The sequence below is a fragment of the Arctopsyche grandis genome, chromosome 3 (assembly GCF_051622035.1).
Source record: "Arctopsyche grandis isolate Sample6627 chromosome 3, ASM5162203v2, whole genome shotgun sequence".
In the NCBI taxonomy this organism is placed as follows: domain Eukaryota; kingdom Metazoa; phylum Arthropoda; class Insecta; order Trichoptera; family Hydropsychidae; genus Arctopsyche; species Arctopsyche grandis.
The window spans coordinates 37,978,356-38,047,922 of NC_135357.1; the positions used below are offsets into that span (position 1 = coordinate 37,978,356).

Here is a 69,567-nt window from a genome sequence, read left to right on the forward strand (position 1 = left end):
TTGCAATGTCGAATTCTTTGATTTCGGTGATAGTTAGGATAGGTTGGGTTAGGTTTTGTGAGGTTAGCGAGTTATGTGAAAATCTAACAATCTCGAATTCTTTGATTTCGGTGACGGTTAGGTTGGGTTGAGTTAGGTTTGGTGAGGTGAGCGAGTTTTGTGTATATTTTTGCAATGTCGAATTCTTTGATTTCGGTGACGGTTCGGTTGGGTTGGGTTAGGTTTTGTGAGGTTAGCGAGTTTTGTGTATATTTTTGCAATATCGAATTCTTTGATTTCGGTGATGGTTATGTTAGGTTGGGATAGGTTTGGTAAGGTTAGCTAGTTTTGTGTATATGTTTGCAATGTCGAATTCTTTGATTTCGGTGATAGTAAGGCTTGGTTGGGTTAGGTTCGGTGAGGTTAGCGAGTTTTGTGTAAATCTTAAAAACTCGAGTTCTTTGATTTCGTTGATCGTTAAGTTAGGTTGGGTTAAGTTTGGTGAGTGAAGCGAGTTTCGTGTATATTTTTGCAATGTCGAATTCTTTGATTTCGGTGACGGTTAGGTTGGGTTACGTTAGGTTTGGTGAGGTTAGCGAGTTTTGTGTTTATTTTTGCAATGTCGAAATCTTTGATTTCGGTGATGGTAAGGTTAGGTTGGGTTAGGTTTAGTGAGGTAAGCGAGTTTTGTGTATATTTTTGCAATGTCGAATTCTTTGATTTCGGTGATGGTAAGGTTAGGTTGGGTTAGGTTTAGTAAGGTAAGCGAGTTTTGTGTATATTTTTGCAATGTCGAATTCTATGATTTCGGTGATGGTTAGGTTAGATTGGGTTAGGTTTGGTGAGGCTAGCGAGTTTTGTGTATATTTTTGCATTGTCGAATTCTTTGATTTCAGTGATAGTTATGCTAGGTTGGGTAAGGTTTGGTGAGGTTAGCGAGTTTTGTGTATATTTTTGCATTGTCGAATTCTTTGATTTCGGTGATGGTTAGGTTAGATTGGGTTAGGTTTGGTGAGGCTAGCGAGTTTTGTGTATATTTTTGCATTGTCGAATTCTTTGATTTCGGTGATAGTTATGCTAGGTTGGGTAAGGTTTGGTGAGGTTAGCGAGTTTTGTGTATATTTTTGCATTGTCGAATTCTTTGATTTTGGTGTAAGTTAGGATAGGTTGGGTTAGATTTGGTGAGGTTAGCGAAATTTGTTTTAATTTTTGCAATGTCGAATTCTTTGATTTTGGTGATGGTTAGGTTAGGTTGGGTTAGGTTTAGTGAGGGAAGCGAGTTTTGTGTATATTTTTGCAATGTTGAATTCTTTTATTTCGGTGATAGTTAGGCTAGGTTGGGTTAGGTTTGGTGAGGTTTGCAAATTTTGTGTTTATTTTTGCAATGTCAAATTCTTTGATTTCGGTGATGGTTAGGTTAGATTGGGTTAGGTTTGGTGAGGCTAGCGAGTTTTGTGTATATTTTTGCATTGTCGAATTCTTTGATTTCGGTGATAGTTATGCTAGGTTGGGTAAGGTTTGGTGAGGTTAGCGAGTTTAATTTTAATTTTTGCAATGTCGAATTCTTTGCTTTCGGTGATGTTTACGTAAGGTTGGGTTAGGTTAAATGAGGAAAGCGAGGTTTGTGTATATTTTTGCAATGTCGAATTCTTTGATTTCGGTGATGGTAAGGTTAGGTTGGGATCGGTTTGGTAAGGTTAGCGAGTTTTATGTATATTTTTGCAATGTCGAATTCTTTGATTTCGGTAAAAGTTAGGCTAGGTTGGGTTAGGTTTGGTGAGGTTAGCGAGTTTTGTGTATATTTTTAAAATGTCGAATTCTTTGATTTCGGTTAGAGTAAGGCTAGGTTGGGTTAGGTTTTGTGAGGTTAGCGGGTTTTGGGTATATTTTTGCATTGTCGAATTCTTTGATTACGGTGATAGTTAGGCTAGGTTAGGTTAGTTTTGGTGAGGTAAGCGAGTTTTGTTTAAATTTTAAAATCTCAAATTCTTTGATTTCGGTGATGGTTAGGTTATGTTAGGTTAGGTTTGGTGAGTAACGCGAGTTTCGTGTATATTTTTGCAATGTCGAATTCTTTGATTTCGGTGATGGTTAGGTTAGGTTGGGTTAGGTTTGGTGAGGTAAGCGAGTTTTGTTTAAATTTTAAAATCTCGAATTTTTTGATTTCGGTGATGGTTAGGTTAGGTTGAGTTAGGTTTGGTGAGTTAAGCGAGTTTCGTGTATATTTTTGCAATGTCGATTTCTTTGATTTCGGTGATAGTAAGGCTTGGTTCAGTTAGGTTTGGTGAGGTTAGCGAGTTTTGTGTATATTTTTGCATTGTTGAATTCTTTGATTTCGGTGACGGTTAGGTTGGGTTGGGTTAGGTTTGGTGAGGTTAGTGAGTTTTGTGTAAATCTTAAAAACTCGAGTTTTTTGATTTCGGTGATGGTTAAGTTAGGTTACGTTAGGTTTGGTGAGTTAAGCGAGTTTTATGTATATTTTTGCAATGTCGAATTCTTTGATTTCGGTGATGGTTAGGTTAGGTTGTGTAAGAATTGGTGAGGTTAGCGAATTTTTTGTATATTTTTGCAATGTCGAATTCTTTGATTTCGGTGATAGTTAGGCTAGGTTGGGTTAGGTTTGGTGAGATTAGCAAGTCATGTGAAAATCTGAAAATCTCAAATTCTTTGATTTCGGTGTCGGTAAGGTTGGGTTTAGTAAGGTTTGGTGAAGTGAGCGAGTTTCGTGTATATTTTTGCAATGTCGAATTCTTTGATTTCGGTGATGGTATGGTAAGTTTGGGTTAGGTTTGGTGAGGTTAGTGGCTTTTGTGTATATTTTTGCGATGTCGAATTCTTTGATTTCGGTGATAGTAAGGCTAGGTTGGTTTAGGTTTGGTGAGGTAAGCGAGTTTTGTGTATATTTTTGCATTGTCGAATTCTTTGATTTCAGTGTAGGTTAGGTTAGGTTGGGTTAGGTTTGGTGAAGTAAGCGAGTTTTGTGTATATTTTTGCAATGTCGAATTCTTCGATTTCGGTGATAGTTTGGCTAGGTTGGGTTAAGTTTGGTGGGGTAAGCGAGTTTTGTGTATATTTTTGCAATGTCGAATTATTTGATTTCGGTGACGGTTAGGTTGGGTTGGGTTAGGTTTGGTGAGGTTAGCGAGTTTTGTGTACATCTTAAAAACTCGAGTTCTTTGATTTCGTTGATCGTTAAGTTAGGTTGGGTTAGGTTTGGTGAGTGAAGCAAGTTTCGTGTATATTTTTGCAATGTCGAATTCTTTGATTTCAGTGTAGGTTAGGTTAGGTTGGGTTAGGTTTGGTGAAGTAAGCGAGTTTTGTGTATATTTTTGCAATGTCGAATTCTTCGATTTCGGTGATAGTTTGGCTAGGTTGGGTTAAGTTTGGTGGGGTAAGCGAGTTTTGTGTATATTTTTGCAATGTCGAATTATTTGATTTCGGTGACGGTTAGGTTGGGTTGGGTTAGGTTTGGTGAGGTTAGCGAGTTTTGTGTACATCTTAAAAACTCGAGTTCTTTGATTTCGTTGATCGTTAAGTTAGGTTGGGTTAGGTTTGGTGAGTGAAGCAAGTTTCGTGTATATTTTTGCAATGTCGAATTCTTTGATTTCGGTGATGGTAAGGTTAGGTTGGGTTAGGTTTAGTGAGGCAAGCGAGTTTTGTGTATATTTTTGCAATGTCGAATTCTTTGATTTCGGTGACGGTTATGTTGGGTTGGGTTAGGTTTGGTGAGGTTAGCGAGTTTTGTGTATATTTTTGCATTGTCGAATTCTTTGACTTCGGTGATAGTTAGGCTTGGTTGGGTTAGGTTTGGTGAGGTAAGCGAGTTTTGTGTATATTTTTGCATTGTCGAATTCTTTTATTTCGGTGAAAGTAGGGCTAGGTTGGATTAGGTTTGGTGAGGTAAGCGAGTTTTGTGTATATTTTTGCGATGTCAAATTCTTTGATTTCGGTGATAGTTAGGCTAGGTTGGGTTAGGTTTGGTGAGGTAAGCGAGTTTTGTGTTTATTTTTAAAATTTAGAATTCTTTGATTTCGGTGATGGTAAGGTTAGGTTGGGTTAGGTTTAGTGAGGTAAGCGAGTTTTGTGTATATTTTTGCAATGTCGAATTCTTTGATTTCGGTGACGGTTAGGTTGGGTTGGGTTAGGTTTGGTGAGGTTAGCGAGTTTTGTGTACATCTTAAAAACTCGAGTTCTTTGATTTCGTTGATCGTTAAGTTAGGTTGGGTTAGGTTTGGTGAGTGAAGCGAGTTTCGTGTATATTTTTGCAATGTCGAAGTCTTTGATTTCGTTGATGGTAAGGCTAGGTTGGGTGAGGGTTGGTTAGGTTAGCGAGTTTTGTGTATATTTTTGCATTGTCGAATTCTTTGTTTTCGGTGATGGTTAGGTTAGGTTGGGTTAGGTTTAGTGAGGTAAGCGAGTTTTGTATATATTTTTGCAATGTCGAATTCTTTGATTTCGGTGACGGTTAGGTTGGGTTGGGTTAGGTTTGGTGAGGTTAGCGAGTTTTGTGTATATTTTTGCATTGTCGAATTCTTTGACTTCGGTGATAGTAAGGCTTGGTTGGGTTAGGTTTGGTGAGTTAAGCGAGTTTCGTGTATATTTTTGCAATGTCGAATTCTTTGATTTCGGTGATGGTTAGGTTAGAATGGGTTAGGTTTGGTGAGGTAAGCGGGTTTTGGGTAAATTTTTGCATTGTCGAATTCTTTGATTTCGGTGATGGTAAGGTTAGGTTGGGTTAGGTTTAGTGAGGTAAGCGAGTTTTGTTTAAATTTTAAAATCTCGAATTCTTTGATTTCGGTGAAGGTTAGGTTAGGTTAAGTTAGGTTTGGTGAGTTAAGCGAGTTTCGTGTATATTTTTGCAATGTCGAATTCTTTGATTTCGGTGATAGTAAGGCTAGGTTGGGTTAGGTTTGGTGAGGTTAGCGAGTTTTGTGTATATTTTTGCATTGTCGAATTCTTTTATTTCGGTGATAGTTAGGTTAGGTAAGGTGAGGTAAGCGGGTTTTGGGTATATTTTTGCATTGTCGAATTCTTTGATTTCGGTGATGGTAAGGTTAGGTTGGGTTAGGTTTAGTGAGGCAAGCGAGTTTTGTGTATATTTTTGCAATGTCGAATTCTTTGATTTCGGTGACGGTTATGATGGGTTGGGTTAGGTTTGGTGAGGTTAGCGAGTTTTGTGTATATTTTTGCATTGTCGAATTCTTTGACTTCGGTGATAGTTAGGCTTGGTTGGGTTAGGTTTGGTGAGGTAAGCGAGTTTTGTGTATATTTTTGCATTGTCGAATTCTTTTATTTCGCTGATAGTAGGGCTAGGTTGGATTAGGTTTGGTGAGGTTAGCGAGTTTTGTGTATATTTTTGCGATGTCGAATTCTTTGATTTCGGTGACGGTTATGTTGGGTTGGGTTAGGTTTGGTGAGGTTAGCGAGTTTTGTGTATATTTTTGCATTGTCGAATTCTTTGACTTCGGTGATAGTTAGGCTTGGTTGGGTTAGGTTTGGTGAGGTAAGCGAGTTTTGTGTATATTTTTGCATTGTCGAATTCTTTTATTTCGGTGATGGTTAGGTTAGGTTGGGTTAGGTTTGGTGAGTTAAGCGAGTTTCGTGTATATTTTTGCAATGTCGAATTCTTTGATTTCGGTGATGGTAAGGCTAGGTTGGGTGAGGGTTGGTTAGGTAATCGAGTTTTGTGTATATTTTTGCATTGTCGAATTCTTTGTTTTCGGTGATGGTTAGGTTAGGTTGGGTTAGGTTTAGTGAGGTAAGCGAGTTTTGTATATATTTTTGCAATGTCGAATTCTTTGATTTCGGTGACGGTTAGGTTAGGTTGGGTTAGGTTTAGTGAGGTAAGCGAGTTTTGTATATATTTTTGCAATGTCGAATTCTTTGATTTCGGTGACGGTTAGGTTGGGTTGGGTTAGGTTTGGTGAGGTTAGCGAGTTTTGTGTATATTTTTGCATTGTCGAATTCTTTGACTTCGGTGATAGTAAGGCTTGGTTGGGTTAGGTTTGGTGAGGTAAGCGAGTTTTGTGTATATTTTTGCATTGTCGAATTCTTTTATTTCGGTGATAGTAGGGCTAGGTTGGATTAGGTTTGGTGAGGTTAGCGAGTTTTGTGTATATTTTTGCGATGTCAAATTCTTTGATTTCGGTGATAGTTATGCTAGGTTGGGTTAGGTTTGGTGAGGTTAGCGAGTTTTGTGTATATTTTTGCAATGTCGAATTCTTTGATTTCGGTGACGGTTAGGTTGGGTTGGGTTAGGTTTGGTGAGGTTAGCGAGTTTTGTGTACATCTTAAAAACTCGAGTTCTTTGATTTCGTTGATCGTTAAGTTAGGTTGGGTTAGGTTTGGTGAGTGAAGCGAGTTTCGTGTATATTTTTGCAATGTCGAATTCTTTGATTTCGGTGATGGTAAGGCTAGGTTGGGTGAGGGTTGGTTAGGTTAGCGAGTTTTGTGTATATTTTTGCATTGTCGAATTCTTTGTTTTCGGTGATGGTTAGGTTAGGTTGGGTTAGGTTTAGTGAGGTAAGCGAGTTTTGTATATATTTTTGCAATGTCGAATTCTTTGATTTCGGTGACGGTTAGGTTGGGTTGGGTTAGGTTTGGTGAGGTTAGCGAGTTTTGTGTACATCTTAAAAACTCGAGTTCTTTGATTTCGTTGATCGTTAAGTTAGGTTGGGTTAGGTTTGGTGAGTGAAGCTTGTTTCGTGTATATTTTTGCAATGTCGAATTCTTTGATTTCGGTGATGGTTAGGTTAGAATGGGTTAGGTTTGGTGAGGTAAGCGGGTTTTGGGTAAATTTTTGCTTTGTCGAATTCTTTGATTTCGGTGATGGTAAGGTTAGGTTGGGTTAGGTTTGGTGAGGTAAGCGAGTTTTGTTTAAATTTTAAAATCTCGAATTCTTTGATTTCGGTGAAGGTTAGGTTAGGTTAAGTTAGGTTTGGTGAGTTAAGCGAGTTTCGTGTATATTTTTGCAATGTCGAATTCTTTGATTTCAATGATAGTAAGGCTTGGTTGGGTTAGGTTTGGTGGGGTAAGCGAGTTTTGTGTATATTTTTGCGATGTCGAATTCTTCGATTTCGGTGATAGAAGGGCTAGGTTGGATTAGGTTTGGTGAGGTTAGCGAGTTTTGTGTATATTTTTGCGATGTCGAATTCTTCGATTTCGGTGATAGTTAGGCTAGTTTGGGTTAGGTTTGGTGAGGTTAGCGAGTTTTGTGTTTATTTTTAAAATTTAGAATTCTTTGATTTCGGTGATGGTAAGGTTAGGTTGGGTTAGGCTTAGTGAGGTAAGCGAGTTTTGTGTATATTTTTGCAATGTCGAATTCTTTGATTTCGGTGACGGTTAGGTTGGGTTGGGTTAGGTTTGGTGGGGTTAGCGAGTTTTGTGTATATTTTTGCAATATCGAATTCTCTGATTTCAGTGATGGTTAGGTCAGGTTGGGATAGGTTTGGTAAGGTTAGCAAGTTTGGTGTATATTTTTGCATTGTCGAATTCTTTGATTTCGGTGACGGTAAGGTTAGGTTGGGTTAGGTTGAGTGAGGAAAGCGAGTTTTGTGTATATTCTTGCAATCTCGAATTCTTTGATTTCGGTGATGGTTTGGTAAGGTTGGGTTAGGTTTGGTGAGGTAAGCGAGTTTTGTTTAAATTTTAAAATCTCGAATTCTTTGATTTCGGTGATGGTTAGGTTAGGTTGGGTTAGGTTTGGTGAGTTAAGCGAGTTTCGTGTATATTTTTGCAATGTCGAATTCTCTGATTTCGGTGATGGTAAGGTTAGGTTGGGTTAGATTTGGTGAGGTAAGCGGGTTTTGTGTATATTTTTGCGATGTCGAATTCTTTGATTTCGGTGATAGTTAGGCTAGGTTGGGTTAGGTTTGGTGAGGTTAGCGATTTTTGTGTTTATTTTTAAAATATCGAATTCTTTGATTTCGGTGATGGTTAGGTTAGGTTGGGTTAGGTTTAGTGAGGTAAGCGAGTTTTGTGTATATTTTTGCAATGTCGAATTCTTTGATTTCGGTGACGGTTAGGTTGGGTTGGGTTATGTTTGGTGAGGTTAGTGAGTTTTGTGTAAATCTTAAAAACTCGAGTTCTTTGATTTCGTTGATCGTTAAGTTAGGTTGGGTTAGGTTTGGTGAGTGAAGCGAGTTTCGTGTATATTTTTTCAATGTCGAATTCTTTGATTTCGGTGATGGTAAGGTTAGGTTGGGTTAGGTTTAGTGAGGTAAGCGAGTTTTGTGTATATTTTTGCAATGTCGAATTCTTTGGATTCGGTGACGGTTAGGTTGGGTTGGGTTAGGTTTGGTGACGTTAGCGAGTTTTGTGTGAATCTAAAAAACTCGAGTTCTTTGATTTCGATGATCGTTAAGTTAGGTTGGGTTAGGTTTGGTGAGTGAAGCGAGTTTCGTGTATATTTTTGCAATGTCGAATTCTTTGATTTCGGTGATGGTAAGGCTAGGTTGGGTGAGGGTTGGTTAGGTTAGCGAGTTTTGTGTATATTTTTGCATTGTCGAATTCTTTGTTTTCGGTGATGGTAAGGTTAGGTTGGGTTAGGTTTAGTGAGGTAAGCGAGTTTTGTGTATATTTTTGCAATGTCGAATTCTTTGATTTCGGTGACGGTTAGGTTGGGTTGGGTTAGGTTTGGTGAGGTTAGCGAGTTTTGTGTAAATCTTAAAAACTCGAGTTCTTTGATTTCGTTGATCGTTAAGTTAGGTTGGGTGAGGTTTGGTGAGTGAAGCAAATTTCGTGTATATTTTTGCAATGTCGAATTCTTTGATTTCGGTGATGGTTAGGTTAGGTTGAGTTAGGTTTAGTGAGGTAAGCGAGTTTTGTGTATATTTTTGCAATCTCGAATTCTTTGATTTCGGTGATGGTTAGGTTAGGTTGAGTTAGTTTTGGTGAGTAAAGCGAGTTTTGTTTAAATTTTAAAATCTCGAATTCTTTGATTTCGGTGATGGTTAGGTTAGGTTGGGTTAGGTTTTGTGAGGTTAGCGGGTTTTGTGTATATTTTTGCATTGTCGAATTCTTTGTTTTCGGTGATAGTAAGGCTAGGTTGGGTTAGGTTTGGTGAGGTTAGCGAGTTTTGTGTATATTTTTGCATTGTCGAATTCTTTGATTTCGGTGATAGAAAGGCTAGGTTGGGTAAGGTTTTGTGAGATAAGCAAGTTTTGTTAAAATCTTAAAATCTCGAATTCTTTGATTTCGGTGATGGTTAGGCTAGTTTGGGTTAGGTTTGGTGAGGTTAGCGAGTTTTGTGTATATTTTTGCATTGTCGATTTCTTTGTATTGGGTGATAGTTAGGCTAGGTTGGGTTAGGTTTGGTGAGGTAAGCGAGTTTTGTGTATATTTTTGCATTGTCCACTTCTTTGATTTCGTTGATGGTTAGGTTAGGTTGGGTTAGGTTTGGTGAGGTAAGCGGGTTTTGTGTATATTTTTGCATTGTCGAATTCTTTAATTTCGGTGATAGTTAGGCTACGTTGGGTTAGGTTTGGTGAGGTAAGCGAGTTTTGTGTATATTTTTGCAATGTCGAATTCTTTGATTTCGGTGATGGTTAGGTTAGGTTGGGTTAGGTTTAGTGAGGGAAGCGAGTTTTGTGTATATTTTTGCATAGTCGAATTCTTTGATTTCGGTGATGGTTAGGTTAGATTGGGTTAGGTTTGGTGAGGCTAGCGAGTTTTGTGTATATTTTTGCATTGTCGAATTCTTTGATTTCGGTGATAGTTATGCTAGGTTGGGTAAGGTTTGGTGAGGTTAGCGAGTTTAATTTTAATTTTTGAAATGTCGAATTCTTTGATTTCGGTGATGTTTACGTTAGGTTGGGTTAGGTTAAATGAGGTAAGCGAGGTTTGTGTATATTTTTGCAATGTCGAATTCTTTGATTTCGGTGATGGTAAGGTTAGGTTGGGATAGGTTTGGTAAGGTTAGCGAGTTTTATGTATATTTTTGCAATGTCGAATTCTTTGATTTCGGTAAAAGTTAGGCTAGGTTGGGTTAGGTTTGGTGAGGTTAGCGAGTTTTGTGTATATTTTTAAAATGTCGAATTCTTTGATTTCGGTTAGAGTAAGGCTAGGTTGGGTTAGGTTTTTTTGAGGTTAGCGGGTTTTGGGTATATTTTTGCATTGTCGAATTCTTTGATTTCGGTGATAGTTAGGCTAGGTTAGGTTAGTTTTGGTGAGGTAAGCGAGTTTTGTTTAAATTTTAAAATCTCAAATTCTTTGATCTTGGTGATGGTTAGGTTAGGTTGGGTTAGGTTTGGTGAGGTAAGCGGGTTTTGGGTATATTTTTGCATTGTCGAATTCTTTGATTTCGGTGATGGTAAGGTTAGGTTGGGTTAGGTTTGGTGAGGTAAGCGAGTTTTGTTTAAATTTTGAAATCTCGAATTCTTTGATTTCAGTGATGGTTAGGTTAGGTTAAGTTAGGTTTGTTGAGTTAAGCGAGTTTTGTATATATTTTTGCAATGTCGAATTCTTTGATTTCGGTGACGGTTATGTTGGGTTGAGTAAGGTTTGGTGTAGTGAGCGAGTTTCGTGTATATTTTTGCAATGTCGAATTCTTTGATTTCGGTGATGGTAAGGTTAGGTTGGGTTAGAATTGGTGAGGTTAGCGAATTTTTTGTATATTTTTGCAATGTCGAATTCTTTGATTTCGGTAAAAGTTAGGCTAGGTTGGGTTAGGTTTTGTGAGGTAAGCGATTTATGTGAAATTCTAACAATCCCGAATTCTTTGATTTCGGTGACGGTTAGGTTGGGTTGAGTTAGGTTTGGTGAGGTGAGCGAGTTTCGTGTATATTTTTGCAATGTCGTATTCTTTGATTTCGGTGATAGTGAGGTAAGGATGGGTTAGGTTTGGTGAGGTAAGCGAGTTTTGTGTATATTTTTGCATTGTCGAATTCTTTGATTTCGGTTAGAGTAAGGCTAGGTTGGAATAGGTTTTGTGAGGTTAGCAATTTTTGTGAAAATCTTACATTCTCGAATTCTTTGATTTTGGTGACGGTTAGTTTGGGTTGGGTTAGGTTTGGTAAGGTTAGCGAGTTTTGTGTATATTTTTGCAATGTCGAATTCTTTGATTTCGGTGAAAGTAAGGCTAGGTTGGGTTAGGTTTGCTGAGGTTAGCGAGTTTTGTGTATATTTTTGCACTGTCGAATTCTTTGATTTCGGTGACGGTAAGGTTAGGTTGGGTTAGGTTTGGTGTGGTAAGCGAGTTTCGTGTATATTTTTGCAATGTCGAATTCTTTGATTTCGGTAATGGGTAGGTAAGGTTGGGTTAGGATTGGTGAGGTAAGCGAGATTAGAGTCGGGTATGAGCAGCCGTGGTGAGCGGACGGGATAGCGGCGGTCTTTGCTGCTTTTGCTGAAGCTGACTGCAACTGCTCTCCAACGTCGCATTGCGGTGTCCAGAGGACTTTATAGACTCCAAAGTAATGTATTAGCATTCTAATAGCATCTGCATCAGCTCCAGACGAGGTAAGGAATCGAGGTAAGTTTTCATTAAAAATCCGTTACGTTGCATAGATACGCTAACCTTGTTTACAGCTGGCTACGCTTGCGGTTGATCGTAATACCACTAACTCCGAACAAGTGAAGCATTGCGCATGCGCGTGTTCAAAAAAAAAAAGTAAATAAAAACTTTAGCGATTTATGTGAAATTCTAACAATCTCGAATTCTTTGATTTCGGTGACGGTTAGGTTGGGTTGAGTTAGGTTTAGTGAGGTAAGCGAGTTTTGTGTATTTTTTTGAAATGTCGAATTCTTTGATTTCGGTGACGGTTAGGTAGGGTTGGGTTAGGTTTGGTAAGGTTAGCGAGTTTTGTGTAAATCTTGAAAACTCGAGTTCTTTGATTTTGTTGATCGTTAAGTTAGGTTGGGTTAGGTTTGGTGAGTTAAGCGAGTTTCGTGTATATTTTTGCAATGTCGAATTCTTTGATTTTGGTGTTGGTTAGGTTAGGTTGGGTTAGGTTTGGTGAGGTTAGCGGGTTTTGTGTATATTTTTGCATTGTCGAATTCTTTGATTTCGTTGACAGTTATGCTAGGTTGGGTTAGGTTTGGTGAGGTAAGCGTGTTTCGTGTATATTTTTGCAATGTCGAATTCTTTGATTTCGGTGACGGTTAGGTTTGGTTGGGTTAGGTTTGGTGGGGTTAGCGAGTTTTGTGTATATTTTTGCAATATCGAATTCTCTGATTTCAGTGATGGTTATGTTAGGTTGGGATAGGTTTGGTAAGGTTAGCAAGTTTTGTGTATATTTTTGCATTGTCGAATTCTTTGATTTCGGTGACGGTAAGGTTAGGTTGGGTTAGGTTTGGTGTGGTAAGCGAGTTTCGTGTATATTTTTGCAATGTCGAATTCTTTGATTTCGGTAATGGGTAGGTTAGGTTGGGTTAGGATTAATGAGGTAAGCGAGATTTGTGTATATTTTTGCATTGTCGAATTCTTTGATTTCGGTGATAGTTAGGCTAGGTTGGGTAAGGTTTTGTGAGATAAGCAAGTTTTGTTAAAATCTTAAAATCTCGAATTCTTTGATTTCGGTGATGGTTAGGCTAGGTTGGGTAAGGTTTGGTGAGGTAAGCGAGTTTTGTGTATATTTTTGCAATGTCGAATTCTTTGATTTCGGTGATGGTTAGGTTAGGTTAGGATAGGTTTAATGAGGGAAGCGAGTTTTGTGTATATTTTTGCAATGTCGAATTCTATGATTTCGGTGATGGTTAGGTTAGATTGGGTTAGGTTTGGTGAGGCTAGCGAGTTTTGTGTATATTTTTGCATTGTCGAATTCTTTGATTTCAGTGATAGTTATGCTAGGTTGGGTAAGGTTTGGTGAGGTTAGCGAGTTTTGTGTATATTTTTGCATTGTCGAATTCTTTGATTTCGGTGATGGTTAGGTTAGATTGGGTTAGGTTTGGTGAGGCTAGCGAGTTTTGTGTATATTTTTGCATTGTCGAATTCTTTGATTTCGGTGATACTTATGCTAGGTTGGGTAAGGTTTGGTGAGGTTAGCGAGTTTTGTGTATATTTTTGCATTGTCGAATTCTTTGATTTTGGTGTAAGTTAGGATAGGTTGGGTTAGATTTGGTGAGGTTAGCGAAATTTGTTTTAATTTTTGCAATGTCGAATTCTTTGATTTCGGTGATAGTTAGGCTAGGTTGGGTGAGGTTTAGTTAGGTTAGCGAGTTTTGTGTATATTTTTGCATTGTCGAATTATTTGATTTTGGTGTTGGTTAGGTAAGGTTAAATTAGGTTTGGTGAGGTTAGCGGGTTTTGTGTATATTTTTGCATTGTCGATTTCTTTGATTTTGGTGTAAGTTAGGTTAGGTTGGGTTAGGTTTGGTGAGGTTAGCGAAATTTGTTTTAATTTTTGCAATGTCGAATTCTTTGATTTCGGTGATGTTTAGGTTAGGTTGGGTTAGGTTAAATGAGGTAAGCGAGTTTTGTGTATAATTTTGCATTGTCGAATTCTTTGATTTCGGTGATGGTAAGGTAAGGTTGGGTTAGGTTTAGTAAGATAAGCGAGTTTTTTGTATATTTTTGCAATCTCGAATTCTTTGATTTCGGTGTTGGTTAGGTTAGGTTGGGTTAGGTTAAGTGAGGTATGCGAGTTTTGTGTATATTTTTGCAATGTCGAATTCTTTGATCTCGGTGACGGTTAGGTTGGGTTCGGTTTGGTTTGGTGAGGTTAGCGAGTTTTGTGTATATTTTTGCATTGTCGAATTCTTTGATTTCGGTGATGGTTAGGTTAGATTGGGTTAGGTTTGGTGAGGCTAGCGAGTTTTGTGTATATTTTTGCATTGTCGAATTCTTTGATTTCGGTGATAGTTATGCTAGGTTGGGTAAGGTTTGGTGAGGTTAGCGAGTTTTGTGTATATTTTTGCATTGTCGAATTCTTTGATTTTGGTGTAAGTTAGGATAGGTTGGGTTAGATTTGGTGAGGTTAGCGAAATTTGTTTTAATTTTTGCAATGTCGAATTCTTTGATTTCGGTGATAGTTAGGCTAGGTTGGGTGAGGTTTAGTTAGGTTAGCGAGTTTTGTGTATATTTTTGCATTGTCGAATTATTTGATTTTGGTGTTGGTTAGGTAAGGTTAAATTAGGTTTGGTGAGGTTAGCGGGTTTTGTGTATATTTTTGCATTGTCGATTTCTTTGATTTTGGTGTAAGTTAGGTTAGGTTGGGTTAGGTTTGGTGAGGTTAGCGAAATTTGTTTTAATTTTTGCAATGTCGAATTCTTTGATTTCGGTGATGTTTAGGTTAGGTTGGGTTAGGTTAAATGAGGTAAGCGAGTTTTGTGTATAATTTTGCATTGTCGAATTCTTTGATTTCGGTGACGGTTAGGTTGGGTTGGGTTAGGTTTGGTGAGGATAGCGAGTTTTGTGTTTTTAATTTTTGCAATGTCGAATTCTTTGATTTCGGTGATGGTAAGGTTAGGTTGGGTTAGGTTTAGTGAGGTAAGCGAGTTTTATGTATATTTTTGCAATGTCGAATTCTTTGACTTCGGTGATGGTAAGGTAAGGTTGGGTTAGGTTTAGTAAGATAAGCGAGTTTTTTGTATATTTTTGCAATCTCGAATTCTTTGATTTCGGTAATGGTTAGGTTAGGTTGGGTTAGGTTAAGTGAGGTATGCGAGTTTTGTGTATATTTTTGCAATGTCGAATTCTTTGATCTCGGTGACGGTTAGGTTGGGTTGGGTTTGGTTTGGTGAGGTTAGCGAGTTTTGTGTATATTTTTGCAGTGTCGAATTCTTTGACTTCGGTGACGGTTAGGTTGGGTTGGGTTAGGTTTGGTTAGGTTAGCGAGTTTTGTGTAAATCTTAAAAACTTGAGTTCTTTGATTTCGGTGATGTTTAGGTTAGGTTGGATTAGGTTTGGTGAGGTTAGCGAGTTTTGTTTAAATTTTAAAATCTCGAATTCTTTGATTTCGGTGATGGTTAGGTTGGTTGGGTTAGGTTTGATGAGTTAAGCGAGTTTCGTGTATATTTTTGCAATGTCAAATTCTTTGATTTCGGTAATGGTAAGGTAAGGTTGGGTTAGGTTTGGTAAGGTAAGCGGGTTTTGTGTATATTTTTGCGATGTCGAATTCTTTGATTTCGGTGATAGTGTGTCTAGGTTGGGTTAGGGTTCGTTAGGTTAGCGAGTTTTGTGTATATTTTTGCATTGTCGAATTCTTTGATTTCGGTGACGGTTAGGTTGGGTTGGGTTAGTTTTGGTGAGGTAAGAGAGATTTGTTTATATTTTAAAATCTCGAATTCTTTGATTTCGGTGATGGTTAGGTTAGGTTGGGATAAGTTTGGTAAGGTTAGCGAGTTTTATGTATATTTTTGCATTGTAGATTTCTTTTATTTCGGTGATAGTAAGCTAGGTTGGGTTAGGTTTGGTGAGTTAAGCGAGTTTCGTGTATATTTTTGCAATGTCGAATTCTTTGATTTCGGTGATGGTTAGGTTAGAATGGGTTAGGTTTGGTGAGGTAAGCGGGTTTTGGGTAAATTTTTGCATTGTCGAATTCTTTGATTTCGGTGATGGTAAGGTTAGGTTGGGTTAGGTTTGGTGAGGTAAGCGAGTTTTGTGTATATTTTTGCATTGTCGAATTCTTTTATTTCGGTGATAGTAGGGCTAGGTTGGATTAGGTTTGGTGAGGTTAGCGAGTTTTGTGTATATTTTTGCGATGTCAAATTCTTTGATTTCGGTGATAGTTAGGCTAGGTTGGGTTAGGTTTGGTGAGGTTAGCGAGTTTTGTGTTTATTTTTAAAATTTAGAATTCTTTGATTTCGGTGATGGTAAGGTTAGGTTGGGTTAGGTTTAGTGAGGTAAGCGAGTTTTGTGTATATTTTTGCAATGTCGAATTCTTTGATTTCGGTGACGGTTAGGTTGGGTTGGGTTAGGTTTGGTGAGGTTAGCGAGTTTTGTGTACATCTTAAAAACTCGAGTTCTTTGATTTCGTTGATCGTTAAGTTAGGTTGGGTTAGGTTTGGTGAGTGAAGCGAGTTTCGTGTATATTTTTGCAATGTCGAATACTTTGATTTCGGTGATGGTAAGGCTAGGTTGGGTGAGGGTTGGTTAGGTTAGCGAGTTTTGTGTATATTTTTGCATTGTCGAATTCTTTGTTTTCGGTGATGGTTAGGTTAGGTTGGGTTAGGTTTAGTGAGGTAAGCGAGTTTTGTATATATTTTTGCAATGTCGAATTCTTTGATTTCGGTGACGGTTAGGTTGGGTTGGGTTAGGTTTGGTGAGGTTAGCGAGATTTGTGTATATTTTTGCATTGTCGAATTCTTTGACTTCGGTGATAGTAAGGCTTGGTTGGGTTAGGTTTGGTGAGTTAAGCTTGTTTCGTGTATATTTTTGCAATGTCGAATTCTTTGATTTCGGTGATGGTTAGGTTAGAATGGGTTAGGTTTGGTGAGGTAAGCGGGTTTTGGGTAAATTTTTGCTTTGTCGAATTCTTTGATTTCGGTGATGGTAAGGTAAGGTTGGGTTAGGTTTGGTGAGGTAAGCGAGTTTTGTTTAAATTTTAAAATCTCGAATTCTTTGATTTCGGTGAAGGTTAGGTTAGGTTAAGTTAGGTTTGGTGAGTTAAGCGAGTTTCGTGTATATTTTTGCAATGTCGAATTCTTTGATTTCAATGATAGTAAGGCTTGGTTGGGTTAGGTTTGGTGGGGTTAGCGAGTTTTGTGTATATTTTTGCGATGTCGAATTCTTCGATTTCGGTGATAGAAGGGCTAGGTTGGATTAGGTTTGGTGAGGTTAGCGAGTTTTGTGTATATTTTTGCGATGTCGAATTCTTCGATTTCGGTGATAGTTAGGCTAGTTTGGGTTAGGTTTGGTGAGGTTAGCGAGTTTTGTGTTTATTTTTAAAATTTAGAATTCTTTGATTTCGGTGATGGTAAGGTTAGGTTGGGTTAGGCTTAGTGAGGTAAGCGAGTTTTGTGTATATTTTTGCAATGTCGAATTCTTTGATTTCGGTGACGGTTAGGTTGGGTTGGGTTAGGTTTGGTGGGGTTAGCGAGTTTTGTGTATATTTTTGCAATATCGAATTCTCTGATTTCAGTGATGGTTAGGTCAGGTTGGGATAGGTTTGGTAAGGTTAGCAAGTTTTGTGTATATTTTTGCATTGTCGAATTCTTTGATTTCGGTGACGGTAAGGTTAGGTTGGGTTAGGTTGAGTGAGGAAAGCGAGTTTTGTGTATATTCTTGCAATCTCGAATTCTTTGATTTCGGTGATGGTTTGGTAAGGTTGGGTTAGGTTTGGTGAGGTAAGCGAGTTTTGTTTAAATTTTAAAATCTCGAATTCTTTGATTTCGGTGATGGTTAGGTTAGGTTGGGTTAGGTTTGGTGAGTTAAGCGAGTTTCGTGTATATTTTTGCAATGTCGAATTCTCTGATTTCGGTGATGGTAAGGTTAGGTTGGGTTAGATTTGGTGAGGTAAGCGGGTTTTGTGTATATTTTTGCGATGTCGAATTCTTTGATTTCGGTGATAGTTAGGCTAGGTTGGGTTAGGTTTGGTGAGGTTAGCGATTTTTGTGTTTATTTTTAAAATATCGAATTCTTTGATTTCGGTGATGGTTAGGTTAGGTTGGGTTAGGTTTAGTGAGGTAAACGAGTTTTGTGTATATTTTTGCAATGTCGAATTCTTTGATTTCGGTGACGGTTAGGTTGGGTTGGGTTATGTTTGGTGAGGTTAGTGAGTTTTGTGTAAATCTTAAAAACTCGAGTTCTTTGATTTCGTTGATCGTTAAGTTAGGTTGGGTTAGGTTTGGTGAGTGAAGCGAGTTTTGTGTATATTTTTGCAATGTCGAATTCTTTGGATTCGGTGACGGTTAGGTTGGGTTGGGTTAGGTTTGGTGACGTTAGCGAGTTTTGTGTGAATCTAAAAAACTCGAGTTCTTTGATTTCGATGATCGTTAAGTTAGGTTGGGTTAGGTTTGGTGAGTGAAGCGAGTTTCGTGTATATTTTTGCAATGTCGAATTCTTTGATTTCGGTGATGGTAAGGTTAGGTTGGGTTAGGTTTAGTGAGGTAAGCGAGTTTTGTGTATATTTTTGCAATGTCGAATTCTTTGGATTCGGTGACGGTTAGGTTGGGTTGGGTTAGGTTTGGTGACGATAGCGAGTTTTGTGTAAATCTAAAAAACTCGAGTTCTTTGATTTCGATGATCGTTAAGTTAGGGTGGGTTAGGTTTGGTGAGTGAAGCGAGTTTTGTGTATATTTTTGCAATGTCAAATTCTTTGATTTCGGTGGTGGTAAGGCTAGGTTGGGTGAGGGTTGGTTAGGTTAGCGAGTTTTGTGTATATTTTTGCATTGTCGAATTCTTTGTTTTCGGTGATAGTAAGGCTAGGTTGGGTTAGGTTTGGTGAGGTTAGCGAGTTTTGTGTATATTTTTGCATTGTCGAATTCTTTTATTTCGGTGATAGTGAGGCTAGGTTGGGTTAGGTTTAGTGAGGTAACCGAGTTTTGTGTATATTTTTGCAATGTCCAATTCTTTTATTTCGGTGATAGTAGGGCTAGGTTCGGTTAGGTTTGGTGAGGTTAGCGAGTTTTGTGTATATTTTTGCGATGTCGAATTCTTTGATTTCGGTGACGGTTAGGTTAAGTTTGGTTAGGTTTGGTGAGTGAAGCGAGTTTCGTGTATATTTTTGCAATGTCGATTTTGATTTCGGTGACGGTTAGGTTGGGTTGAGTTAGGTTTAGTGAGGTAAGCGAGTTTTGTGTATTTTTTTGCAATGTCGAATTCTTTGATTTCGGTGACGGTTAGGTTGGGTTGGGTTAGGTTTGGTAAGGTTAGCGAGTTTTGTGTAAATCTTGAAAACTCGAGTTCTTTGATTTCGTTGATCGTTAAGTTAGGTTGGGTTAGGTTTGGTGAGTTAAGCGAGTTTCGTGTATATTTTTGCAATGTCGAATTCTTTGATTTCGGTGACGGTTAGGTTTGGTTGGGTTAGGTTTGGTGGGGTTAGCGAGTTTTGTGTATATTTTTGCATTGTCGAATTCTTTGATTTCGGTGACGGTAAGGTTAGGTTGGGTTAGGTTTGGTGTGGTAAGCGAGTTTCGTGTATATTTTTGCAATGTCGAATTCTTTGATTTCGGTGATGGTTAGGTTAGGTTGGGTTAGGTTTGGTGAGGTTAGCGAGTTTTGTGTAAATCTTAAAAACTCGAGTTCTTTGATTTCGTTGATCGTTAAGTTAGGTTGGGTGAGGTTTGGTGAGTGAAGCAAATTTCGTGTATATTTTTGCAATGTCGAATTCTTTGATTTCGGTGATGGTTAGGTTAGGTTGGGTTAGGTTAAGTGAGGTAAGCGAGTTTTGTGTATATTTTTGCAATCTCGAATTCTTTGATTTCGGTGATGGTTAGGTTAGGTTGGGTTAGTTTTGGTGAGGTAAGCGGGTTTTGTGTATATTTTTGCATTGTCGAATTCTTTGTTTTCGGTGATAGTAAGGCTAGGTTGGGTTAGGTTTGGTGAGGTTAGCGAGTTTTGTGTATATTTTTGCATTGTCGAATTCTTTTATTTCGGTGATAGTGAGGCTAGGTTGGGTTAGGTTTAGTGAGGTAACCGAGTTCTGTGTATATTTTTGCAATGTCCAATTCTTTGATTACGGTGACGGTAAGGTTGGGTTGGGTTAGGTTTGGTGAGGTTAGCGAGTTTTGTGTATATTTTTGCTTTGTCGAATTCTTTTATTTCGGTGATAGTAGGGCTAGGTTCGGTTAGGTATGGTGAGGTTAGCGAGTTTTGTGTATATTTTTGCATTGTCGAATTCTTTAATTTCGGTGATAGTTAGGCTAGGTTGGGTTAGGTTTGGTGAGGTAAGCGAGTTTTGTGTATTTTTTTGCAATGTCGAATTCTTTGATTTCGGTGACGGTTAGGTTGGGTTGGGTTAGGTTTTGTAAGGTTGGCGAGTTTTGTGTAAATCTTGAAAACTCGAGTTCTTTGATTTCGTTAATCGTTAAATTAGGTTGATTAGGTTTGGTGAGTTAAGCGAGTTTCGTGTATATTTTTGCAATGTCGAATTCTTTGATTTCGGTGACGGTTAGGTTTGGTTGGGTTAGGTTTGGTGGGGTTAGCGAGTTTTGTGTATATTTTTGCATTGTCGATTTCTTTTTATTCGGTGATAGTTAGGCTAGGTTGGGTTAGGTTTGGTGAGGTAAGCGAGTTTTGTGTATATTTTTGCATTGTCGAATTCTTTAATTTCGGTGATAGTTAGTCTAGGTTGGGTTAGGTTTGGTGAGGTAAGCGAGTTTTGTGTATATTTTTGCAATGTCGAATTCTTTGATTTCGAAGATGGTTAGGTTAGGTTGAGTTAGGTTTAGTGAGGGAAAAGAGTTTTGTGTATATTTTTGCAATGTCGAATTCTTTGATTTCGGTGATGTTTACATTAGGTTGGGTTAGGTTAAATGAGGTAAGCGAGGTTTGTGTATATTTTTGCAATGTTGAATTCTTTGATTTCGGTGATGGTAAGGTTAGGTTGGGATAGGTTTGGTAAGGTTAGCGAGTTTTATGTATATTTTTGCAATGTCGAATTCTTTGATTTCGGTGATGGTTAGGTTAGGTTGGGTAAGGTTTGGTGAGGTAAGCGAGTTTTGTTTAAATTTGAAAATCTCGATTTTTTTGATTTCGGTGATGGTTAGGTTAGGTTGGGTTAGGTTTGGTGAGTTAAGCGAGTTTCGTGTATATTTTTGCAATGTCGATTTCTTTGATTTCGGTGATAGTAAGGCTTGGTTCGGTTAGGTTTGGTGAGGTTGGCGAGTTTTGTGTTTATTTTTGCATTGTTGAATTCTTTTATTTCGGTGATAGTAAGGCTAGGTTGGGTTAGGTTTGGTGAGTTAAGCGAGTTTTATGTATATTTTTGCAATGTCGAATTCTTTGATTTCGGTGATGGTAAGGTTAGGTTGGGTTAGGTTTAGTGAGGTAAGCGAGTTTTGTGTATATTTTTGCAATGTCGAATTCTTTGGATTCGGTGACGGTTAGGTTGGGTTGGGTTAGGTTTGGTGACGTTAGCGAGTTTTGTGTAAATCTAAAAAACTCGAGTTCTTTGATTTCGATGATCGTTAAGTTAGGTTGGGTTAGGTTTGGTGAGTGAAGCGAGTTTCGTGTATATTTTTGCAATGTCGAATTCTTTGATTTCGGTGATGGTAAGGCTAGGTTGGGTGAGGGTTGGTTAAGTAAGCGAGTTTTGTGTATATTTTTGCATTGTCGAATTCTTTTATTTCGGTGATAGTTAGGTTAGGTTAGGTGAGGTAAGCGGGTTTTGGGTATATTTTTGCATTGTCGAATTCTTTGATTTCGGTGATGGTAAGGTTAGGTTGGGTTAGGTTTAGTGAGGCAAGCGGGTTTTGTGTATAGTTTTGCAATGTCGAATTCTTTGATTTCGGTGACGGTTATGTTGGGTTGGGTTAGGTTTGGTGAGGTTAGCGAGTTTTGTGTATATTTTTGCATTGTCGAATTCTTTGACTTCGGTGATAGTTAGGCTTGGTTTGGTTAGGTTTCGTGAGGTAAGCGAGTTTTGTGTATATTTTTGCATTGTCGAATTCTTTTATTTCGGTGATAGAAGGGCTAGGTTGGATTAGGTTTGGTGAGGTTAGCGAGTTTTGTGTTTATTTTTAAAATTTAGAATTCTTTGATTTCGGTGATGGTAAGGTTAGGTTGGGTTAGGCTTAGTGAGGTAAGCGAGTTTTGTGTATATTTTTGCAATGTCGAATTCTTTGATTTCGGTGACGGTTAGGTTGGGTTGGGTTAGGTTTGGTGGGGTTAGCGAGTTTTGTGTATATTTTTGCAATATCGAATTCTCTGATTTCAGTGATGGTTAGGTCAGGTTGGGATAGGTTCGGTAAGGTTAGCAAGTTTTGTGTATATTTTTGCATTGTCGAATTCTTTGATTTCGGTGACGGTAAGGTTAGGTTGGGTTAGGTTGAGTGAGGAAAGCGAGTTTTGTGTATATTCTTGCAATCTCGAATTCTTTGATTTCGGTGATGGTTTGGTAAGGTTGGGTTAGGTTTGGTGAGGTAAGCGAGTTTTGTTTAAATTTTAAAATCTCGAATTCTTTGATTTCGGTGATGGTTAGGTTAGGTTGGGTTAGGTTTGGTGAGTTAAGCGAGTTTCGTGTATATTTTTGCAATGTCGAATTCTCTGATTTCGGTGATGGTAAGGTTAGGTTGGGTTAGATTTGGTGAGGTAAGCGGGTTTTGTGTATATTTTTGCGATGTCGAATTCTTTGATTTCGGTGATAGTTAGGCTAGGTTGGGTTAGGTTTGGTGAGGTTAGCGAGTTTTGTGTATATTTTTGCAATGTCGAATTCTTTGATTTCGGTGACGGTTAGGTTGGGTTGGGTTATGTTTGGTGAGGTTAGTGAGTTTTGTGTAAATCTTAAAAACTCGAGTTCTTTGATTTCGTTGATCGTTAAGTTAGGTTGGGTTAGGTTTGGTGAGTGAAGCGAGTTTTGTGTATATTTTTGCAATGTCGAATTCTTTGGATTCGGTGACGGTTAGGTTGGGTTGGGTTAGGTTTGGTGACGTTAGCGAGTTTTGTGTGAATCTAAAAAACTCGAGTTCTTTGATTTCGATGATCGTTAAGTTAGGTTGGGTTAGGTTTGGTGAGTGAAGCGAGTTTCGTGTATATTTTTTCAATGTCGAATTCTTTGATTTCGGTGATGGTAAGGTTAGGTTGGGTTAGGTTTAGTGAGGTAAGCGAGTTTTGTGTATATTTTTGCAATGTCGAATTCTTTGGATTCGGTGACGGTTAGGTTGGGTTGGGTTAGGTTTGGTGACGTTAGCGAGTTTTGTGTGAATCTAAAAAACTCGAGTTCTTTGATTTCGATGATCGTTAAGTTAGGTTGGGTTAGGTTTGGTGAGTGAAGCGAGTTTCGTGTATATTTTTGCAATGTCGAATTCTTTGATTTCGGTGATGGTAAGGCTAGGTTGGGTGAGGGTTGGTTAGGTTAGCGAGTTTTGTGTATATTTTTGCATTGTCGAATTCTTTGTTTTCGGTGATGGTAAGGTTAGGTTGGGTTAGGTTTAGTGAGGTAAGCGAGTTTTGTGTATATTTTTGCAATGTCGAATTCTTTGATTTCGGTGACGGTTAGGTTGGGTTGGGTTAGGTTTGGTGAGGTTAGCGAGTTTTGTGTAAATCTTAAAAACTCGAGTTCTTTGATTTCGTTGATCGTTAAGTTAGGTTGGGTGAGGTTTGGTGAGTGAAGCAAATTTCGTGTATATTTTTGCAATGTCGAATTCTTTGATTTCGGTGATGGTTAGGTTAGGTTGGGTTAGGGTTAGTGAGGTAAGCGAGTTTTGTGTATATTTTTGCAATCTCGAATTCTTTGATTTCGGTGATGGTTAGGTTAGGTTGAGTTAGTTTTGGTGAGTAAAGCGAGTTTTGTTTAAATTTTAAAATCTCGAATTCTTTGATTTCGGTGATGGTTAGGTTAGGTTGGGTTAGGTTTTGTGAGGTTAGCGGGTTTTGTGTATATTTTTGCATTGTCGAATTCTTTGTTTTCGGTGATAGTAAGGCTAGGTTGGGTTAGGTTTGGTGAGGTTAGCGAGTTTTGTGTATATTTTTGCATTGTCGAATTCTTTTATTTCGGTGATAGTAAGGCTAGGTTGGGTCAGGTTTAGTGAGGTAACCGAGTTTTGTGTATATTTTTGCAATGTCCAATTCTTTGATTACGGTGACGTTTAGGTTGGGTTGGGTTAGGTTTGGTGAGGTTAGCGAGTTTTGTGTATATTTTTGCTTTGTCGAATTCTTTTATTTCGGTGACGGTTAGGTTGGGTTGGGTTATGTTTGGTGAGGTTAGCGAGTTTTGTGTTAATCTTAAAAACTCGAGTTCTTTGATTTTGTTGATCGTTAAGTTAGGTTGGGTTAGGTTTGGTGAGTGAAGCGAGTTTCGTGTATATTTTTGCAATGTCGAATTCTTTGATTTCGGTGATGGTAAGGTTAGGTTGGGTTAGGTTTAGTGAGGTAAGCGAGTTTTGTGTATATTTTTGCAATGTCGAATTCTTTGGATTCGGTGACGGTTAGGTTGGGTTGGGTTAGGTTTGGTGACGATAGCGAGTTTTGTGTAAATCTAAAAAACTCGAGTTCTTTGATTTCGATGATCGTTAAGTTAGGGTGGGTTAGGTTTGGTGAGTGAAGCGAGATTCGTGTATATTTTTGCAATGTCAAATTCTTTGATTTCGGTGATGGTAAGGCTAGGTTGGGTGAGGGTTGGTTAGGTTAGCGAGTTTTGTGTATATTTTTGCATTGTCGAATTCTTTGTTTTCGGTGATGGTTAGGTTAGGTTGGGTAAAGGTTTGGTGAGGTTAGCGAGTTTTGTGTAAATCTTAAAAACTCGAGTTCTTTGATTTCGTTGATCGTTAAGTTAGGTTGGGTGAGGTTTGGTGAGTGAAGCAAATTTCGTGTATATTTTTGCAATGTCGAATTCTTTGATTTCGGTGATGGTTAGGTTAGGTTGGGTTAGTTTTGGTGAGGTTAGCGGGTTTTGTGTATATTTTTGCATTGTCGAATTCTTTGTTTTCGGTGATAGTAAGGCTAGGTTGGGTTAGAATTGGTGAGGTTAGCGAGTTTTGTGTATATTTTTGCATTGTCGAATTCTTTTATTTCGGTGATAGTGAGGCTAGGTTGGGTTAGGTTTAGTGAGGTAACCGAGTTTTGTGTATATTTTTGCAATGTCCAATTCTTTTATTTCGGTGATAGTAGGGCTAGGTTCGGTTAGGTTTGGTGAGGTTAGCGAGTTTTGTGTATATTTTTGCGATGTCGAATTCTTTGATTTCGGTGACGGTTAGGTTAAGTTTGGTTAGGTTTGGTGAGTGAAGCGAGTTTCGTGTATATTTTTGCAATGTCGATTTTGATTTCGGTGACGGTTAGGTTGGGTTGAGTTAGGTTTAGTGAGGTAAGCGAGTTTTGTGTATTTTTTTGCAATGTCGAATTCTTTGATTTCGGTGACGGTTAGGTTGGGTTGGGTTAGGTTTGGTAAGGTTAGCGAGTTTTGTGTAAATCTTGAAAACTCGAGTTCTTTGATTTCGTTGATCGTTAAGTTAGGTTGGGTTAGGTTTGGTGAGTTAAGCGAGTTTCGTGTATATTTTTGCAATGTCGAATTCTTTGATTTCGGTGACGGTTAGGTTTGGTTGGGTTAGGTTTGGTGGGGTTAGCGAGTTTTGTGTATATTTTTGCAATATCGAATTCTCTGATTTCAGTGATGGTTATGTTAGGTTGGGATAGGTTTGGTAAGGTAAGCAAGTTTTGTGTATATTTTTGCATTGTCGAATTCTTTGATTTCGGTGACGGTAAGGTTAGGTTGGGTTAGGTTTGGTGTGGTAAGCGAGTTTCGTGTATATTTTTGCAATGTCGAATTCTTTGATTTCGGTGATGGTTAGGTTAGGTTGGGTTAGGTTTGGTGAGGTTAGCGAGTTTTGTGTAAATCTTAAAAACTCGAGTTCTTTGATTTCGTTGATCGTTAAGTTAGGTTGGGTGAGGTTTGGTGAGTGAAGCAAATTTCGTGTATATTTTTGCAATGTCGAATTCTTTGATTTCGGTGATGGTTAGGTTAGGTTGGGTTAGGTTAAGTGAGGTAAGCGAGTTTTGTGTATATTTTTGCAATCTCGAATTCTTTGATTTCGGTGATGGTTAGGTTAGGTTGGGTTAGTTTTGGTGAGGTTAGCGGGTTTTGTGTATATTTTTGCATTGTCGAATTCTTTGTTTTCGGTGATAGTAAGGCTAGGTTGGGTTAGGTTTGGTGAGGTTAGCGAGTTTTGTGTATATTTTTGCATTGTCGAATTCTTTTATTTCGGTGATAGTGAGGCTAGGTTGGGTTAGGTTTAGTGAGGTAACCGAGTTTTGTGTATATTTTTGCAATGTCCAATTCTTTGATTACGGTGACGGTTAGGTTGGGTTGGGTTAGGTTTGGTGAGGTTAGCGAGTTTTGTGTATATTTTTGCTTTGTCGAATTCTTTTATTTCGGTGATAGTAGGGCTAGGTTCGGTTAGGTATGGTGAGGTTAGCGAGTTTTGTGTATATTTTTGCATTGTCGAATTCTTTAATTTCGGTGATAGTTAGGCTAGGTTGGGTTAGGTTTGGTGAGGTAAGCGAGTTTTGTGTATTTTTTTGCAATGTCGAATTCTTTGATTTCGGTGACGGTTAGGTTGGGTTGGGTTAGGTTTGGTAAGGTTGGCGAGTTTTGTGTAAATCTTGAAAACTCGAGTTCTTTGATTTCGTTAATCGTTAAGTTAGGTTGGGTTAGGTTTGGTGAGTTAAGCGAGTTTCGTGTATATTTTTGCAATGTCGAATTCTTTGATTTCGGTGACGGTTAGGTTTGGTTGGGTTAGGTTTGGTGGGGTTAGCGAGTTTTGTGTATATTTTTGCATTGTCGATTTCTTTTTATTCGGTGATAGTTAGGCTAGGTTTGGTTAGGTTTGGTGAGGTAAGCGAGTTTTGTGTATATTTTTGCATTGTCGAATTCTTTAATTTCGGTGATAGTTAGGCTAGGTTGGGTTAGGTTTGGTGAGGTAAGCGAGTTTTGTGTATATTTTTGCAATGTCGAATTCTTTGATTTCGAAGATGGTTAGGTTAGGTTGGGTTAGGTTTAGTGAGGGAAGCGAGTTTTGTGTATATTTTTGCAATGTCGAATTCTTTGATTTCGGTCATGTTTACGTTAGGTTGGGTTAGGTTAAATGAGGTAAGCGAGGTTTGTGTATATTTTTGCAATGTTGAATTCTTTGATTTCTGTGATGGTAAGGTTAGGTTGGGATAGGTTTGGTAAGGTTAGCGAGTTTTATGTATATTTTTGCAATGTCGAATTCTTTGATTTCGGTGATGGTTAGGTTAGGTTGGGTTAGGTTTGGTGAGGTAAGCTAGTTTTGTTTAAATTTTAAAATCTCGATTTTTTTGATTTCGGTGATGGTTAGGTTAGGTTGGGTTGGGTTTGGTGAGTGACGCGAGTTTCGTGTATATTTTTGCAATGTCGAATTCTTTGATTTCGGTGATGGTTAGGTTAGGTTGGGTTAGGTTTGGTGAGGTAAGCGAGTTTTTTTTAAATTTGAAAATCTCGATTTTTTTGATTTCGGTGATGGTTAGGTTAGGTTGGGTTAGGTTTGGTGAGTTAAGCGAGTTTCGTGTATATTTTTGCAATGTCGATTTCTTTGATTTCGGTGATAGTAAGGCTTGGTTCGGTTAGGTTTGGTGAGGTTAGCGAGTTTTGTGTTTATTTTTGCATTGTTGAATTCTTTTATTTCGGTGATAGTAAGGCTAGGTTGGGTTAGGTTTGGTGAGGTTTGCAAGTTTTGTGTTTATTTTTGCAATGTCGAATTCTTTGATTTCGGTGATGGTTAGGTTAGGTTGGGTTCGGTATGGTGAGGAGAGCGAGTTTTGTGTATATTTTTGCAATGTCGAATTCTTTGATTTCGGTGACGGTTAGGTTGGGTTGGGTTAGGTTTGTTGAGGTTAGTGAGTTTTGTGTAAATCTTAAAAACTCGAGTTTTTTGATTTCGGTGATGGTTAAGTTAGGTAACGTTAGGTTTGGTGAGTTAAGCGAGTTTTATGTATATTTTTGCAATGTCGAATTCTTTGAATTCGGTGATGGTTAGGTTAGGTTGTGTTAGAATTGGTGAGGTTAGCGAATTTTTTGTATATTTTTGCAATGTCGAATTCTTTGATTTCGGTGATAGTTAGGCTAGGTTGGGTTAGGTTTGGTGAGGTTAGCGAGTTATGTGAAAATCTGAAAATCTCGAATTCTTTGATTTCGGTGTCGGTAAGGTTGGGTTGAGTAAGGTTTGGTGAAGTGAGCGAATTTCGTGTATATTTTTGCAATGTCGAATTCTTTGATTTCGGTGATGGTATGGTAAGGTTGGGTTAGGTTTGGTGAGGTTAGTGGGTTTTGTGTATATTTTTCCGATGTCGAATTCTTTGATTTCGGTGATAGTTAGGCTAGGTTGGGTTAGGTTTGGTGAGGTAAGCGAGTTTCGTGTAAATTTTTGCAATGTCGAATTCTTTGATTTCGGTGATGGAAAGGTAAGGTTGGGTTAGGTTTGGTGAGGTTAGTGGGTTTTGTGTATATTTTTGCATTGTAGATGTCTTTGATTTCGGTGATAGTTAGGCTAGGTTGGGTTAGGTTTGGTGAGGTAAGCGAGTTTTGTGTATATTTTTGCAATGTCGAATTCTTTGATTTCGGTGATGGTTAGGTTAGGTTGGGTTAGGTTTAGTGAGGGAAGCGAGTTTTGTGTATATTTTTGCAATGTCGAATTCTTTGATTTCGGTGATGGTTAGGTTAGATTGGGTTAGGTTTGGTGAGGCTAGCGAGTTTTGTGTATATTTTTGCATTGTCGAATTCTTTGATTTCGGTGATGGTTAGGTTATGTTGGGTTAGGTTTGGTGAGTAAAGCGAGTTTCGTGTATATTTTTGCAATGTCGAATTCTTTGATTTCGGTGATGGTTAGGTTAGGTTGGGTTAGGTTTGGTGAGGATAGCGAGTTTTGTTTAAATTTTAAAATCTCGATTTTTTTGATTTCGGTGATGGTTAGGTTAGGTTGAGTTAGGTTTGGTGAGTTAAGCGAGTTTCTTGTATATTTTTGCAATGTCGATTTCTTTGATTTCGGTGATGGTTAGGTTAGGTTGGGTTCGGTATGGTGAGGTAAGCGAGTTTTGTGTATATTTTTGCAATGTCGAATTCTTTGATTTCGGTGATGGTTAGGTTAGGTTGGGTTAGGTTTAGTGAGGGAAGCGAGTTTTGTGTATATTTTTGCAATGTTGAATTCTTTTATTTCGGTGATAGTTAGGCTAGGTTGGGTTAGGTTTGGTGAGGTTTGCAAGTTTTGTGTTTATTTTTGCAATGTCGAATTCTTTGATTTCCTTGATGGTTAGGTTAGGTTGGGTTCGGTATGGTGAGGTAAGCGAGTTTTGTGTATATTTTTGCAATGTCGAATTCTTTGATTTCGGTGATGGTTAGGTTAGGTTGGGTTAGGTTTAGTGAGGGAAAAATCAACAAAACTGCATCTAAAGCTTCCGACGCGAGCACGGCGACAGAGACGACAGAGAAAAACACCCAGACCGAGACCGAAGAGTGGAAGACCCAACGGAAACAGCAGCGGAAGCAAAAGTGGAAGCCCCAGAAGCCGCTACAGAAGCAACAGGAACAGGAGCAAGCGCAACAGGAAGAAAAACAGCAGCAGCGCCCACAGCCGTATCCATATCCACAGCCGCAGACGCAGCAGCAACGACAACAACAAAACAAGGTCCAGCAGAAAAAACCCAAACTGACTATACCGCGCCCAAAAACCGAAGCGATAACACTGAAGCGAAGCGAAAGTAATAACAACACGTACGCGGATATTCTCAAAAAAATAAGAACCACCGTAGACATCGCTGCAACTGGATGCCAGGTGGACCGCATCAGAAAAACCCGGAACGGTATGATCCTAATGGAACTGGAAAGGAACGGCGGCAACCCCACAACGCTAGCAGACGCCATTAAAACAGCACTAGGTGACGACACAACGGTCAGGAGATTAACGACGATGGTGAAGATAGAGGTGCGGGACCTGGATGAAGGAGAAGAGCGCCAAGATGTGATGGACGCCCTCAAACCAGTACTGGGAACGCTTACAGTCGAGGAGGCTGAAGTGGTCAGCCTATTCAACACTTACAACGGAACAAGAGTCGCAGTTGTAAAGATGGCAAGCGACAAAGCACGTACAATCCTAAAAAAAGGTAAGCTTCGCGTAGGATGGGTAAACTGCCGCGTACGACAGCACATAGAAGCGGTCCGCTGTTACAAGTGCCAGGAGTACGGACACTTGGCAGCCACCTGCAGCGGAAGTGACAGGTCCCAACTGTGTCGCCGATGTGGTAAAGGAGGCCACATAGCGGCCAAATGCGAGAACAGTCTGTGCTGCATTGTCTGCAAAGACCGCGGCACGGACACACAGCACATGGCAGGGACACCCAAGTGTCCTGCATACAAAACCGAACTGGAGAGACAGAGGAAGGGGAAGACACAAACATAATGGCTGCAAATGGAAAAATAAGAGTCCTCCAGGTAAACCTTAACCATTGCAGGGCTGCGCAGGACCTCCTCCTGCAGACCATCTATGAGAAAAAAATTGACATCACAATAATAAGCGAACAACATCGCCCATTAAATGGAGATTGGTTCGCCGACACAACCCAGCGCTCGGCGATCTACATCTCACGCGGAAGCGGGATAATCACAGAGGCAGGAACACCACAGGTAGGTGCAGTCTGGGTTCGGGTGCGGGGCGTGCGGTTCTACAGCTGTTACTGTTCGCCGAACGCCTCGGTCTCGGACTTCGTACTGTTTTTGCACGAATTGGAGGCGAGCGTCAGCAGGAGCACAGGACGAGTGGTCGTTGCCGGAGACTTCAATGCAAAGTCTACAGAGTGGGAATCACCTATCACCGATGAGCGCGGTCGCCTACTAGCTGACACAATGGCCAGACTAAACCTGCATGTCCTGAACACCGGAAGTGCAAATACCTTCGTCAGAGGAAGCACTGGCTCCATAGTCGACGTCGCTTTCGCGGACGAGGACACCATTGGCCGCATTACCAACTGGGAGGTGCTCAGCGACACAACACTAAGCGACCACCAATACATCTCATACGAGCTAAGAGACACAAGAACGACCGATTCGACCCCGCATAAGACCGAGCCGACAAGGTGGGCCGTCAGCAAGCTAGACACTAAAACGTGCGAAGAGACGCTCAAGTTCGAGTGTGGCCGTATTCAAGATACCACAACTGGAACAGAACTTTGCAAAGAGACAACGGCAGCGATCACTCGGGCTTGCGAGGCCTCGATGCCGAAGAAGGGTGGAGTGGGACGGAAACCACAATATTGGTGGAACGACGAAATTGCAGAGCTGCGAAGAACCTGCACAAGAAAACGAAGAGAGCACTGTCGGACTGAACGAAGACACAGATCAGGCCACGAGGACGACCAAACGGCCATCGAAACCGCAAGCGAAGCCCACAAAGAAGCAAGAAGAGCAGTCACCTACGCAATCAGGAGGAGTAAAAAGTTGATGTGGGAACAACTCATAGCGACGGTGGACCTGGACCCATGGGGCCAAGCGTATCGTATGGTCCGTGGTAAGCTGTCCGGCCACCGCCAAATTCCCTTCTTAAACAGAGATGGAAATTTGGAAACGATAGTTTCACACCTTTTCCCTACACACAAAGAGACGACACCACAAGCGTGGATCATAGAGCCCGAAGACATCCCAGAGTTTACACTGGGTGAACTATACTCGGCAACAAAACGGCTGTCCACTGACAAATCACCTGGACCTGACGGAATACCGAATGAAATTCTCCGCATATCGGCTAAAGTCTGCCCGAAAACATTGCTGCGGACATTCAACAGCTGCCTCAAGAGCGGAGAATTCCCAAAAATATGGAAAAGGCAGAAACTCGTGCTCATACCCAAGGGCAACAAACCACCGGAGGAGCCGTCGTCATACCGGCCACTGTGCATGTTGGACGGATTGGGCAAACTCCTCGAGCGCCTCATATTACAGAGAGTAGCGAAGACGACGGAGACGGAAGGCGGGTTATGTTCGCAGCAATACGGGTTCAGACCCGGTCGGTCCACGGTAGACGCAATAGCCGAGGTCATAAAGACAATAAAAGACGCTCATAGTGGAACATTAAAAACGAGCAGTCACTGCATAATGGTGACACTGGACGTTAAAAATGCTTTCAATTCTGCCAGATGGGATAAAATAATGTCGGCTCTATCGGAGCTCGGTGGAATACCAGACTACCTTGTAAGAATAATAGGAAGTTACCTGTCGGAGAGGGTTCTGATCACAAGACTGGCAGAACGCAAGATCTCCTCTGGTGTTCCACAGGGCTCTGTCATGGGACCGACATTATGGAACATAATGTACGACTCACTTCTTAAATTAAGACTTCCAGGAGGAGCGAAGCTGGTGGGTTTTGCAGACGACGTAGCTATCATTGTTGTGGCTAGGAAAATAACGGACCTCGAGACCGCCACAAACGACACTCTCGACCTGGTGAACGACTGGATGACGGAAGCCGGACTACAGCTTGCACCACAAAAAACCGAGGCGGTTTTGTTCACCAGAAAAAGAAAAATCGAACCCCCGAAAATCACCATTTCGGGATACGACGTGAGACTAAAAAGGTATTTGACTTATCTTGGAATAATTCTAGATGACAAATTAACCTTTAAGAAACAAGCTGAGCATGCCGCGGAGAAAGCGGCAAGAGCTGTCAACAACATCGGACGACTAATGCCCAACATCGGAGGGCCCAAACCATGCCGAAGAAAACTACTCAACAGCGTAGTGCACTCGGTGATCCTATACGGTGCACCAATATGGGCGCCCAGCATGGCAGTGGAGAGAACCAGGAAATACCTCGCAAGAGTACAACGCAGGGGCGTACTGAGAATCGTATCGGCATATACAACAGTATCCGAGTGCGCAGTACTGGTTATTGCTGGAGTACCACCCATCGACCTACTGGCACATGAAAGAAAGAAGGTATACGAGGGAAGAAAGGAGGGAACGAAAAAAGTAAGAGCGACGGCACGGGCGGAGCTCATGACGGAATGGCAGGTCCGCTGGGACGGCGCAGACAAAGGTAGATGGACACATCGACTGATCCCATCAATCGCAGCCTGGACAAGGAGGAAAAGCGCAAAACCGGACTACCACACAACCCAGCTACTAACCAGCCATGGGTGTTTCGGAGCATTCCTCAACCGCATCGGAAAGGAAACGACAGCAGGATGTCACCACTGTGCATCAATCAGAGATGACGCAGAACATACACTCCTCGTATGCCCTGCATGGGAATCTGAAAGAGCGACACTCGAAGAAAGCACCCCGGTCAACACTGAAGACATAGCACAGAACATCACTAAAGACGTAGCCTCTTGGGAAGCATTCGCAGAGTTCGCAAGGAGCGTCATGAAGCAGAAGGAGGAGGCCGAACGGCTAAGGAAAGCGGAAAGACTTATAGAAGGAAATGAATAGATGTCAACCCATAGATATAGATATACTATTACCAGCCTATGATTAATACTGCAAATGAATGTTTTTCAGGAAACAGAAACCAAGCGGGTCAACTAGATGAACTGGAAAGGAGGGATCCGCACAAAAAGGAGAAGCCAACAAGGACGAAATCAGCCCCTGCGGAAGCAATCCACCAACGAGTGGGGTCCCCAAAGGGGTGAGGTGAGTCGGGGGAGTTTTTAGTCAGTAAAAATCTGACACTTCCCTCTAGTGCGGACTAGAGGGAGTCTTATTGAAGATTTTCTCCTCCCACGCATAGGAAAAAAAAAAAAAAAAAAAAAAAAAAAAAAAAAAAAAAAAAGGTTTAGTGAGGGAAGCGAGTTTTGTGTATATTTTTGCAATGTCGAATTCTTTGATTTCGGTGATGGTTAGGTTAGATTGGGTTAGGTTTGGTGAGGCTAGCGAGTTTTGTGTATATTTTTGCATTGTCGAATTCTTTGATTTCGGTGATAGATATGCTAGGTTGGGTAAGGTTTGGTGAGGTAAGCGAGTTTAATTTTAATTTTTGCAATGTCGATTTCTTTGATTTCGGTGATGTTTACGTTAGGTTGGGTTAGGTTAAATGAGGAAAGCGAGGTTTGTGTATATTTTTGCAATGTCGAATTCTTTGATTTCGGTGATGGTAAGGTTAGGTTGGGATAGGTTTGGTAAGGTTAGCGAGTTTTATGTATATTTTTGCAATGTCGAATTCTTTGATTTCGGTAAAAGTTAGGCTAGGTTGGGTAAGGTTTGGTGAGGTTAGCGAGTTTTGTGTATATTTTTAAAATGTCGAATTCTTTGATTTCGGTAAGAGTAAGGCTAGGTTGGGTTAGGTTTTGTGAGGTTAGCGGGTTTTGGGTATATTTTTGCATTGTCGAATTCTTTGATTTCGGTGATAGTTAGGCTAGGTTGAGTTAGGTTTGGTGAGGTGAGCGAGTTTCGTGTATATTTTTGCAATGTCGAATTCTTTGATTTCGGTGACGGTTAGGTTGGGTTGGGTTAGGTTTTGTGAGGTTAGCGAGTTTTGTGTATATTTTTGCAATATCGAATTCTTTGATTTCGGTGATGGTTATGTTAGGTTGGGATAGGTTTGGTAAGGTTAGCGAGTTTTGTGTATATGTTTGCAATGTCGAATTCTTTGATTTCGGTGATAGTAAGGCTTGGTTGGGTTAGGTTCGGTGAGGTTAGCGAGTTTTGTGTAAATCTTAAAAACTCGAGTTCTTTGATTTCGTTGTTCGTTAAGTTAGGTTGGGTTAAGTTTGGTGAGTGAAGCGAGTTTCGTGTATATTTTTGCAATGTCGAATTCTTTGATTTCGGTGACGGTTAGGTTGGGTTGGGTTAGGTTTGGTGAGGTTAGCGAGTTTTGTGTTTATTTTTGCAATGTCGAATTCTTTGATTTCGGTGATGGTAAGGTTAGGTTGGGTTAGGTTTAGTGAGGTAAGCGAGTTTTGTGTATATTTTTGCAATGTCGAATTCTTTGATTTCGGTGATGGTAAGGTTAGGTTGGGTTAGGTTTAGTAAGGTAAGCGAGTTTTGTTTAAATTTTAAAATCTCGATTTTTTTGATTTCGGTGATGGTTACGTTAGGTTGGGTTAGGTTTGGTGAGTTAAGCGAGTTTCGTGTATATTTTTGCAATGTCGATTTCTTTGATTTCGGTGATAGTAAGGCTTGGTTCGGTTAGGTTTGGTGAGGTTAGCGAGTTTTTTGTATATTTTTGCATTGTTGAATTCTTTGATTTCGGTGACGGTTAGGTTGGGTTGGGTTAGGTTTGGTGAGGTTAGTGAGTTTTGTGTAAATCTTAAAAACTCGAGTTTTTTGATTTCGGTGATGGTTAAGTTAGGTTACGTTAGGTTTGGTGAGTTAAGCGAGTTTTATGTATATTTTTGCAATGTCGAATTCTTTGATTTCGGTGATGGTTAGGTTAGGTTGTGTTAGAATTGGTGAGGTTAGCGAATTTTTTGTATATTTTTGCAATGTCGAATTCTTTGATTTCGGTGATAGTAAGGCTAGGTTGGGTTAGGTTTGGTGAGGTTAGCGAGTTTTGTGTATATTTTTGCATTGTCGAATTCTTTAATTTCGGTGATAGTTAGGCTTGGTTGGGTTAGGTTTGGTGAGGTTAGCGAGTTTTGTGTTTATTTTTGCAATGTCGAATTCTTTGATTTCGGTGATGGTTAGGTTAGGTTGGGTTAGGTTTAGTGAGGTAAGCGAGTTTTGTGTATATTTTTGCAATGTCGATTTCTTTGATTTCGGTGATAGTTAGGCTAGGTTAGGTTAGGTTTGGTGAAGTGAGCGAGTTTTGTGTATATTTTTAATATGTCGATCTTTTTGATTTCAGTTAAAGTAAGGCTCGGTTGGGTTAGGTTCTGTGAGGTAAGCGATTTTTGTGAAAATTTTACAATCTCGAATTCTTTGATTTCGGTGACGGTTAGGTTGGGTTGGGTTAGGTTTGGTGAGGTTAGCGAGTTTTGTGTATATTTTTGCATTGTCGAATTCTTTGACTTCGGTGACGGTTAGGTTGGGTTGGGTTAGGTTTCGTGAGGTAAGCGAGATTTGTGTTAATCTTAAAAACTCGAATTCTTTGATTTCGGTGTTGGATAGGTTAGGTTGGGTTGGGTATGGTGAGGTAAGCGAGTTTTGTGTATATTTTTGCAATGTCATATTCTTTGACTTCGGTGACGGTTAGGTTGGGTTGGGTTAGGTTTGGTGAGGTTAGCGAGATTTGTGTAAATCATACAATCTCGAATTCTTTGATTTCGGTGATGGTTAGGTTAGGTTAGGTTAGGTTTGGTGAGGTAAGCGGGTTTTGGGTATATTTTTGCATTGTCGAATTCTTTGATTTCGGTGATGGTAAGGTTAGGTTGGGTTAGGTTTGGTGAGGTAAGCGAGTTTTGTTTAAATTTTAAAATCTCGAATTCTTTGATTTCGGTGATGGTTAGGTTAGGTTAAGTTAGGTTTGGTGAGGTTAGCGAGTTTTGTGTTTATTTTTGCAATGTCGAATTCTTTGATTTCGGTGATGGTTAGGTTAGTTTGGGTTAGGTTTAGTGAGGTAAGCGAGTTTTGTGTATATTTTTGCAATCTCGAATTCTTTGATTTCGGTGATGGTTAGGTTAGGTTGGGTTAGGTTTGGTGAGGTTAGCGAGTTTTGTGTTTATTTTTGCATTGTCGAATTCTTTTATTTCGGTGATAGTAGGGCTAGGTTGGGTTAGGTTTGGTGAGGTTAGCGAGATTTGTGTTTATTTTTAAAATTTAGAATTCTTTGATTTCGGTGATGGTAAGGTTAGGTTGGGTTAGGTTTAGTGAGGTAAGCGAGTTTTGTGTTTTTTTTTTGCAATGTCGAATTCTTTGATTTCGAAGATGGTTAGGTTAGGTTGGGTTAGGTTTAGTGAGGGAAGCGAGTTTTGTGTATATTTTTGCAATGTCGAATTCTTTGATTTCGGTCATGTTTACGTTAGGTTGGGTTAGGTTAAATGAGGTAAGCGAGGTTTGTGTATATTTTTGCAATGTTGAATTCTTTGATTTCGGTGATGGTAAGGTTAGGTTGGGATAGGTTTGGTAAGGTTAGCGAGTTTTATGTATATTTTTGCAATGTCGAATTCTTTGATTTCGGTGATGGTTAGGTTAGGTTGGGTTAGGTTTGGTGAGGTAAGCGAGTTGGAAAAGACTTCGATAATGGTTTGATGTAGTTTATTGAAATGTAAAATTTGCACGTGGTGGTTCAGCGGAGCGTACGGAACACAAGTTGTCCGTACGCCGTCTGCACGAACTCTGTCGACCGTCGCGTATTTCCGCTTGGGCCGACACTAATGCCAACTCGTCAATAATGCCAATCGACAATCAGTTAATAAGACTGTTTGCCACACGTCATTACAAAAGTCGGAACATAGTCCCACATAGGAAAACTGTTGAACAATACAGTTATTCTACAGAGTTACAGCATTACTGACGAGTCGTTTACAATAAATCATAGCTCTTAAAATAATTAAATAGAGGGTGAATAATGAAACCTTTGCCTCATCCAGTGTGAGGATAAAATCAATTTATTGGTTCAGTAATATTTCAACTTATAGGTATACCTCTGGTGAATGTTGTTTCTATTTACATTAAAATTTTTGAAATCTCCTTTGAAGCTGTGAATAAGCATTACAAGATAAGTTTACTTTAAAGAAGAGAGAGTGGACTGTATATGGTTTAAAACTTAAGCATTCCTCATCTTGATGTTAACTTAGACAATACAATGTTGACACTGTTACAGTTGTCAAGACAGATCAGCTATTACCGATCAACTAAACTTGATTAGTGAGTGTAATGCTCCTAAGTTAACTTGATTTCATCAACAAGTAGCACAAACATTGCTAAATTAAAAGTAAATTGGAAAGTCATTCATTCATTCCTACAAGCAGGAAATGAAGGCGAACTATGATTATAGATGTCTCTACGTTAAACATCGAAATGTTCAGTATTATAATATTTACTTATTCTATGATTCACATAAATACTATAAACAGTAAGAGTTAACTTATGTTTTCATAACAAGAAACATAAGACCTGCGGATGACTCCCGGCAGGTTATAATTAAGTAGACATGAAATAATTTAAGATGCTCCATTAAGTGTGGCTTGGAGACTAACATTAACAAATCATGAATCTAATTTTAACTGTCAAATTTGAACAGTTTATTTTAAACTCGGATATAATCCTTCCGAGTGATGACATGAGACAAGTCTTATATTATAAAGACAAAATGATTAGATTAAATTCGGAGATATATACTGCCGAATGTTAAAATGAAAATAGCTTAAATTATACACACAACACAATTAAAGTGAATTACGGAGTACTACTATTAACATTGAATGATTTAAACTCATGATTACATCTAATAAGTAATATGAGTTGGGGGTAGTGTCTTCGGGTTAAACTAAGCTACCGAAGTTGACGGAATTGAAGCTGCTGTTTCTCCTCCCTCTTGCTGATCTTCCTTCCTGTCAAGTGGTCCTTGTGGTAGAATCGGCAATGGCGCCACTAGATGACTGGACCGACGAAACTCTCCGCTGGCAGTAAAGACGTCGACGACTCGAACTCTGCCATCTGGTCCGGGATACAATTTAGTGACTCGACCCAAGACCCATCGGGTTGGCAGCATGTGTTCCTCCTTTAACAGGACCATTTGACCCACACTCAGATTGTTGCTCGAGTCCTTCTTCCATTTGTGTCGTAACTGCAAAGAATGTAAATATTCCGCCGACCAACGTTTCCAAAATGCTGCTGTGGTCAATTGTATCTGAAGCAGATTGGCATGGACATTAGTGTTATATTTAACCTCCATTGGAAGAGCGAGTAAGGATCTGCCAATTAAGAAATGTCCAGGTGTGAGGGGTAAAAGGTCTAGTGGATCCGAAGACAAGGGACTAAGAGGACGGGAATTCATGCAAGCTTCTATTTGAGTCAATACCGTACAAAATGATTCGAAATTTAAGGTGGTGGCCTTTAACACCTTGTTTAAATGAATCTTCATGGATTTAACCGCTGCTTCCCACAGCCCTCCCATGTGAGGCGCCCTTGGCGGGTTAAACTTCCAACGAATCCCTTCGGAGGCTACATACCGTAGTAGCTTCTCCTCATGAGGACGTTCGTAAATTAATTTTACTAAATTAACGAGTTCACGACTTGCACCGACAAAATTAGTAGCATTGTCGGAATATATCGTATTGGGCCTGCCACGTCTGGCTACGAATCTTCTTAAACAATTTAAGAAATTTGAACTCGTTAAGTCTCCGACAAGTTCCAAGTGAACTGCCTTACTGGAAAAACACACAAAGACACAAACGTAACCCTTAATTATCTTAGAATTCTTATTGCAACCACTCTTCACAGGAAAAGGTCCTGCGAAATCTATCCCCACATGACTGAAAGGAAAATTCGCAGTGGTACGTTCAAGCGGGAGTAATCCCTTTAATCTATTGTGTGACAGTGGTTTATTTCTGAAACAAATGACACATGAACGCACCACTCCTTTGACAGTATTATGTCCGGCCAATGGCCAATAGGTCTGCCGCAATAACGACAGTAAGGCTTGAGTACCCAAGTGAATATATTTCAAGTGCGCGTCTCGGACAATCATGTGTGTAAGTTTATGCTTATTTGACAAGATAATGGGTGACGTTGATAGAGTTGTTCCCAGAGGAAGTCTACTTCCAACACAAATTAAATTCTCGTGGAATAGAGGGGACAATTTAGCTAATTTACTGCTACTGGGAATTGGATGTCCCTTGCTCAGCAAACGATATTCCAATGGAAATGATTCCATTTGCGATAACCTTATCAAATTATTTAAAGCATCTTTTAATTCTAAAGCGGACGGTTCGTTATTTTCTTTAACGTTTAATTGTTTATTCCTTAGTGGCCGACGAACATATGATAAAACTCGAAGGAGTCTTGGAAGATGAGAATGTTTATCTATCCAATTATTTTCCCTCACAAGGGTAGCGTTAGTGACTACCCTTCTCTCTGGAAGATCTATTGTGATCTCAGGAGGTCTTCGAGGCCATCGTGATTCGTCTAATTTCAACCAACTAGGGCCGTCCCACCATAACGAATTATGATTTAATTCTGATGGTTGAGTCCCTCGAGAAATTAAATCTGCTGGATTGTCTGTAGAGGAGACATGGTACCACTCAATGGGTTGAGATATTGATTGGATTTCGGCCACTCGATTGGCAACGAAGGTGGTCCATTTACATGACTCTCCTCTAATCCAATGCAATGCGACGGTTGAATCCGTTCAATAATATTTTTCATTAATATGAATTGTTAATTGGTCTATTGTTGACTTCATTAACTTTGATAATAACATAGCGGAGCACAGCTCTAAACGCGGAATAGTTACAAAATTGAGCGGAGCGACTCTCGAACGAGAACACACAAGATGACATTTGGAATTTCCCAATTGATCAGTACATTTTACATAAATACAAGCACCATAAGCTTTCTCGGATGCGTCACAAAATCCGTGTGCCTGTATATTAATGACATTATTTAGTATTATCAATCTAGGAATTTTATAAAGTTTCATGACTGTATTGGATAATTGACAATCTTTCCATTTTTTGAAGATTGTCTGAGGAATGAATTCATCCCAACCAATGGTTTGTTGCCAGACAGATTGCATTAATATCTTATAATTAATTAACAATGGAGATAATAGTCCTAATGGGTCGAAGATCTGACTAATTACTGATAAAAAGTTTCTTTTTGTTATATTTTCAGTCTCGACTTCGGTTTGAACCTTAAATACAAAAACGTCTTCCCGCGGTTTCCAAAATAAACCTAAAGTTTTGTGTGATTCGTTAGAGAAGTTAAAATCTGAACAATCGTCAGCTTTAACATCCGTGATTATATCGGAGTTGTTCGATGTCCATTTGCTTAAGGGCATACCGGCTGATAATAATATGGTTTCCAGTTGAACCTTTAATAATTTACCAGCTTCAATAGTATTAGTTCCCGTGAGCAAATCATCAACATAAAAATCACGTTCGATCACTTTACTAGCGATGGGATATTTGTTTCTATTCTCCTCTGCTAACTGATTTAGACATCTAGTAGCTAAAAATGGGGCTGAAGCAGTTCCGAATGTTACTGTATTAAGCTTGTAATGCTTGAATTTACTCTGGGGATCTGTTCGCCAAATGATTCGTTGTACATTTTTATTTTTCTCTGCTATTTGAATCTGTCGGTACATCTGCTTAATATCCGCAGTAATCACGTATTTATGGAGTCGAAAGTTGAGTAGTAAACTTAACAAATCTGATTGGACATTAGGTCCCACCATCAAAATATTATTTAGTGAGATATTAGACGTTGTCTTTGCGGACGCATCAAAAACTACACGATATTTAGTGGTAAGGCTAGACTCCTTAACCACGACGTGATGAGGTAAATAACAATGAACCTCATGTGCCTCCGGAGGTTCACACTCTGACATATGTCCTAAATTTATGTACTCTTCTAAAACTTTATTGTATTCCATTTTTAAATTATTATTGGCTAAAAAACGTCTTTCCAAAGTTTTGTGTCTTTTCTCCGCAATGTGCAATGAACTTCCTAATACTACCGGGGAATTTTTATATGGTAAAGCTACACAAAATCTACCGTTTTTATCTCGTGATGTGTGTGCTTGGAAATGTTCCTCACATCTTTTCTCCTCAAGAGATTGATGTTTTACCATAGGAACCTGGTCGATCATCCAAAAGTTTTGAATGTGACTGTCTAATTGACTTAAGCCTATGTGGCTCTTCCCTGGAGCATTATTTACTTCGGGATATGGACCAACTATTGTCCATCCGAATTCGGTATCCTTTAAGATAGGCATACCTTTTCCTAACTGGATGGTTCCTGCTTTCATAGCATGAACGCAAATCTCGGCGCCGAGCAATAAATCGATTGGCGTCGGTTTATTCCAAAGGGGATCTGATAACTTGATTCCCGCTGGTATTGAAATTAACTGTTGATCCAGTTTCACAGTTGGAATTTCGCCAGTAATTTCTGGTAATACCAAACACAACACTTTGGTTGAGTAATTAGTGGTTGAAGACCTTATGGTCACCTTGGTGATGTGACGAATGCTACTTTCTTGATTAGCGATACCTACAATTTTTTGAGAGATTTTCTCTAATTTGAAGTTATTCTTCTTAGCGAAAGATGTGGTAACATAGTTGACTTGTGAGCCGGAATCTAATAATGTGCGACCCTTAACGACCGTTCCATTGGACGTTATAATGTCTACTTGTACCGTCGGTAAAATTATCTCCCTTTGAGAGAAATGAGTAGAATGAGCATTAATTGACTTCCTTCCCGTATTATTGGAACTAAATGTATCGTCCTGATGCAACAAAGTGTGATGGTTTTGTTTGCACCTTAAGCAATTATAGTTAGACTTGCAATTTGTTATCTTATGCGATGAATTTAAACATTTAAAACACATGTTATTAGATTTAACGAATTCATTTCTTTCCATACTGGATTTTGCTTTGAATTTATCACATTTGCCTATGAAATGATTATTTCGACAGAATGCGCATGCGTTTACCTTACTTGATGGGTTTTTGTTCGCGACATGAGTTCTCATGATTCTTTGACGACTATGAGGGAATTCCTTCACCGTAGTTACAGATGCAGTAGATTGTAATACATTACATCTATTCTGCAAGAATGTCTCTAAACTTTCATATGGTGGCATTTCTCTGCTAACCAGCGATATTTCCCAGTCTCTTACTATATTAAAAGGTAATTTCCTTAGAACTAAACATGTTACCCATGGATCTAAAATTTCTCTCGCGTAACCCAACGATTCAATGTTTTTAATACACACTGTTACCTGATTCAATAGATTTCTCAATTCGATATGTGATTCTCTTGTGATTAATTTTAAGTCACAAAGTGAATTAATCCTAGTTTTGAGATTAAGTCTTGGTAAATTATATTGCTTGTCTAAAATACTCCAAGCTATTTCGTAATTGTCTGAGCTAATATCTAAACCTGATACAGCTGCCAAAGCGGGACCGATTAAGGATTGATGCAAATATTGCAATTTCGTGACATTCGAATATTCCGTTTTGTTTCCTATTATATTCTTAAAAGCTTGTTGAAACGATTGCCATTCAGATGGATCTCCCTGAAATGTGGGAATGGTTAACGTCGGTAACTTATCTCTAGCAAATTTAATTGTTGCTTGCTCTACCTTTAGTTTACTATCTTGAAAGGATTGGCAATCTAATGCTGCTTTAAGATTTTTAACTGTTATTGTAATTGCATCGTACTCTTCGTCTATTTTGGCCGCTTTCGATATGTCTGTAAGGTTATCTAAATACTCGTAATGGAGTTTTCGGACATAATCGTATGCTTCTTTAATGGTTTGATACTGTCCTTCATCTAATTCGGAGGATTTATCTATTTTTCCTTTTAGTCTTTGTACCGCGCCTGAATACCTTAATTCTATTGACGTCATTATAACTTCTACTTTATTTTCCTTCGCTAATATTTCTATCGATTGAGTCTGACTTCGAGTCTGATGTATTCTAGAGCTTGACCTGTCTCTAATAGGTTCTACGTCCCTAGTTGGATTTCGACCTTTATGCGACTTGGAAGTCGAAGCTTCTATTTCCTCGTTTTCAGCACTTGACATTTGTTTCAGAAAGTTGCACTATTTCGTCTCATAAATACAGTTATTCTCTACTATAGCTGTCAATTGAACTATTCGTAGAGATAAGGTAATAATATTCAATGATTAACCGTGAATCTTAATATTCTACTTTAACTATTATCACCAGAATCTATCCAACATATTTTGGAAGAAATAACAACCCTAAATTGGTGGGTGCTTGATTTAATCCCCTTTGGGGCTACAAGTCTTGTGATTTATTTTAAATCACCACTGTATGTACTTGGTTTAATCCACTTTAGGGCTACAAGTATATTTCCACATTAATTGTGGAGGGGGGGGGGGCGAAGTTTCTACACACATTAAAAAACAACGAGGTCTACCGATATATGAATATACCGGTATGTACTTGGTTTAATCCACTTTAGGGCTACAAGTATTTTTCCACATTTATTGTGGAGGGGGGGGGGGCGAAGTTTCTACACACATTAAAAAACAACGAGGTCTACCGATATATGAATATACCGGTATGTACTTGGTTTAATCCACTTTAGGGCTACAAGTATTTTTCCACATTTATTGTGGAGGGGGGGGGGGGGGGCGAAGTTTCTACACACATTAAAAAACAACGAGGTCTACCGATATATGAATATACCGGTATGTACTTGGTTTAATCCACTTTAGGGCTACAAGTATTTTTCCACATTTATCGTGGAAGGGGGGGGGGGGAAGGAGGGTGTTTCTACACACATTAAGAAACAAAGATCTACCGATATGAATATACCGGTATGTACTTGGTTTAAGCCACTTTGGGGCTACAAGTATAATTCCACATTTATCGTGGAAGGGGGGGGGGGGGAGGGTGTTTCTACACACATTAAGAAACAAAGATCTACCGATATGAATATACCGGTATGTACTTGGTTTAAGCCACTTTGGGGCTACAAGTATAATTCCCCACGTGCTTTGCTAATTTTACACTACATCTGATTTTACACTTTTAATACGAAATTCGATGCGACCGATGAAACATTCCTTCGTAGCGCGATATTATTTTATACAATCGCGTTAATTAATTGTTATACTTTAAAACATATTTTAAAAACTGACCTACCCACATGATTGCCTTTTGAACAGATTGCCTGAGATTGAATACATTCACTTACTTGAATATCCTTTACGATGTTTATGTGATCGTTCCGATAATTTTGGATTACCTCTGTGTCCCATGCGTCTTTGTAGGTTATGTTTTTATTTATATATTTTCTGCGTCAATCACGCGGTCATGTACCTCTGTACATCAATCAATATATTGCTGAAATAGAAGCAAACATGTTATTAGTATTGGAAAGGTATGGATAGTAACAAAGGAACGATACCGATTTCTTAATTGACATCCATTTTTTCTCGACCACGTTTTTTCCTATTGGTTTGTCCGTTTGGTGTTGTGGCCTAGGTTACTGGTGTCCGGTTCGAAGTGACCATCATGGAAAAGACTTCGATAATGGTTTGATGTAGTTTATTGAAATGTAAAATTTGCACGTGGTGGTTCAGCGGAGCGTACGGAACACAAGTTGTCCGTACGCCGTCTGCACGAACTCTGTCGACCGTCGCGTATTTCCGCTTGGGCCGACACTAATGCCAACTCGTCAATAATGCCAATCGACAATCAGTTAATAAGACTGTTTGCCACACGTCATTACAAAAGTCGGAACACGAGTTTTGTTTAAATTTTAAAATCTCGATTTTTTTGATTTCGGTGATGGTTAGGTTAGGTTGGGTTAGGTTTGGTGAGTGACGCGAGTTTCGTGTATATTTTTGCAATGTCGATTTCTTTGATTTCGGTGATAGTAAGGCTTGGTTCGGTTAGGTTTGGTGAGGTTAGCGAGTTTTGTGTTTATTTTTGCATTGTTGAATTCTTTTATTTCGGTGATAGTAAGGCTAGGTTGGGTTAGGTTTGGTGAGGTTTGCAAGTTTTGTGTTTATTTTTGCAATGTCGAATTCTTTGATTTCGGTGATGGTTAGGTTAGGTTGGGTTCGGTATGGTGAGGTAAGCGAGTTTTGTGTATATTTTTGCAATGTCGAATTCTTTGATTTCGGTGACGGTTAGGTTGGGTTGGGTTAGGTTTGTTGAGGTTAGTGAGTTTTGTGTAAATCTTAAAAACTCGAGTTTTTTGATTTCGGTGATGGTTAAGTTAGGTTACGTTGGGTTTGGTGAGTTAAGCGAGTTTTATGTATATTTTTGCAATGTCGAATTCTTTGAATTCGGTGATGGTTAGGTTAGGTTGTGTTAGAATTGGTGAGGTTAGCGAATTTTTTGTATATTTTTGCAATGTCGAATTCTTTGATTTCGCTGATAGTTAGGCTAGGTTGGGTTAGGTTTGGTGAGGTTAGCGAGTTATGTGAAAATCTGAAAATCTCGAATTCTTTGATTTCGGTGTCGGTAAGGTTGGGTTGAGTAAGGTTTGGTGAAGTGAGCGAGTTTCGTGTATATTTTTGCAATGTCGAATTCTTTGATTTCGGTGATGGTATGGTAAGGTTGGGTTAGGTTTGGTGAGGTTAGTGGGTTTTGTGTATATTTTTCCGATGTCGAATTCTTTGATTTCGGTGATAGTTAGGCTAGGTTGGGTTAGGTTTGGTGAGGTAAGCGAGTTTCGTGTAAATTTTTGCAATGTCGAATTCTTTGATTTCGGTGATGGAAAGGTAAGGTTGGGTTAGGTTTGGTGAGGTTAGTGGGTTTTGTGTATATTTTTGCATTGTAGATGTCTTTGATTTCGGTGATAGTTAGGCTAGGTTGGGTTAGGTTTGGTGAGGTAAGCGAGTTTTGTGTATATTTTTGCAATGTCGAATTCTTTGATTTCGGTGATGGTTAGGTTAGGTTGGGTTAGGTTTAGTGAGGGAAGCGAGTTTTGTGTATATTTTTGCAATGTCGAATTCTTTGATTTCGGTGATGGTTAGGTTAGATTGGGTTAGGTTTGGTGAGGCTAGCGAGTTTTGTGTATATTTTTGCATTGTCGAATTCTTTGATTTCGGTGATGGTTAGGTTATGTTGGGTTAGGTTTGGTGAGTAAAGCGAGTTTCGTGTATATTTTTGCAATGTCGAATTCTTTGATTTCGGTGATGGTTAGGTTAGGTTGGGTTAGGTTTGGTGAGGATAGCGAGTTTTGTTTAAATTTTAAAATCTCGATTTTTTTGATTTCGGTGATGGTTAGGTTAGGTTGAGTTAGGTTTGGTGAGTTAAGCGAGTTTCGTGTATATTTTTGCAATGTCGATTTCTTTGATTTCGGTGATGGTTAGGTTAGGTTGGGTTCGGTATGGTGAGGTAAGCGAGTTTTGTGTATATTTTTGCAATGTCGAATTCTTTGATTTCGGTGATGGTTAGGTTAGGTTGGGTTAGGTTTAGTGAGGGAAGCGAGTTTTGTGTATATTTTTGCAATGTCGAATTCTTTGATTTCGGTGATGGTTAGGTTAGATTGGGTTAGGTTTGGTGAGGCTAGCGAGTTTTGTGTATATTTTTGCATTGTCGAATTCTTTGATTTCGGTGATAGATATGCTAGGTTGGGTAAGGTTTGGTGAGGTAAGCGAGTTTAATTTTAATTTTTGCAATGTCGATTTCTTTGATTTCGGTGATGTTTACGTTAGGTTGGGTTAGGTTAAATGAGGAAAGCGAGGTTTGTGTATATTTTTGCAATGTCGAATTCTTTGATTTCGGTGATGGTAAGGTTAGGTTGGGATAGGTTTGGTAAGGTTAGCGAGTTTTATGTATATTTTTGCAATGTCGAATTCTTTGATTTCGGTGACGGTTAGGTTGGGTTGGGTTAGGTTTGTTGAGGTTAGTGAGTTTTGTGTAAATCTTAAAAACTCGAGTTTTTTGATTTCGGTGATGGTTAAGTTAGGTTACGTTGGGTTTGGTGAGTTAAGCGAGTTTTATGTATATTTTTGCAATGTCGAATTCTTTGAATTCGGTGATGGTTAGGTTAGGTTGTGTTAGAATTGGTGAGGTTAGCGAATTTTTTGTATATTTTTGCAATGTCGAATTCTTTGATTTCGCTGATAGTTAGGCTAGGTTGGGTTAGGTTTGGTGAGGTTAGCGAGTTATGTGAAAATCTGAAAATCTCGAATTCTTTGATTTCGGTGTCGGTAAGGTTGGGTTGAGTAAGGTTTGGTGAAGTGAGCGAGTTTCGTGTATATTTTTGCAATGTCGAATTCTTTGATTTCGGTGATGGTATGGTAAGGTTGGGTTAGGTTTGGTGAGGTTAGTGGGTTTTGTGTATATTTTTCCGATGTCGAATTCTTTGATTTCGGTGATAGTTAGGCTAGGTGGGTTAGGTTTGGTGAGGTAAGCGAGTTTCGTGTAAATTTTTGCAATGTCGAATTCTTTGATTTCGGTGATGGAAAGGTAAGGTTGGGTTAGGTTTGGTGAGGTTAGTGGGTTTTGTGTATATTTTTGCATTGTAGATGTCTTTGATTTCGGTGATAGTTAGGCTAGGTTGGGTTAGGTTTGGTGAGGTAAGCGAGTTTTGTGTATATTTTTGCAATGTCGAATTCTTTGATTTCGGTGATGGTTAGGTTAGGTTGGGTTAGGTTTAGTGAGGGAAGCGAGTTTTGTGTATATTTTTGCAATGTCGAATTCTTTGATTTCGGTGATGGTTAGGTTAGATTGGGTTAGGTTTGGTGAGGCTAGCGAGTTTTGTGTATATTTTTGCATTGTCGAATTCTTTGATTTCGGTGATGGTTAGGTTATGTTGGGTTAGGTTTGGTGAGTAAAGCGAGTTTCGTGTATATTTTTGCAATGTCGAATTCTTTGATTTCGGTGATGGTTAGGTTAGGTTGGGTTAGGTTTGGTGAGGATAGCGAGTTTTGTTTAAATTTTAAAATCTCGATTTTTTTGATTTCGGTGATGGTTAGGTTAGGTTGAGTTAGGTTTGGTGAGTTAAGCGAGTTTCGTGTATATTTTTGCAATGTCGATTTCTTTGATTTCGGTGATGGTTAGGTTAGGTTGGGTTCGTTATGGTGAGGTAAGCGAGTTTTGTGTATATTTTTGCAATGTCGAATTCTTTGATTTCGGTGATGGTTAGGTTAGGTTGGGTTAGGTTTAGTGAGGGAAGCGAGTTTTGTGTATATTTTTGCAATGTCGAATTCTTTGATTTCGGTGATGGTTAGGTTAGATTGGGTTAGGTTTGGTGAGGCTAGCGAGTTTTGTGTATATTTTTGCATTGTCGAATTCTTTGATTTCGGTGATAGATATGCTAGGTTGGGTAAGGTTTGGTGAGGTAAGCGAGTTTAATTTTAATTTTTGCAATGTCGATTTCTTTGATTTCGGTGATGTTTACGTTAGGTTGGGTTAGGTTAAATGAGGAAAGCGAGGTTTGTGTATATTTTTGCAATGTCGAATTCTTTGATTTCGGTGATGGTAAGGTTAGGTTGGGATAGGTTTGGTAAGGTTAGCGAGTTTTATGTATATTTTTGCAATGTCGAATTCTTTGATTTCGGTAAAAGTTAGGCTAGGTTGGGTAAGGTTTGGTGAGGTTAGCGAGTTTTGTGTATATTTTTAAAATGTCGAATTCTTTGATTTCGGTTAGAGTAAGGCTAGGTTGGGTTAGGTTTTGTGAGGTTAGCGGGTTTTGGGTATATTTTTGCATTGTCGAATTCTTTGATTTCGGTGATAGTTAGGCTAGGTTGAGTTAGGTTTGGTGAGGTGAGCGAGTTTCGTGTATATTTTTGCAATGTCGAATTCTTTGATTTCGGTGACGGTTAGGTTGGGTTGGGTTAGGTTTTATGAGGTTAGCGAGTTTTGTGTATATTTTTGCAATATCGAATTCTTTGATTTCGGTGATGGTTATGTTAGGTTGGGATAGGTTTGGTAAGGTTAGCGAGTTTTGTGTATATGTTTGCAATGTCGAATTCTTTGATTTCGGTGATAGTAAGGCTTGGTTGGGTTAGGTTCGGTGAGGTTAGCGAGTTTTGTGTAAATCTTAAAAACTCGAGTTCTTTGATTTCGTTGTTCGTTAAGTTAGGTTGGGTTAAGTTTGGTGAGTGAAGCGAGTTTCGTGTATATTTTTGCAATGTCGAATTCTTTGATTTCGGTGACGGTTAGGTTGGGTTGGGTTAGGTTTGGTGAGGTTAGCGAGTTTTGTGTTTATTTTTGCAATGTCGAATTCTTTGATTTCGGTGATGGTAAGGTTAGGTTGGGTTAGGTTTAGTGAGGTAAGCGAGTTTTGTGTATATTTTTGCAATGTCGAATTCTTTGATTTCGGTGATGGTAAGGTTAGGTTGGGTTAGGTTTAGTAAGGTAAGCGAGTTTTGTTTAAATTTTAAAATCTCGATTTTTTTGATTTCGGTGATGGTTACGTTAGGTTGGGTTAGGTTTGGTGAGTTAAGCGAGTTTCGTGTATATTTTTGCAATGTCGATTTCTTTGATTTCGGTGATAGTAAGGCTTGGTTCGGTTAGGTTTGGTGAGGTTAGCGAGTTTTTTGTATATTTTTGCATTGTTGAATTCTTTGATTTCGGTGACGGTTAGGTTGGGTTGGGTTAGGTTTGGTGAGGTTAGTGAGTTTTGTGTAAATCTTAAAAACTCGAGTTTTTTGATTTCGGTGATGGTTAAGTTAGGTTACGTTAGGTTTGGTGAGTTAAGCGAGTTTAATGTATATTTTTGCAATGTCGAATTCTTTGATTTCGGTGATGGTTAGGTTAGGTTGTGTTAGAATTGGTGAGGTTAGCGAATTTTTTGTATATTTTTGCAATGTCGAATTCTTTGATTTCGGTGATAGTAAGGCTAGGTTGGGTTAGGTTTGGTGAGGTTAGCGAGTTTTGTGTATATTTTTGCATTGTCGAATTCTTTAATTTCGGTGATAGTTAGGCTTGGTTGGGTTAGGTTTGGTGAGGTTAGCGAGTTTTGTGTTTATTTTTGCAACGTCGAATTCTTTGATTTCGGTGATGGTTAGGTTAGGTTGGGTTAGGTTTAGTGAGGTAAGCGAGTTTTGTGTATATTTTTGCAATGTCGATTTCTTTGATTTCGGTGATAGTTAGGCTAGGTTGGGTTAGGTTTGGTGAAGTGAGCGAGTTTTGTGTATATTTTTAATATGTCGATCTTTTTGATTTCAGTTAAAGTAAGGCTCGGTTGGGTTAGGTTCTGTGAGGTTAGCGATTTTTGTGAAAATTTTACAATCTCGAATTCTTTGATTTCGGTGACGGTTAGGTTGGGTTGGGTTAGGTTTGGTGAGGTTAGCGAGTTTTGTGTATATTTTTGCATTGTCGAATTCTTTGACTTCGGTGACGGTTAGGTTGGGTTGGGTTAGGTTTCGTGAGGTAAGCGAGATTTGTGTTAATCTTAAAAACTCGAATTCTTTGATTTCGGTGTTGGATAGGTTAGGTTGGGTTGGGTATGGTGAGGTAAGCGAGTTTTGTGTATATTTTTGCAATGTCATATTCTTTGACTTCGGTGACGGTTAGGTTGGGTTGGGTTAGGTTTGGTGAGGTTAGCGAGATTTGTGTAAATCATACAATCTCGAATTCTTTGATTTCGGTGATGGTTAGGTTAGGTTAGGTTAGGTTTGGTGAGGTAAGCGGGTTTTGGGTATATTTTTGCATTGTCGAATTCTTTGATTTCGGTGATGGTAAGGTTAGGTTGGGTTAGGTTTGGTGAGGTAAGCGAGTTTTGTTTAAATTTTCAAATCTCGAATTCTTTGATTTCGGTGATGGTTAGGTTAGGTTGGGTTAGGTTTGGTGAGTTAAGCGAGTTTCGTGTATATTTTTGCAATGTCGAATTCTTTGATTTCGGTGATGGTAAGGTTAGGTTGGGTTAGATTTGGTGAGGTAAGCGGGTTTTGTGTATATTTTTGCGATGTCGAATTCTTTGATTTCGGTGATAGTTAGGCTAGGTTGGGTTAGGTTTGGCTGAGGTTAGCGATTTTTGTGTTTATTTTTGCATTGTCGAATTCTTTGATTTCGGTGATGGTTAGGTAAGGTTGGGTTAGGTTAAGTGAGGTAAGCGAGTTTTGTGTATATTTTTGCAATATCGAATTCTTTGATTTCGGTGACGGTTAGGTTGGGTTGGGTTAGGTTTGGTAAGGTAAGCGAGTTTTGTATAAATCTTAAAAACTCGAGTTCTTTGATTTCGTTGATCGTTAAGTTAGGTTGGGTTGGGTTTGGTGAGTTAAGCGAGTTTCGTGTATATTTTTGCAATGTCGAATTCTTTGATTTCGGTGATGTTTACGTTAGGTTGGGTTAGGTTAAATGAGGTAAGCGAGGTTTCTGTATATTTTTGCAATGTCGAATTCTTTGATTTCGGTGATAGTAAGGCTTGGTTCGGTTAGGTTTGGTGAGGTTAGCGAGTTTTGTGTATCTTTTTGCATTGTCGAATTCTTTAATTTCGGTGATAGTTAGGCTAGGTTGGGTTAGGTTTGGTGAGGTTAGCGAGTTTTGTGTTTATTTTTGCAATGTCGAATTCTTTGATTTTGGTGATGGTTAGGTTGGGTTGGGTTAGGTTTGGTGAGGTTAGCGAGTTTTGTGTATATTTTTGCATTGTCGAATTCTTTGACTTCGGTGATAGTTAGGCTTGGTTGGGTTAGGTTTGGTGAGGTAAGCGAGTTTTGTGTATATTTTTGCATTGTCGAATTCTTTGTTTTCGGTGATGGTTAGGTAAGGTTGGGTTAGGTTTAGTGAGGTAAGCGAGTTTTGTGTATATTTTTGCAATATCGAATTCTTTGATTTCGGTGACGGTTAGGTTGGGTTGGGTTAGGTTTGGTAAGGTTAGCGAGTTTTGTGTAAATCTTAAAAACTCGAGTTCTTTGATTTCGTTGATCGTTAAGTTAGGTTGGGTTGGGTTTGGTGAGTTAAGCGAGTTTCATGTATATTTTTGCAATGTCAAATTCTTTGATTTCGGTGATGTTTACGTTAGGTTGGGTTAGGTAAAATGAGGTAAGCGAGGTTTCTGTATATTTTTGCAATGTCGAATTCTTTGATTTCGGTGATAGTAAGGCTTGGTTCGGTTAGGTTTGGTCAGGTAAGCGAGTTTTGTGTATCTTTTTGCATTGTCGAATTCTTTAATTTCGGTGATAGTTAGGCTAGGTTGGGTTAGGTTTGGTGAGGTTAGCGAGTTTTGTGTTTATTTTTGCAATGTCGAATTCTTTGATTTCGGTGATGGTTAGGTTGGGTTGGGTTAGGTTTGGTGAGGTTAGCGAGTTTTGTGTATATTTTTGCATTGTCGAATTCTTTGACTTCGGTGATAGTTAGGCTTGGTTGGGTTAGGTTTGGTGAGGTAAGCGAGTTTTGTGTATATTTTTGCATTGTCGAATTCTTTTATTTCGGTGATAGTAGGGCTAGGTTGGGTTAGGTTTGGTGAGGTTAGCGAGTTTTGTGTTTATTTTTGCAATGTCGAATTCTTTGATTTCGGTGATGGTTAGGTTAGGTTGGGTTAGGTAAGGTTAGGTTAGGTTAGGTTAGGTTAGGGTAGGTTTGGTAAGGTAAGCGGGTTTTGGGTATATTTTTGCATTGTCGAATTCTTTGATTTCGGTGATGGTAAGGTTAGGTTGGGTTAGTTTTGGTGATGTAAGCGAGTTTTGTTTAAATTTTAAAATCTCGAATTCTTTGATTTCAGTGATGGTCAGGTTAGGTTAAGTTAGGTTTAGTGAGTTAAGCGAGTTTCGTGTAAATTTTTGCAATGTCGAATTCTTTGATTTCGGTGATGGTTAGGTTAGGTTGGGTTAGGTTTGGTGAGGTAAGCGGGTTTTGGGTATATTTTTGCGATGTCGAATTCTTTGATTTCGGTGATGGATATGTTAGGTTGGTATAAGTTTGGTGAGGTAAGCGAGTTTTGTTTAAATTTTAAAATCTCGAAATCTTTGATTTCGGTGATAGTTAGGCTAGGTTGGCTTAGGTTTGGTGAGGTTAGCGAGTTTTGTGTTTATTTTTGCTATGTCGAATTCTTTGATTTCGGTGATGGTTAGGTTAGTTTGGGTTAGGTTTAGTGAGGTAAGCGAGTTTTGTGTATATTTTGGCAATGTCGAATTATTTGATTTCGGTGATGGATATGTTAGGTTGGGATAAGTTTGGTGAGGTAAGCGAGTTTTGTTTAAATTTTAAAATCTCGAATTCTTTGATTTCGGTGATGGTTAGGTAAGGTAAGGTTAGGTTTTGTGAGGTTAGCAAGTTTTGTGTATATTTTTGCATTGTCGAATTCTGTAATTTCGGTGATGGTTAGGTAAGGTTGGGTTAGGTTTAGTGAGGTAAGCGAGTTTTGTGTATATTTTTGCAATCTCGAATTCTTTGATTTCGGTGATGGTTAGGTTAGGTTGGGTTAGGTTTGGTGAAGTTAGCGAGTTTAATGTATATTTTTGCATTGTCGAATTCTTTGATTTCGGTGAAAGTTAGGCTTGGTTGGGTAAGGTTTGGTGAGGTTAGCGAGTTTTGTGTATATTTTTGCAATGTCGAATTTTTTGATTTTGGTGATGGTTAGGTAAGGTTGGGTTAGGTTAAGTGAGGTAAGCGAGTTTTGTGTATATTTTTGCAATGTCGAATTCTTTGATTTCGGTGACGGTTAGGTTGGGTTGGGTTAGGTTTGGTGAGGTTAGCGAGTTTTGTGTAAATCTAAAAAACTCAAGTTCTTTGATTTCGTTGATCGTTAAGTTAGGTTGGGTTAGGTAGGGTGAGTGAAGCGAGTTTCGTGTATATTTTTGCAATGTCGAATTCTTTGATTTCGGTGATGGTTAGGTTAGGTTGGGTTAGAATTGGTGAGGTTAGCGAATTTTTGTATATTTTTGCAATGTCGAATTCTTTGATTTCGGTGATAGTAAGGCTAGGTTGGGTTAGGTTTGGTGAGGTTAGCGAGTTTTGTGTATATTTTTGCATTGTCGAATTCTTTAATTTCGGTGATAGTTAGGCTAGGTTGGGTTAGGTTTTGTGAGGTAAGCGATTTATGTGATATTCTAACAATTTCGAATTCTTTGATTTCGGTGACGGTTAGGTTGGGTTGAGTTAGGTTTGGTGAGGTGAGCGAGTTTCGTGTATATTTTTGCAATGTCGTATTCTTTGATTTCGGTGATAGTTAGGTTAGATTGGGTTAGGTTTAGTGAGGTAAGCGAGTTTTGTGTATATTTTTGCAATGTCGAATTCTTTGATTTCGGTGATAGTTAGGCTAGGTTGGGTTAGGTTTGGTGAGGTTAGCGAGTTTTGTGTTTATTTTTGCAATGTCGAATTCTTTGATTCGGTGATGGTTAGGTTAGAATGGGTTAGGTTTGGTGAGGTTAGCGGGTTTTGGGTAAATTTTTGCATTGTTGAATTCTTTGATTTCGGTGACGGTTAGGTTGGGTTGGGTTAGGTTTGGTGAGGTTAGCGAGTTTTGTGTATATTTTTGCATTGTCGAATTCTTTGACTTCGGTGATAGTTAGGCTTGGTTGGGTTAGGTTTAGTGAAGTAAGCGAGTTTCGTGTATATTTTTGCAATGTCGATTTCTTTGATTTCGGTGATGGTTAGGTTAGGTTGGGTTCGGTATGGTGAGGTAAGCGAGTTTTGTGTATATTTTTGCAATGTCGAATTCTTTGATTTCGGTGATGGTTAGGTTAGGTTGGGTTAGGTTTAGTGAGGGAAGCGAGTTTTGTGTATATTTTTGCAATGTTGAATTCTTTTATTTCGGTGATAGTTAGGCTAGGTTGGGTTAGGTTTGGTGAGGTTTGCAAGTTTTGTGTTTATTTTTGCAATGTCGAATTCTTTGATTTCCTTGATGGTTAGGTTAGGTTGGGTTCGGTATGGTGAGGTAAGCGAGTTTTGTGTATATTTTTGCAATGTCGAATTCTTTGATTTCGGTGATGGTTAGGTTAGGTTGGGTTAGGTTTAGTGAGGGAAGCGAGTTTTGTGTATATTTTTGCAATGTCGAATTATTTGATTTCGGTGATTGTTAGGTTAGATTGGGTTAGGTTTGGTGAGGCTAGCGAGTTTTGTGTATATTTTTGCATTGTCGAATTCTTTGATTTCGGTGATAGATATGCTAGGTTGGGTAAGGTTTGGTGAGGTAAGCGAGTTTAATTTTAATTTTTGCAATGTCGAATTCTTTGATTTCGGTGATGTTTACGTTAGGTTGGGTTAGGTTAAATGAGGAAAGCGAGGTTTGTGTATATTTTTGCAATGTCGAATTCTTTGATTTCGGTGATGGTAAGGTTAGGTTGGGATAGGTTTGGTAAGGTTAACGAGTTTTATGTATATTTTTGCAATGTCGAATTCTTTGATTTCGGTAAAAGTTAGGCTAGGTTGGGTTAGGTTTGGTGAGGTTAGCGAGTTTTGTGTATATTTTTAAAATGTCGAATTTTTTGATTTCGGTTAGAGTAAGGCTAGGTTGGGTTAGGTTTTGTGAGGTTAGCGGGTTTTGGGTATATTTTTGCAATGTCGTATTCTTTGATTTCGGTGATAGTTAGGTTAGATTGGGTTAGGTTTAGTGAGGTAAGCGAGTTTTGTGTATATTTTTGCAATGTCGAATTCTTTGATTTCGGTGATAGTTAGGCTAGGTTGGGTTAGGTTTGGTGAGGTTAGCGAGTTTTGTGTTTATTTTTGCAATGTCGAATTCTTTGATTCGGTGATGGTTAGGTTAGAATGGGTTAGGTTTGGTGAGGTTAGCGGGTTTTGGGTAAATTTTTGCATTGTTGAATTCTTTGATTTCGGTGACGGTTAGGTTGGGTTGGGTTAGGTTTTGTGAGGTTAGCGAGTTTTGTGTATATTTTTGCAATATCGAATTCTTTGATTTCGGTGATGGTTATGTTAGGTTGGGATAGGTTTGGTAAGGTTAGCGAGTTTTGTGTATATGTTTGCAATGTCGAATTCTTTGATTTCGGTGATAGTAAGGCTTGGTTGGGTTAGGTTCGGTGAGGTTAGCGAGTTTTGTGTAAATCTTAAAAACTCGAGTTCTTTGATTTCGTTGTTCGTTAAGTTAGGTTGGGTTAAGTTTGGTGAGTGAAGCGAGTTTCGTGTATATTTTTGCAATGTCGAATTCTTTGATTTCGGTGAAGGTTAGGTTGGGTTGGGTTAGGTTTGGTGAGGTTAGCGAGTTTTGTGTTTATTTTTGCAATGTCGAATTCTTTGATTTCGGTGATGGTAAGGTTAGGTTGGGTTAGGTTTAGTGAGGTAAGCGAGTTTTGTGTATATTTTTGCAATGTCGAATTCTTTGATTTCGGTGATGGTAAGGTTAAGTTGGGTTAGGTTTAGTAAGGTAAGCGAGTTTTGTTTAAATTTTAAAATCTCGATTTTTTTGATTTCGGTGATGGTTAGGTTAGGTTGGGTTAGAATTGGTGAGGTTAGCGAATTTTTTGTATATTTTTGCAATGTCGAATTCTTTGATTTCGGTGATAGTAAGGCTAGGTTGGGTTAGGTTTGGTGAGGTTAGCGAGTTTTGTGTATATTTTTGCATTGTCGAATTCTTTAATTTCGGTGATAGTTAGGCTAGGTTGGGTTAGGTTTTGTGAGGTAAGCGATTTATGTGATATTCTAACAATTTCGAATTCTTTGATTTCGGTGACGGTTAGGTTGGGTTGAGTTAGGTTTGGTGAGGTGAGCGAGTTTCGTGTATATTTTTGCAATGTCGTATTCTTTGATTTCGGTGATAGTTAGGTTAGATTGGGTTAGGTTTAGTGAGGTAAGCGAGTTTTGTGTATATTTTTGCAATGTCGAATTCTTTGATTTCGGTGATAGTTAGGCTAGGTTGGGTTAGGTTTGGTGAGGTTAGCGAGTTTTGTGTTTATTTTTGCAATGTCGAATTCTTTGATTCGGTGATGGTTAGGTTAGAATGGGTTAGGTTTGGTGAGGTTAGCGGGTTTTGGGTAAATTTTTGCATTGTTGAATTCTTTGATTTCGGTGACGGTTAGGTTGGGTTGGGTTAGGTTTGGTGAGGTTAGCGAGTTTTGTGTATATTTTTGCATTGTCGAATTCTTTGACTTCGGTGATAGTTAGGCTTGGTTGGGTTAGGTTTAGTGAAGTAAGCGAGTTTCGTGTATATTTTTGCAATGTCGATTTCTTTGATTTCGGTGATGGTTAGGTTAGGTTGGGTTCGGTATGGTGAGGTAAGCGAGTTTTGTGTATATTTTTGCAATGTCGAATTCTTTGATTTCGGTGATGGTTAGGTTAGGTTGGGTTAGGTTTAGTGAGGGAAGCGAGTTTTGTGTATATTTTTGCAATGTTGAATTCTTTTATTTCGGTGATAGTTAGGCTAGGTTGGGTTTGGTTTGGTGAGGTTTGCAAGTTTTGTGTTTATTTTTGCAATGTCGAATTCTTTGATTTCCTTGATGGTAAGGTTAGGTTGGGTTCGGTATGGTGAGGTAAGCGAGTTTTGTGTATATTTTTGCAATGTCGAATTCTTTGATTTCGGTGATGGTTAGGTTAGGTTGGGTTAGGTTTGGTGAGGTTAGCGAGTTTTGTGTATATTTTTAAAATGTCGAATTTTTTGATTTCGGTTAGAGTAAGGCTAGGTTGGGTTAGGTTTTGTGAGGTTAGCGGGTTTTGGGTATATTTTTGCAATGTCGTATTCTTTGATTTCGGTGATAGTTAGGTTAGATTGGGTTAGGTTTAGTGAGGTAAGCGAGTTTTGTGTATATTTTTGCAATGTCGAATTCTTTGATTTCGGTGATAGTTAGGCTAGGTTGGGTTAGGTTTGGTGAGGTTAGCGAGTTTTGTGTTTATTTTTGCAATGTCGAATTCTTTGATTCGGTGATGGTTAGGTTAGAATGGGTTAGGTTTGGTGAGGTTAGCGGGTTTTGGGTAAATTTTTGCATTGTTGAATTCTTTGATTTCGGTGACGGTTAGGTTGGGTTGGGTTAGGTTTTGTGAGGTTAGCGAGTTTTGTGTATATTTTTGCAATATCGAATTCTTTGATTTCGGTGATGGTTATGTTAGGTTGGGATAGGTTTGGTAAGGTTAGCGAGTTTTGTGTATATGTTTGCAATGTCGAATTCTTTGATTTCGGTGATAGTAAGGCTTGGTTGGGTTAGGTTCGGTGAGGTTAGCGAGTTTTGTGTAAATCTTAAAAACTCGAGTTCTTTGATTTCGTTGTTCGTTAAGTTAGGTTGGGTTAAGTTTGGTGAGTGAAGCGAGTTTCGTGTATATTTTTGCAATGTCGAATTCTTTGATTTCGGTGACGGTTAGGTTGGGTTGGGTTAGGTTTGGTGAGGTTAGCGAGTTTTGTGTTTATTTTTGCAATGTCGAATTCTTTGATTTCGGTGATGGTAAGGTTAGGTTGGGTTAGGTTTAGTGAGGTAAGCGAGTTTTGTGTATATTTTTGCAATGTCGAATTCTTTGATTTCGGTGATGGTAAGGTTAAGTTGGGTTAGGTTTAGTAAGGTAAGCGAGTTTTGTTTAAATTTTAAAATCTCGATTTTTTTGATTTCGGTGATGGTTAGGTTAGGTTGGGTTAGAATTGGTGAGGTTAGCGAATTTTTTGTATATTTTTGCAATGTCGAATTCTTTGATTTCGGTGATAGTAAGGCTAGGTTGGGTTAGGTTTGGTGAGGTTAGCGAGTTTTGTGTATATTTTTGCATTGTCGAATTCTTTAATTTCGGTGATAGTTAGGCTAGGTTGGGTTAGGTTTTGTGAGGTAAGCGATTTATGTGATATTCTAACAATTTCGAATTCTTTGATTTCGGTGACGGTTAGGTTGGGTTGAGTTAGGTTTGGTGAGGTGAGCGAGTTTCGTGTATATTTTTGCAATGTCGTATTCTTTGATTTCGGTGATAGTTAGGTTAGATTGGGTTAGGTTTAGTGAGGTAAGCGAGTTTTGTGTATATTTTTGCAATGTCGAATTCTTTGATTTCGGTGATAGTTAGGCTAGGTTGGGTTAGGTTTGGTGAGGTTAGCGAGTTTTGTGTTTATTTTTGCAATGTCGAATTCTTTGATTCGGTGATGGTTAGGTTAGAATGGGTTAGGTTTGGTGAGGTTAGCGGGTTTTGGGTAAATTTTTGCATTGTTGAATTCTTTGATTTCGGTGACGGTTAGGTTGGGTTGGGTTAGGTTTGGTGAGGTTAGCGAGTTTTGTGTATATTTTTGCATTGTCGAATTCTTTGACTTCGGTGATAGTTAGGCTTGGTTGGGTTAGGTTTAGTGAAGTAAGCGAGTTTCGTGTATATTTTTGCAATGTCGATTTCTTTGATTTCGGTGATGGTTAGGTTAGGTTGGGTTCGGTATGGTGAGGTAAGCGAGTTTTGTGTATATTTTTGCAATGTCGAATTCTTTGATTTCGGTGATGGTTAGGTTAGGTTGGGTTAGGTTTAGTGAGGGAAGCGAGTTTTGTGTATATTTTTGCAATGTTGAATTCTTTTATTTCGGTGATAGTTAGGCTAGGTTGGGTTAGGTTTGGTGAGGTTTGCAAGTTTTGTGTTTATTTTTGCAATGTCGAATTCTTTGATTTCCTTGATGGTTAGGTTAGGTTGGGTTCGGTATGGTGAGGTAAGCGAGTTTTGTGTATATTTTTGCAATGTCGAATTCTTTGATTTCGGTGATGGTTAGGTTAGGTTGGGTTAGGTTTAGTGAGGGAAGCGAGTTTTGTGTATATTTTTGCAATGTCGAATTCTTTGATTTCGGTGATTGTTAGGTTAGATTGGGTTAGGTTTGGTGAGGCTAGCAAGTTTTGTGTATATTTTTGCATTGTCGAATTCTTTGATTTCGGTGATAGATATGCTAGGTTGGGTAAGGTTTGGTGAGGTAAGCGAGTTTAATTTTAATTTTTGCAATGTCGAATTCTTTGATTTCGGTGATGTTTACGTTAGGTTGGGTTAGGTTAAATGAGGAAAGCGAGGTTTTTGTATATTTTTGCAATGTCGAATTCTTTGATTTCGGTGATGGTAAGGTTAGGTTGGGATAGGTTTGGTAAGGTTAACGAGTTTTATGTATATTTTTGCAATGTCGAATTCTTTGATTTCGGTAAAAGTTAGGCTAGGTTGGGTTAGGTTTGGTGAGGTTAGCGAGTTTTGTGTATATTTTTAAAATGTCGAATTTTTTGATTTCGGTTAGAGTAAGGCTAGGTTGGGTTAGGTTTTGTGAGGTTAGCGGGTTTTGGGTATATTTTTGCAATGTCGTATTCTTTGATTTCGGTGATAGTTAGGTTAGATTGGGTTAGGTTTAGTGAGGTAAGCAAGTTTTGTGTATATTTTTGCAATGTCGAATTCTTTGATTTCGGTGATAGTTAGGCTAGGTTGGGTTAGGTTTGGTGAGGTTAGCGAGTTTTGTGTTTATTTTTGCAATGTCGAATTCTTTGATTCGGTGATGGTTAGGTTAGAATGGGTTAGGTTTGGTGAGGTTAGCGGGTTTTGGGTAAATTTTTGCATTGTTGAATTCTTTGATTTCGGTGACGGTTAGGTTGGGTTGGGTTAGGTTTTGTGAGGTTAGCGAGTTTTGTGTATATTTTTGCAATATCGAATTCTTTGATTTCGGTGATGGTTATGTTAGGTTGGGATAGGTTTGGTAAGGTTAGCGAGTTTTGTGTATATGTTTGCAATGTCGAATTCTTTGATTTCGGTGATAGTAAGGCTTGGTTGGGTTAGGTTCGGTGAGGTTAGCGAGTTTTGTGTAAATCTTTAAAACTCGAGTTCTTTGATTTCGTTGTTCGTTAAGTTAGGTTGGGTTAAGTTTGGTGAGTGAAGCGAGTTTCGTGTATATTTTTGCAATGTCGAATTCTTTGATTTCGGTGACGGTTAGGTTGGGTTGGCTTAGGTTTGGTGAGGTTAGCGAGTTTTGTGTTTATTTTTGCAATGTCGAATTCTTTGATTTCGGTGATGGTAAGGTTAGGTTGGGTTAGGTTTAGTGAGGTAAGCGAGTTTTGTGTATATTTTTGCAATGTCGAATTCTTTGATTTCGGTGATGGTAAGGTTAAGTTGGGTTAGGTTTAGTAAGGTAAGCGAGTTTTGTTTAAATTTTAAAATCTCGATTTTTTTGATTTCGGTGATGGTTAGGTTAGGTTGGGTTAGGTTTGGTGAGTTAAGCGAGTTTCGTGTATATTTTTGCAATGTCGATTTCTTTGATTTCGGTGATAGTAAGGCTTGGTTCGGTTAGGTTTGGTGAGGTTAGCGAGTTTTGTGTATATTTTTGCATTGTTGAATTCTTTGATTTCGGTGACGGTTAGGTTGGGTTGGGTTAGGTTTGGTGAGGTTAGTGAGTTTTGTGTAAATCTTAAAAACTCGAGTATTTTGATTTCGGTGATGGTTAAGTTAGGTTACGTTAGGTTTGGTGAGTTAAGCGAGTTTTATGTATATTTTTGCAATGTCGAATTTTTTGATTTCGGTGATGGTTAGGTTAGGTTGTGTTAGAATTGGTGAGGTTATCGAATTTTTTGTATATTTTTGCAATGTCGAATTCTTTGATTTCGGTGATAGTAAGGCTAGGTTGGGTTAGGTTTGGTGAGGTTAGCGAGTTTTGTGTATATTTTTGCATTGTCGAATTCTTTAATTTCGGTGATAGTTAGGCTTGGTTGGGTTAGGTTTGGTGAGGTTAGCGAGTTTTGTGTTTATTTTTGCAATGTCGAATTCTTTGATTTCGGTGATGGTTAGGTTAGGTTGGGTTAGGTTTAGTGAGGTAAGCGAGTTTTGTGTATATTTTTGCAATGTCGATATCTTTGATTTCGGTGATAGTTAGGCTAGGTTGGGTTAGGTTTGGTGAAGTGAGCGAGTTTTGTGTATATTTTTAATATGTCGATCTTTTTGATTTCAGTTAAAGTAAGGCTCGGTTGGGTTAGGTTCTGTGAGGTTAGCGATTTTTGTGAAAATTTTACAATCTCGAATTCTTTGATTTCGGTGACGGTTAGGTTGGGTTGGGTTAGGTTTGGTGAGGTTAGCGAGTTTTGTGTATATTTTTGCATTGTCGAATTCTTTGACTTCGGTGACGGTTAGGTTGGGTTGGGTTAGGTTTCGTGAGGTAAGCGAGAATTGTGTTAATCTTAAAAACTCGAATTCTTTGATTTCGGTGTTGGATAGGTTAGGTTGGGTTGGGTATGGTGAGGTAAGCGAGTTTTGTGTATATTTTTGCAATGTCATATTCTTTGACTTCGGTGACGGTTAGGTTGGGTTGGGTTAGGTTTGGTGAGGTTAGCGAGATTTGTGTAAATCATACAATCTCGAATTTTTTGATTTCGGTGATGGTTAGGTTAGGTTAGGTTAGGTTTGGTGAGGTAAGCGGGTTTTGGGTATATTTTTGCATTGTCGAATTCTTTGATTTCGGTGATGGTAAGGTTAGGTTGGGTTAGGTTTGGTGAGGTAAGCAAGTTTTGTTTAAATTTTAAAATCTCGAATTCTTTGATTTCGGTGATGGTTAGGTTAGGTTAAGTTAGGTTTGGTGAGGTAAGCGAGTTTTGTGTATATTTTTGCATTGTTGAATCCTTTCTTTCGGTGATAGTTAGGTTAGGTTGGGTTAGGTTTGGTGAGGTAAGCGGGTTTTGGGTATATTTTTGCATTGTCGAATTCTTTGATTTCGGTGATGGTAAGGTTAGGTTGGGTTAGGTTTAGTGAGGTAAGCGAGTTTTGTATATATTTTTGCAATGTCGTATTCTTTGATTTCGGTGACGGTTAGGTTGGTTTGGGTTAGGTTTGGTAAGGTTAGCGAGTTTTGTATATATTTTTGCAATATCGAATTATTTGATTTCGGTGATGGTTATGTTAGGTTGGGATAGGTTTGGTAAGGTTAGCGAGTTTTGTGTATATTTTTGCAATGTCGAATTCTTTGATTTCGGTGATAGTTAGGCTAGGTTGAGTTAGGTTTGGTGAGGTGAGCGAGTTTCGTGTATATTTTTGCAATGTCGAATTCTTTGATTTCGGTGACGGTTAGGTTGGGTTGGGTTAGGTTTTGTGAGGTTAGCGAGTTTTGTGTATATTTTTGCAATATCGAATTCTTTGATTTCGGTGATGGTTATGTTAGGTTGGGATAGGTTTGGTAAGGTTAGCGAGTTTTGTGTATATGTTTGCAATGTCGAATTCTTTGATTTCGGTGATAGTAAGGCTTGGTTGGGTTAGGTTCGGTGAGGTTAGCGAGTTTTGTGTAAATCTTAAAAACTCGAGTTCTTTGATTTCGTTGTTCGTTAAGTTAGGTTGGGTTAAGTTTGGTGAGTGAAGCGAGTTTCGTGTATATTTTTGCAATGTCGAATTCTTTGATTTCGGTGAAAGTTAGGCTTGGTTGGGTTAGGTTTGGTGAGGTATGCGAGTTTTGTGTATATTTTTGCATTGTCGAATTCTTTGATTTCGGTGAAAGTTAGGCTTGGTTGGGTTAGGTTTGGTGAGGTTAGCGAGTTTTGTGTATATTTTTGCAATGTCGAATTTTTTGATTTTGGTGATGGTTAGGTAAGGTTGGGTTAGGTTAAGTGAGGTAAGCGAGTTTTGTGTATATTTTTGCAATGTCGAATTCTTTGATTTCGGTGATGGTTAGGTTAGGTTGGGTTAGAATTGGTGAGTTTAGCGAATTTTTTGTATATTTTTGCAATGTCGAATTCTTTGATTTCGGTGATAGTAAGGCTAGGTTGGGTTAGGTTTGGTGAGGTTAGCGAGTTTTGTGTATATTTTTGCATTGTCGAATTCTTTAATTTCGGTGATAGTTAGGCTAGGTTGGGTTAGGTTTTGTGAGGTAAGCGATTTATGTGATATTCTAACAATTTCGAATTCTTTGATTTCGGTGACGGTTAGGTTGGGTTGAGTTAGGTTTGGTGAGGTGAGCGAGTTTCGTGTATATTTTTGCAATGTCGTATTCTTTGATTTCGGTGATAGTTAGGTTAGATTGGGTTAGGTTTAGTGAGGTAAGCGAGTTTTGTGTATATTTTTGCAATGTCGAATTCTTTGATTTCGGTGATAGTTAGGCTAGGTTGGGTTAGGTTTGGTGAGGTTAGCGAGTTTTGTGTTTATTTTTGCAATGTCGAATTCTTTGATTCGGTGATGGTTAGGTTAGAATGGGTTAGGTTTGGTGAGGTTAGCGGGTATTGGGTAAATTTTTGCATTGTTGAATTCTTTGATTTCGGTGACGGTTAGGTTGGGTTGGGTTAGGTTTGGTGAGGTTAGCGAGTTTTGTGTATATTTTTGCATTGTCGAATTCTTTGACTTCGGTGATAGTTAGGCTTGGTTGGGTTAGGTTTAGTGAGGTAAGCGAGTTTCGTGTATATTTTTGCAATGTCGATTTCTTTGATTTCGGTGATGGTTAGGTTAGGTTGGGTTCGGTATGGTGAGGTAAGCGAGTTTTGTGTATATTTTTGCAATGTCGAATTCTTTGATTTCGGTGATGGTTAGGTTAGGTTGGGTTAGGTTTAGTGAGGGAAGCGAGTTTTGTGTATATTTTTGCAATGTTGAATTCTTTTATTTCGGTGATATATAGGCTAGGTTGGGTTAGGTTTGGTGAGGTTTGCAAGTTTTGTGTTTATTTTTGCAATGTCGAATTCTTTGATTTCCTTGATGGTTAGGTTAGGTTGGGTTCGGTATGGTGAGGTAAGCGAGTTTTGTGTATATTTTTGCAATGTCGAATTCTTTGATTTCGGTGATGGTTAGGTAAGATTGGGTTAGGTTTGGTGAGGCTAGCGAGTTTTGTGTATATTTTTGCATTGTCGAATTCTTTGATTTCGGTGATAGATATGCTAGGTTGGGTAAGGTTTGGTGAGGTAAGCGAGTTTAATTTTAATTTTTGCAATGTCGAATTCTTTGATTTCGGTGATGTTTACGTTAGGTTGGGTTAGGTTAAATGAGGAAAGCGAGGTTTGTGTATATTTTTGCAATGTCGAATTCTTTGATTTCGGTGATGGTAAGGTTAGGTTGGGATAGGTTTGGTAAGGTTAGCGAGTTTTATGTATATTTTTGCAATGTCGAATTCTTTGATTTCGGTAAAAGTTAGGCTAGGTTGGGTTAGGTTTGGTGAGGTTAGCGAGTTTTGTGTATATTTTTAAAATGTCGAATTTTTTGATTTCGGTTAGAGTAAGGCTAGGTTGGGTTAGGTTTTGTGAGGTTAGCGGGTTTTGGGTATATTTTTGCAATGTCGTATTCTTTGATTTCGGTGATAGTTAGGTTAGATTGGGTTAGGTTTAGTGAGGTAAGCGAGTTTTGTGTATATTTTTGCAATGTCGAATTCTTTGATTTCGGTGATAGTTAGGCTAGGTTGGGTTAGGTTTGGTGAGGTTAGCGAGTTTTGTGTTTATTTTTGCAATGTCGAATTCTTTGATTCGGTGATGGTTAGGTTAGAATGGGTTAGGTTTGGTGAGGTTAGCGGGTTTTGGGTAAATTTTTGCATTGTTGAATTCTTTGATTTCGGTGACGGTTAGGTTGGGTTGGGTTAGGTTTTGTGAGGTTAGCGAGTTTTGTGTATATTTTTGCAATATCGAATTCTTTGATTTCGGTGATGGTTATGTTAGGTTGGGATAGGTTTGGTAAGGTTAGCGAGTTTTGTGTATATGTTTGCAATGTCGAATTCTTTGATTTCGGTGATAGTAAGGCTTGGTTGGGTTAGGTTCGGTGAGGTTAGCGAGTTTTGTGTAAATCTTAAAAACTCGAGTTCTTTGATTTCGTTGTTCGTTAAGTTAGGTTGGGTTAAGTTTGGTGAGTGAAGCGAGTTTCGTGTATATTTTTGCAATGTCGAATTCTTTGATTTCGGTGACGGTTAGGTTGGGTTGGGTTAGGTTTGGTGAGGTTAGCGAGTTTTGTGTTTATTTTTGCAATGTCGAATTCTTTGATTTCGGTGATGGTAAGGTTAGGTTGGGTTAGGTTTAGTGAGGTAAGCGAGTTTTGTGTATATTTTTGCAATGTCGAATTCTTTGATTTCGGTGATGGTAAGGTTAAGTTGGGTTAGGTTTAGTAAGGTAAGCGAGTTTTGTTAAAATTTTAAAATCTAGATTTTTTTGATTTCGGTGATGGTTAGGTTAGGTTGGGTTAGGTTTGGTGAGTTAAGCGAGTTTCGTGTATATTTTTGCAATGTCGATTTCTTTGATTTCGGTGATAGTAAGGCTTGGTTCGGTTAGGTTTGGTGAGGTTAGCGAGTTTTGTGTATATTTTTGCATTGTTGAATTCTTTGATTTCGGTGACGGTTAGGTTGGGTTGGGTTAGGTTTGGTGAGGTTAGTGAGTTTTGTGTAAATCTTAAAAACTCGAGTTTTTTGATTTCGGTGATGGTTAAGTTAGGTTACGTTAGGTTTGGTGAGTTAAGCGAGTTTTATGTATATTTTTGCAATGTCGAATTCTTTGATTTCGGTGATGGTTAGGTTAGGTTGTGTTAGAATTGGTGAGGTTAGCGAATTTTTTGTATATTTTTGCAATGTCGAATTCTTTGATTTCGGTGATAGTAAGGCTAGGTTGGGTTAGGTTTGGTGAGGTTAGCGAGTTTTGTGTATATTTTTGCATTGTCGAATTCTTTTATTTCGGTGATAGTTAGGCTTGGTTGGGTTAGGTTTGGTGAGGTTAGCGAGTTTTGTGTTTATTTTTGCAATGTCGAATTCTTTGATTTCGGTGATGGTTAGGTTAGGTTGGGTTAGGTTGGGTTAGGTTAGGTTAGGTTAGGTTAGGTTAGGTTAGGTTAGGTTAGGTTAGGTTAGGTTAGGTTAGGTTAGGTTAGGTTAGGTTAGGTTAGGTTAGGTTAGGTTAGGTTAGGTTAGGTTAGGTTAGGTTAGGTTAGGTTAGGTTAGGTTAGGTTAGGTTAGGTTAGGTTAGGTTAGGTTAGGTTAGGTTAGGTTAGGTTAGGTTAGGTTAGGTTAGGTTAGGTTAGGTTAGGTTAGGTTAGGTTAGGTTAGGTTAGGTTAGGTTAGGTTAGGTTAGGTTAGGTTAGGTTAGGTTAGGTTAGGTTAGGTTAGGTTAGGTTAGGTTAGGTTAGGTTAGGTTAGGTTAGGTTAGGTTAGGTTAGGTTAGGTTAGGTTAGGTTAGGTTAGGTTAGGTTAGGTTAGGTTAGGTTAGGTTAGGTTAGGTTAGGTTAGGTTAGGTTAGGTTAGGTTAGGTTAGGTTAGGTTAGGTTAGGTTAGGTTAGGTTAGGTTAGGTTAGGTTAGGTTAGGTTAGGTTAGGTTAGGTTAGGTTAGGTTAGGTTAGGTTAGGTTAGGTTAGGTTAGGTTAGGTTAGGTTAGGTTAGGTTAGGTTAGGTTAGGTTAGGTTAGGTTAGGTTAGGTTAGGTTAGGTTAGGTTAGGTTAGGTTAGGTTAGGTTAGGTTAGGTTAGGTTAGGTTAGGTTAGGTTAGGTTAGGTTAGGTTAGGTTAGGTTAGGTTAGGTTAGGTTAGGTTAGGTTAGGTTAGGTTAGGTTAGGTTAGGTTAGGTTAGGTTAGGTTAGGTTAGGTTAGGTTAGGTTAGGTTAGGTTAGGTTAGGTTAGGTTAGGTTAGGTTAGGTTAGGTTAGGTTAGGTTAGGTTAGGTTAGGTTAGGTTAGGTTAGGTTAGGTTAGGTTAGGTTAGGTTAGGTTAGGTTAGGTTAGGTTAGGTTAGGTTAGGTTAGGTTAGGTTAGGTTAGGTTAGGTTAGGTTAGGTTAGGTTAGGTTAGGTTAGGTTAGGTTAGGTTAGGTTAGGTTAGGTTAGGTTAGGTTAGGTTAGGTTAGGTTAGGTTAGGTTAGGTTAGGTTAGGTTAGGTTAGGTTAGGTTAGGTTAGGTTAGGTTAGGTTAGGTTAGGTTAGGTTAGGTTAGGTTAGGTTAGGTTAGGTTAGGTTAGGTTAGGTTAGGTTAGGTTAGGTTAGGTTAGGTTAGGTTAGGTTAGGTTAGGTTAGGTTAGGTTAGGTTAGGTTAGGTTAGGTTAGGTTAGGTTAGGTTAGGTTAGGTTAGGTTAGGTTAGGTTAGGTTAGGTTAGGTTAGGTTAGGTTAGGTTAGGTTAGGTTAGGTTAGGTTAGGTTAGGTTAGGTTAGGTTAGGTTAGGTTAGGTTAGGTTAGGTTAGGTTAGGTTAGGTTAGGTTAGGTTAGGTTAGGTTAGGTTAGGTTAGGTTAGGTTAGGTTAGGTTAGGTTAGGTTAGGTTAGGTTAGGTTAGGTTAGGTTAGGTTAGGTTAGGTTAGGTTAGGTTAGGTTAGGTTAGGTTAGGTTAGGTTAGGTTAGGTTAGGTTAGGTTAGGTTAGGTTAGGTTAGGTTAGGTTAGGTTAGGTTAGGTTAGGTTAGGTTAGGTTAGGTTAGGTTAGGTTAGGTTAGGTTAGGTTAGGTTAGGTTAGGTTAGGTTAGGTTAGGTTAGGTTAGGTTAGGTTAGGTTAGGTTAGGTTAGGTTAGGTTAGGTTAGGTTAGGTTAGGTTAGGTTAGGTTAGGTTAGGTTAGGTTAGGTTAGGTTAGGTTAGGTTAGGTTAGGTTAGGTTAGGTTAGGTTAGGTTAGGTTAGGTTAGGTTAGGTTAGGTTAGGTTAGGTTAGGTTAGGTTAGGTTAGGTTAGGTTAGGTTAGGTTAGGTTAGGTTAGGTTAGGTTAGGTTAGGTTAGGTTAGGTTAGGTTAGGTTAGGTTAGGTTAGGTTAGGTTAGGTTAGGTTAGGTTAGGTTAGGTTAGGTTAGGTTAGGTTAGGTTAGGTTAGGTTAGGTTAGGTTAGGTTAGGTTAGGTTAGGTTAGGTTAGGTTAGGTTAGGTTAGGTTAGGTTAGGTTAGGTTAGGTTAGGTTAGGTTAGGTTAGGTTAGGTTAGGTTAGGTTAGGTTAGGTTAGGTTAGGTTAGGTTAGGTTAGGTTAGGTTAGGTTAGGTTAGGTTAGGTTAGGTTAGGTTAGGTTAGGTTAGGTTAGGTTAGGTTAGGTTAGGTTAGGTTAGGTTAGGTTAGGTTAGGTTAGGTTAGGTTAGGTTAGGTTAGGTTAGGTTAGGTTAGGTTAGGTTAGGTTAGGTTAGGTTAGGTTAGGTTAGGTTAGGTTAGGTTAGGTTAGGTTAGGTTAGGTTAGGTTAGGTTAGGTTAGGTTAGGTTAGGTTAGGTTAGGTTAGGTTAGGTTAGGTTAGGTTAGGTTAGGTTAGGTTAGGTTAGGTTAGGTTAGGTTAGGTTAGGTTAGGTTAGGTTAGGTTAGGTTAGGTTAGGTTAGGTTAGGTTAGGTTAGGTTAGGTTAGGTTAGGTTAGGTTAGGTTAGGTTAGGTTAGGTTAGGTTAGGTTAGGTTAGGTTAGGTTAGGTTAGGTTAGGTTAGGTTAGGTTAGGTTAGGTTAGGTTAGGTTAGGTTAGGTTAGGTTAGGTTAGGTTAGGTTAGGTTAGGTTAGGTTAGGTTAGGTTAGGTTAGGTTAGGTTAGGTTAGGTTAGGTTAGGTTAGGTTAGGTTAGGTTAGGTTAGGTTAGGTTAGGTTAGGTTAGGTTAGGTTAGGTTAGGTTAGGTTAGGTTAGGTTAGGTTAGGTTAGGTTAGGTTAGGTTAGGTTAGGTTAGGTTAGGTTAGGTTAGGTTAGGTTAGGTTAGGTTAGGTTAGGTTAGGTTAGGTTAGGTTAGGTTAGGTTAGGTTAGGTTAGGTTAGGTTAGGTTAGGTTAGGTTAGGTTAGGTTAGGTTAGGTTAGGTTAGGTTAGGTTAGGTTAGGTTAGGTTAGGTTAGGTTAGGTTAGGTTAGGTTAGGTTAGGTTAGGTTAGGTTAGGTTAGGTTA

The 69,567-nt window shown here is 38.8% G+C and overlaps 1 protein-coding gene across 1 annotated transcript; it reads right to left on the reverse strand.

The window, feature by feature from the left end:
• Positions 1-29,687: 29,687 nt before the first annotated feature.
• Positions 29,688-44,832, reverse strand: LOC143909265 (uncharacterized). The gene is made up of 3 exons (XM_077427173.1): positions 44,051-44,832; positions 40,036-43,794; positions 29,688-29,816 (listed from the first exon to the last, which is right to left on the reverse strand). The coding sequence occupies exons 2-3, from the start codon at positions 43,138-43,140 to the stop codon at positions 29,688-29,690; spliced, it is 3,234 nt and encodes a 1,077-aa protein (XP_077283299.1). The 5' UTR covers positions 43,141-43,794; positions 44,051-44,832.
• Between the last annotated feature and the right edge of the window lie 24,735 nt (positions 44,833-69,567).

Bases quoted from the DNA above. Each gene is read 5' to 3' on its own strand.
- LOC143909265 (XM_077427173.1), bottom strand. From the start codon at position 43,140: ATGTCAAGTGCTGAAAACGAGGAAATAGAAGCTTCGACTTCCAAGTCG. The intron at 29,817-40,035 runs GTCATGAAACTT...CGGTCTTTGCAG, and splicing joins ATTGTCAATTATCCAATACA to ACAATGCAGCACAGACTGTT.